General features: G+C 32.3%; 3 protein-coding genes across 3 annotated transcripts in view; all 3 read right to left on the reverse strand.

Moving 5' to 3' along the window:
• Positions 1 to 2,509: 2,509 nt before the first annotated feature.
• LOC127706513 (macrophage mannose receptor 1-like) lies at positions 2,510 to 3,872 on the reverse strand. Its single transcript, XM_052211177.1, has one exon. It carries the CDS (start codon positions 3,708 to 3,710, stop codon positions 2,580 to 2,582), a length of 1,131 nt encoding a protein of 376 aa, XP_052067137.1. The 5' UTR covers positions 3,711 to 3,872; the 3' UTR covers positions 2,510 to 2,579.
• Positions 3,873 to 5,114: 1,242 nt separating this feature from the next.
• On the reverse strand, positions 5,115 to 55,381 carry LOC127706644 (low affinity immunoglobulin epsilon Fc receptor-like). Its single transcript, XM_052211299.1, has 5 exons — positions 55,343 to 55,381; positions 52,645 to 52,686; positions 21,223 to 21,246; positions 6,945 to 7,170; positions 5,115 to 5,146 (listed from the first exon to the last, which is right to left on the reverse strand). The coding sequence occupies exons 1-5, from the start codon at positions 55,379 to 55,381 to the stop codon at positions 5,115 to 5,117; spliced, it is 363 nt and encodes a 120-aa protein (XP_052067259.1).
• Positions 55,382 to 71,505: 16,124 nt separating this feature from the next.
• LOC127706509 (macrophage mannose receptor 1-like) overlaps positions 71,506 to 72,089 on the reverse strand; it is a 1,416-nt gene continuing 832 nt past the window's right edge. The window contains exon 1 of the mRNA XM_052211173.1: positions 71,506 to 72,089. This exon is cut by the window's right edge and continues 832 nt beyond it. Within this exon, the coding sequence (XP_052067133.1) occupies positions 71,595 to 72,089 (495 nt within the window). The 3' untranslated portion in view covers positions 71,506 to 71,594.

Genomic DNA, 72,089 nt, shown 5'->3' on the forward strand with positions numbered 1-72,089 from the left:
AATAGGCGAGAAAAAAAATAAACATATAAACTACCATTTGATGAATAATAGGTCATGTTGGGACTAACACTGAATCCAAAAAATAATAAAACATAAATGCGACTAATCAAACAAAATGAGACTTGCGCACGAAAACAATAGAGATACAAACAAAGATGTTATGTTTAGGCAAAACGAACAAAATGTTATGTTGTGAGCTATACGAACAAAAAGGTAATGCTCCCGAATTGGAAAAATAACAGTAATAAAAACACTTATAATATCAAAATTTAAAATATTCCTATCAGTACCTAGTCGAAATTATACAACTGTGCACCACTTATTGCGGACCTTTTTTTGTATTGCTATGAGTTACAATTTATGACAAAAATCAGTAAAGACCCATCGAAACAACATCTGATACACAAATTTAATAATACTTTTAGATATTTGGATGATATTTTGGCTCTCAATAATGACGACTTCAGTATGTATACTAAAGAAATTTATCCTGTTGAACTTACTTTAAATAAAGCTAATACTAACAATGACCACTGCCCTTTCCTCGATCTTGATATCTATATCATTAACGGAAAGCTTAATACTAAAATATATGATAAAAGAGATGATTTTTCATTTCCTATCGTTAATTATCCATTTTTAGATGGTGACGTTCCCTTGTCACCATCTTACGGTGTTTATATATCTCAACTTGTACGATTCGCTCGTGTATGTAACAATGTTTTAGATTTTAACGAGAGAAATTTATGTATTACTGAAAAATTATTACACCAGGGTTTTCGATATCACAAACTAGTCAAAACATTTACTAAATTTTATCATCGGTATAAGGACATCATTCGTAAATATAGCTCAACATGCAGACTTCTTATACGTTCAGGTATTTCATATCCAATTTTTTATGGAAATATTCTTTATAAAGCACAAAAATGTCAGTATTCACCTCTGAAACTAACAAAACCTTTAAATAGACTTATTAAGAAGGGATATAGTTACGATACTGTTGTCAGGTCATTAAAGATTGCATATTTTGGCGTTAATATTGATTCACTTATAGGGTCTTTGCATCGGCACTAAACACATTTATTTAAAAACCAGTTGTTGGCATGACACGGGTTATGTTCTTCTCATATATGTTATGATGGTATGATACTAAACCCCTAACGGGAAGGATTGTGCCTGATATTCATATGATGAAGACATAATCTTTCAATCAGTTTAATTGAAGTCTGGAGCTGGCATGTCAGTTAACTGCTAGTAGTCTGTTGTTATTTATGTATTATTGTCATTTTGTTTATTTTCTTTGGTTACATCTTCTGACATCAGACTCGGACTTCTCTTGAACTGAATTTTAATGTGCGTATTGTTATGCGTTTACTTTTCTACATTGGCTAGAGGTATAGGGGGAGGGTTGAGATCTCATAAACATGTTTAACCCCGCCGCATTTTTGCGCCTGTCCCAAGTCAGGAGCCTCTAGCCTTTGTTAGTCTTGTATTATTTTTAATTTTAGTTTCTTGTGTACAATTTGGAGTTTAGTATGGCGTTCATTATCACTGAACTAGTATATATATTTGTTTAGGGGCCAGCTGAAGGACGCCTCCGGGTGCGGGAATTTCTGTCTGCATTGAAGACCTGTTGGTGGCCTTCTGCTGTTGTCTGTTCTGTGGTCGGGTTGTTGTCTCTTTGACACATTCCCCATTTCCATTCTCAATTTTAAAGCTTAAATTCTTGGACAAAACATTTTTTCTTATCTGGAAAAACAAACCAGATAACGTTGAAAGATACACTTTATCCTAACCGCACTGTACAGGAGGTCTAAATTTATAAGTTATACGCTTTGAACTAGATTATTTACTAGATGCACTGTTTTAATTGCATAATTTTTTTATCTCTATTGATTTTTTTTTTTTGATTTTTTTTTGATTTTTTTTTTTAAATTTCATCATACTTTATGGAAAATTTTTCACATTTGTTAGTTAGAGACAGAAAGTATTGGTACCTTATCCCAGCCTCGTTAAACATTAGATTGTATTTATATATAAGCTAGTTAGTAATTGTTAATATTCTAAATTATGAAATATACATTACTATAGTATTATGTATCCATTATTTCCATATTGTTCAATTAAGAGAGAACTGTATTTCAGATCTCTATTGATTATAGTTGATTTTTATTGTTTGCCAGTTTTATACACGATATATTTTATTGAGTATGAACTTTTCAGACGGATAGAGTTCAACCCCGGCCATCACTTGATAATTTTTTTGCTCTTGATATTTATATTTTTGTTTATTCCTTGAATTTACTTTATAGTGACTAATTGTTCCATATAATGGTTATAAAACATTCAAAGTGTTGATATCTTTGTTTGGTGTACATTGTATCATATTGTGGTCACTTAACGTGAAATTCTTAAATTCATCACAAAAGAAAATATGTAAAACATCAAGAAAAATCAATATTGACATTTTTTACTTTTTTGAAAATACATACATAAAGTTTACTGGTATTTCATAGCTGGAACAGCGTTCTATTGATATTTTTTCTAGAATAATTAGGTTGTCAACGTTATGTATTTCAACTTATTTGTTTTTCACAAATAAAACGATTTGTTTTTTTGCAATAATCACCTAACCATGTTCCAAGCGCGAAAGAAGATTTGATACACAAGGTATCATCTCCTCTTGGTTTTTCAAGCCAAGGGAGGTAATTCGTATTACTACCATCTATCCATTTATATTTCAGATTACTAAGTCTCTGTAATCCAATCCAAAAATCGGCACCAGACGAGTGCTTAGTAGTTTGACTTATTATGAAATTGTGTTCCTCTTTAGAACGAATGATAACTAAATCTGCATTATTTTTCTTACAAGAATTACGGGCATCAACAAAATTAGCAAGTGCTGTATTTATTGAATAACAAGAATTCTTATAATATACCCACACACCAGATCCACATCTTGGATAAATTTGTCTTTTGCATATAAATCTAAACGACATAAAACAACTGTTGTCATTCCACTTTTTAGACTTTGAAAGAAAAAGGTGTGCACAGTTTTCGTTATTATTAACGTCATTCGGTTCAGTTCGTCCCCAATAAGTATAATCTAAACTCGTGCCGTCACTCCACATATAACTCCCATTGTTTTTGAAATTGCTGAGTCCTATCCACAGAAACTTCCGGGTAAAACTGTTGATAAGGAAATTGGTTTCCTTTTCATTATGAACACTAACAAGATCAGTTCCAATACTTCGACAATAATCACGAGCTTGAAACCATGTTCGCTTTTCTGAAAACTCTTTATAACACCAATCTTCGAATTTCTTCCAGTCATTTGGACATTTTGTCCAACTTTCTGATATCTGAAAACCTGTGCTTTCATTTCCGTTATTTTCGCTTTTTTTTCCGTTATTTGTGCTTTCTTTTGAAGGAATATCAACTTTTGTATTGTATCGAGATTGTATTACCATGTACGTAAGTCCAGCTGCAAATGCACATGCTAATATAATAACTGTAGTGAACGCAATCCATAATTTTATTCGACATTTGTTATCAGCAATGACAGATGAATAGTTTTCATTTGAACTTGTTGGTTGTAAGTCGTCATAGTTTTGATGATGAATTGAAATGGTTCCAAGATGTGTATATCCTATCTCGTTAAAAGGTTCTTCGTATGAATCATATATGCTCTCAATTGTATTATCCATTATACAGGCTTTATCGTCTACAATGACCGTTTCTCGTTACAAAATTTTACACAAGCGGATATAAATTAACATCTTATCTGCAAAATCACGTTGTATAATTTGCTACGGATGATACTATAACACTATTTATGACAAATGAGGAAAACACAGATGTCAAGTCTGGAAAACACAGACTTCACCAATCAAATCAAAAGACAACTTTTATTTCCGTGACAATATATCTTTTACCTTTTTACGTGTCTGACCCATTAAACACACACAGTTTTAGTTATTTTTAATTGTGTTATTTCATTGTTGTTACAACCTGGAGATAATTTGATATAAACCCTGTACAATCGCCAATTACAAATGTATTAAACATATTATATTTGTATACAAAGCAAAAATGATAAGACACAAGAGATCGAAATGAAAAACAGCTTCTCCATATATACGTTTATACAATATTATAAATGCAGATTAGTAAATGGCAATTATTAAGCGTTTCAGACTGACACGGGACAGATAACCGGGTCGATTAGAAAAAATCGTGTATTATTTTTCTTATCATATATTTCCAATGTACGCACGCAACCAGGCTTATAACCATTATCATACTGACCACGTGATATCAGATAGGGCTGACATGGGGTTATCAACTAGCGTGCTTTCGAAAAGTTCTTTAAAACGTTCATTCACACTTCGGTTTCTTTGGTATCTTACCCTTCTCTTGGTGATTCAGTAAATAACATTCATCTGTTGTTACCATCTACAAGAAATATCGAAACGTTTAAGGCTGTATCGAAATGCAGATTATTTTGTTGTGTTTTCATGAATTGTATTAAATAGTCACAAACCATATTGTCATCTTTTTAATTTTTCTATGAATTATACACTGGCCAAGCACTTTAGTATACGTATACGGGACATAAAGAAATCAAAAGATAACATTTCGAATTCATGGAATTGGAATATGAGAAATAGAGGCGGAAGATATTAAATTGACTCATTCAACAACATATATGTTTCAAATTGCGAATGAAACATACATAGCAGGAGAAGCTTACCCCTGTCGACCCAACCGGTTTATTTCCTTTTTGGGAGTTCATGCAATTCCGCCAGTTTTGTGTGGTATCTTAATTTTTCTTCTTTGTAGGTTTATGTTAATTTGAACACCGGTAGGGAACTGTTGCCTATAATTCCTAGTTTTTGCGTCTATGGTTAATTTAGAAAAATATAAATGAGACATGTCTTTTCGAATTAATATTCTTTGCAGATATGTGAATGACATAGTGGTGAGAAAAATAATGTTAATTAGAAACCATCGCTGTGTCACAAAATGCAGTACACATTTTTCATATACATCTTAAAGATAGAAATATACGATTGTATATCAATGATACAGAAACTAACATTACAACTTATTCAAAAAAGACATTTAATGGAAACCATGCTGTCTGAAACAATGAAACAACTCGTAAATAGTATGACAAGCTCTCAATCATCCAGACGATTCGTGCATAAATTCAATACACACTATTTAATTCATGAGACCAATTTCAATAGAGGAAATATATATAAAAACTTAAAAGTCATTTGTTATCATTTAAACGGATCGAGTAAAAATCAACTGTCATATTCAGAAAAAAATGGTTGGTTAAACATTTCCGATATGAAATATTGAGAAGCTTTAGTAAAGTAAACAACACAATTGAAAAGTACCTTCAGCTATCTATCAAAAACTATTTACATTTTTGATACGGTGTTATGAAGTAACGCTTTTTTATCTATAGTTGTCTGTAACACAAAATTTACAAGTAATATGCTTTGAACTGGATCATTTTCTAGATACACTCTTTTTATTGCATAATATTTGCCTCTATTGATTATGGTTGATTTTAAATGTTTTGTCAGTTTTATACATGATTTATTTTATTGAGTATGAACTATTTATCAGACTCATGGAAATCAACCCCGGCCATTACTGGACATTTGTTTTGCTCAAGGTATTTATATTTTTGAGTGTAATATTTGTAGACTATTGGTTGGGTAGTATTTGTTTGTGTATTTTGCCATTGCCACATTGTTGACAGTCCTACCTCTACGTAAAGCAACCGATATTTATTTCTTATATCTAAAAAAAAGAGGTGAAAGATACCAAAGGGACATTTAAACTCACAATTCGAAAATAAACTGACAACTCCATGGATAAAAAAGAAAAAGACAAACAGACAAACAACAGTAAACAAAGCACAACATAGAAAACTAAAGACTGAGCAACACGAACCCCACCAAACACTGGGAGTTAACTCAGGTGCCTAGAAGGGTTAGCACCAGGTATAATGAATACATATTTGTACACATCTTTGATGTTTAGTTGAATTGTATCATAGCTTTCGTTATCTAGGATCCATTGGTAGCTAAATATACGGTATGTGTTCTGTTTATTCCTTGAATTTAATTTAAGTGACTTATTGTTCCAGTGACGTTTATCTAATGGTTATAAAACATTCAAAGTGTTGATACTGAAAGAAAAAAGTCAGGATCTTTGATCAGTGCGTATTGTAAAATATTGTGGCCACTAAACATGAACTTCTGTAATTCATCACAAAAGAAAATATCTAAAACATCACGGAAAATTATTGTTGACTTTTATTACTTTTTTAAAAAATACATACATAACGTTTCCTGGTATTTCATAGCTACAACAGTGTTCTACTGATTTTTTTCTGGTATAATAAGGTTGTCAACGTTATGTATTCCAACTGACTTGTTTTTCACAAATAAAACGATTAGTATTTTTGCAATTATCACCTAACCATGTTCCAAGCGCGAAAGAAGATTTGATACAAAAAGTATTATCTCCTTTGGGTTCTTTAAGCCAGGGGAGGTAAGTCGTATTACTACCATCTATCCATTTATATGTCTGATTCCTAAGTCTCTCTAATCCCATCCAAAAATCGGCACCCGACGAGTGCTTAGTAGTTTGACTTACTATAAAATTGTGTTCCTCTTTAGAACGAATGATAACTAAATCTGCACTATTTTCCTTACAAGAATTACGGGCATCAACAAAATTAGCAAGTACTGAATTAATTGAATAACAAGAGTTCTTAAAATATACCCACGCACCAGATCCACATCTTGGATAAATTTGTCTTTTGCATATAAATCTAAACGACATAAAACAACTGTTGTCATTCCACTTTCTAGACTTTGAAAGAAAAAGATGTGCACAGTTTTCGTTATTATTACCATTATTCGGTTGTGATGGTCCCCAATAAGTATAATCCAAACTCGTGCCGTCACTCCACATATACCTCCCATTGTTTTCAAAATTGCTGAGTCCTATCCATTGAAACGTCTTTGAAAAATTGTTGTTTAGAAAATTGGTTTCCTTTTCATTATGAACACTAACAAGATTAGTTCCTATACTTCGACAATAGTCACGAGCTTTAAACCATGTTCGCCGTTCTGAAAACTCCTTGTAACACCAATCATCAAATTGTTTCCAGTCATTTGGACATTTTGTCCCTATTTCTGATATTCGGAAACCTGTGTTTTCATTTCTGATATTTTGGCTTACTTTTGCCTTAATTTCTGATATCCGAAAACCTGTGCTTTCATTCCCGTTAATTTCGTTTACTTCTTTTGAAGGAAAATCCATTTTTATATTGTATCGAGATTGTATTACAATGTACGTTAGACCAGCTGCCAATGCACATGCTAATATAGTAACAGTAGTGAACGCTGTCCATAATTTTTTTCGACATTTGTTATTAGCAATAACAGTTAAATAGTTTTCATTGGAACTTGTTGGTTGAAAGTCGTCATAGTTTCGATGATGATCTGAAATTTTTCCAAGATGTGTACATCCTATTTCGTCAATAGGTTCTGCGTATGTATCATATATGTTGTCAATTGTATTATTCATTATACAGGCTTTATCGTCTACAATGACCGTTTCTCGTTATAAAGTGTTACACAGGTGGATATGAATTAACATTTTATGTTTACAATCATGTTTTATAATGCGCTTCGGATGATAATGTTGTACTTTTGATGACTAGTGTGGAAAACACTGATTACAAGTCTGGAAAACACAGACTTCACCAATTAAACTAAAAGATCATTTCTATTTCCGGTATATCTTATACTTTATTTGTGTATCTGACCTATAACACATGCACATATTACATTTGTAATGTTTTTCTACTTATTCTTAATTGCGTTTATTTTCGTCGTTGTTACACAAGAGAGGCTAAAGATACCAAAGGGACATTCAAACTCAAAATTCGAAAATATATTTACAACGCCATGGCTACAAAAAGAAAAATACAAACAGATAAACAATAGTACACAAAACACAACACAGGACACTAAAGACTGAACAACACGAACCCCACCAAAAACTGGGGTGATCTCAGGTGCTCCAGAAGGGTAAGCAGATCCTGCTTCATATGTGGCAACCGTCGTTTATGTTAGTACACATCCGGTAATAAGTCTAATTCAGTAGGTCACATTCAGGGGGAAAAGGGGACGCGATTGTAGTTACGACATTTGGAACATATCCGCATCATCTGTGAAACGGATATTCCATAACGGTCAATCAACTCGTGATGGCGTCTTTACAATTTACGAAGGGATGATTTCAACTTCACCACTTGGAACCCTTGGTTTAATAGCTTACTTGTGAGCAGCAACCCTCTATCAAGGAAATCATGACAGGAAATACAAGCCCTGGAATATCGTATCCACTGGGAGATATATACTTCGTATGCAGGCGCTGCTGCAATGTTTCCACATAGAAATGTAAAGTTCACAATTGGGAAGCTGAAATCATTTCTCTTGTCGTAAAGTTTTGTTTTTAACCGACCCTCTTTGTCGATTTCTAGATGTAAGTCAATATATCTGTTGTTTCCTTTATCTCAAGTTCGATGGGATAGATGCGTTCAACATAGTCACCAAATTTTGATTTATTTAGTGAGAGAACATCATCTTTATAGCGGAAAGTTAAAGGATAATGCTAACTTCTTTTCTTTCTTCCTCATATGAATAAAGTAACAAGTCGGCAAGAAGAAGAGCACAGTTGGTTTACATGGGAATGCCGATTGTTTGTTGAAAAATTCGTTATCCAAACATAACAAATATGTTGTAAATCAAGAAATCAAGAATATCTTGATAATGTCAGTTTTAGAGAATTTTTTGTTTGAATCAGAGTGATTTATCCCTCCCCAAGACAAGGTACTTGTTTCTACGTTGGCCATTATTTTTTATGAAACAAAGCAGGGCCAACTCTTTCAATCTGCCTTTTAGTTTGGAATGGGGAATACTTGTGTAAAGTGTAGAGAAGTCAAATAGTTTAATACTATAACAAGATGAAAGAGTCTTAGATTGTATGTATCTACAAATAAGAGATACTCCGATTAAAACCCTGTACAATCGCCAATTACAAATGCATTAAACATATTATATTTGAACAACAGTGCAAAACAGATAATACACAAGAGAATCAAAATGTAGAACAGCTTCTCCGTATGCACATTTATAAAATATTATACATACTGATTGATAAATGGAAATTAGTAAGATCCCCGGACTGACACGGGACAATCTTGGAATGATAACTGGACCGATATTAAAAAAGTCATATATTAATTTGCCTATCGTATATACTTCCTAATGAACGAAAGCAACGAGGTTTATAACCAATAACAGACTGACCACGTGATATCAGATAGGACTGACACGGGGTTATCAACCAGCGTGCTTTCATTTATTGAAAACGTTTATATACACCTCGGCTGCTTCGGTATCACGCTTCTTGTGTTGATTCAGTAAATATCATTCATCTTTGGTTTGGCTGCAAATACAAACCTGGTCAAATCTTAATTCAGAATATGATGTAATATATGTGTAACATGCAAATACTACTTTTAAAAACAACGTTTAACATTATAATATATGAGGTATAGATTTGGAAAAAAAAAAATGAAACGGTACAAACGTGATGTATATATATATATATATATATATATATATAGAAGTCTATAAAAAGGACCAACCAGCAAATTTACTATATACCGGATCGTCTAGAATAGACGATACTGTGCAGATAAGGAAATAAATTATATAAGTCTAGAGATTTGCACAACGATACTTATATAAGATGGTATTATACGATGATGTTGTTATTAAATCGTGTTGACAAATATTTCGGTTTAACAAATAGCCTTCTTTAGTGTCAATTATTTAAACAATACTGGTTATTGTTAAATAATTGACACTGAAGAAGGCTATTTGTTAAGCCGAAATATTTGTCAACACGATTAAATAACAACATCTTCGTATAATACCATCTTATATAAGTATCGTTGTGCAAATCTCTAACTTATATATATATAAATATATACAAGTCTAAATTGAAAACAACGTTCAAACCTATGAGTTGGATAAAAACCGCAATTTTTATACGTGTGCATGCAAAACAAATTTCTTGTTAGAGGGGTCTAAATACAGCACAAACAACAATTTCCAAAAGACCAAAAAAGTGAAAAAGTATATTTTAACAAAACGCATTTGACTAACTGGTCGAGCAACAAATGTTCTTAAACCCTGCTGACTGCCATTGGCGATTGCCAAATAAACGGATCACCGATGTAATAAATGGATCTTAATTATAAATTTAATACTAAACAGAAAACAATAAACTTGCGGAAAAGATGATATACCGCAAACAAAAGGTGCAAAGGTTTTTGTACACCATACCCGGATTTCGACAATTAATGTCTCTTCAGTGATGTTAGGAATCGAAACGGTATTTGGAAAGCCATACAATTTACCTCAATTTAGGATAGACTCTTGCATTTTGAGGAGTCAAAATAGGATGAACTGATCATATAAACCCGAAGGTAAATATAATACAAGCCCAAACGAAAAAATATAAACAAGTCTAAATTGAAAACAACGTTCAAACCTATGATTGCGTTGGATAAAAACCGCAATTTTTATATGTGTGCATGCAAAACAAATTTCTTGTTAGAGGGGTCTAAATACAGTACAAACAACATTTTCCAAAAGACCAAAAAAGTGAAAAAGTATATTTTAACAAAACGCATTTGACTAGCAGGTCGAACAACGGATGTCCTTAAACCCTGCTGACTGCCATGGGGATTGCCAAATAAACGAATCACAGATGTAACACAATGGATCTTAATTATATTAATTTAATACCAAACAGAAAACAATAAACTTGCGGAAAAGATGGTATACCGCAAACATGAGGTGCAAAAATTTCTACACCATATCCGGATTTCGACAATTAATGTCTCTTCAGTGATGTTAGAAATCGAAACGGTATTTGGAAGGCCATATAATTTACCTCAATTTGGGATGGACTCCTGAATTTTGAAGAGTCAAAATAGGATGAACGGATCATATAAACCCGAAGGCAAATATAATACAAGCCCAAACGAAAAAATATAGATGTCTCTTCAGTGATGTTAGGAATCGAAACGGTATTTGGAAGGCCATACAATTTACCTCAATTTGGGATAGACTCCTGAATTTTGGAAAGTCGAAATAGGATGAACGGATCATATAAACCCGAAGGCAAATATAATACAAGCCCAAACGAAAAAATATAGACAAGTCTAAATTGAAAACAACGTTCAAACCTATGATTGCGTTGGATAAAAACCGCAATTTTTATACGTGTGCATGCAAAACAAATTTCTTTGTAGAGGGGTCTAAATACAGCACAAACAACATTTTCCAAAAGACCAAAAAAAATGAAAAAGTATATTTTAACAAAACGCATTTGACTAGCAGGTCGAACAACAAATGTTCTTAAACCCTGCTGACTGCCATGGCGATTGCCAAATAAACGAATCACAGATGTAACACAATGGATCTTAATTATATTAATTTAATACCAAACAGAAAACAATAAACTTGCGGAAAAGATGGTATACCGCAAACATGAGGTGCAAAAATTTGTACACCATATCCGGATTTCGACAATTAATGTCTCTTCAGTAATGTTAGGAATCGAAACGGTATTTGGAAGGCCATATAATTTACCTCAATTTGGGATAGACTCCTGAATTTTGAAGAGTCGAAATAGGATGAACGGATCATATAAACCCGAAGGCAAATATAATACAAGCCCAAACGAAAAAATATAAACAAGTCTAAATTGAAAACAACGTTCAAACCTATGATTGCGTTGGATTAAAAACCGCAATTTTTATACGTGTGCATGCAAAACAAATTTCTTTGTAGAGGAGTCTAAATACAGCACAAACAACATTTTCCAAAAGACCAAAAAAGTGAAAAAGTATATTTTAACAAAACGCATTTGACTAGCAGGTCGAACAACGGATGTTCTTAAACCCTGCTGACTGCCATGGACATTTCCAAATAAACGAATCACAGATGTAACACAATGGATCTTAATTATATTAATTTAATATCAAACAGAAAACAATAAACTTGCGGAAAAGATGGTATACCGCAAACATGAGGTGCAAAAATTTCTACACCATATCCGGATTTCGACAATTAATGTCTCTTCAGTGATGTTAGAAATCGAAACGGTATTTGGAAGGCCATATAATTTACCTCAATTTGGGATGGACTCCTGAATTTTGAAGAGTCAAAGTAGGATGAACGGATCATATAAACCCGAAGGCAAATATAATACAAGCCCAAACGAAAAAATATAAACAAGTCTAAATTGAAAACAACGTTCAAACCTATGATTGCGTTGGATAAAAACCGCAATTTTTATATGTGTGCATGCAAAACAAATTTCTTGTTAGAGGGGTCTAAATACAGTAAAAACAACATTTTCCAAAAGACCAAAAAAGTGAAAAAGTATATTTTAACAAAACGCATTTGACTAGCAGGTCGAAAAACGGATGTCCTTAAACCCTGCTGACTGCCATGGGGATTGCCAAATAAACGAATCACAGATGTAACACAATGGATCTTAATTATATTAATTTAATACCAAACAGAAAACAATAAACTTGCGGAAAAGATGGTATACCGCAAACATGAGGTGCAAAAATTTCTACACCATATCCGGATTTCGACAATTAATGTCTCTTCAGTGATGTTAGAAATCGAAACGGTATTTGGAAGGCCATATAATTTACCTCAATTTGGGATGGACTCCTGAATTTTGAAGAGTCAAAATAGGATGAACGGATCATATAAACCCGAAGGCAAATATAATACAAGCCCAAACGAAAAAATATAGATGTCTCTTCAGTGATGTTAGGAATCGAAACGGTATTTGGAAGGCCATACAATTTACCTCAATTTGGGATAGACTCCTGAATTTTGGAAAGTCGAAATAGGATGAACGGATCATATAAACCCGAAGGCAAATATAATACAAGCCCAAACGAAAAAATATAGACAAGTCTAAATTGAAAACAACGTTCAAACCTATGATTGCGTTGGATAAAAACCGCAATTTTTATACGTGTGCATGCAAAACAAATTTCTTTGTAGAGGGGTCTAAATACAGCACAAACAACATTTTCCAAAAGACCAAAAAAAATGAAAAAGTATATTTTAACAAAACGCATTTGACTAGCAGGTCGAACAACAAATGTTCTTAAACCCTGCTGACTGCCATGGCGATTGCCAAATAAACGAATCACAGATGTAACACAATGGATCTTAATTATATTAATTTAATACCAAACAGAAAACAATAAACTTGCGGAAAAGATGGTATACCGCAAACATGAGGTGCAAAAATTTGTACACCATATCCGGATTTCGACAATTAATGTCTCTTCAGTAATGTTAGGAATCGAAACGGTATTTGGAAGGCCATATAATTTACCTCAATTTGGGATAGACTCCTGAATTTTGAAGAGTCGAAATAGGATGAACGGATCATATAAACCCGAAGGCAAATATAATACAAGCCCAAACGAAAAAATATAAACAAGTCTAAATTGAAAACAACGTTCAAACCTATGATTGCGTTGGATTAAAAACCGCAATTTTTATACGTGTGCATGCAAAACAAATTTCTTTGTAGAGGAGTCTAAATACAGCACAAACAACATTTTCCAAAAGACCAAAAAAGTGAAAAAGTATATTTTAACAAAACGCATTTGACTAGCAGGTCGAACAACGGATGTTCTTAAACCCTGCTGACTGCCATGGACATTTCCAAATAAACGAATCACAGATGTAACACAATGGATCTTAATTATATTAATTTAATACCAAACAGAAAACAATAAACTTGCGGAAAAGATGGTATACCGCAAACATGAGGTGCAAAAATTTGTACACCATATCCGGATTTCGACAATTAATGTCTCTTCAGTGATGTTAGAAATCGAAACGGTATTTGGAAGGCCATATAATTTACCTCAATTTGGGATGGACTCCTGAATTTTGAAGAGTCAAAGTAGGATGAACGGATCATATAAACCCGAAGGCAAATATAATACAAGCCCAAACGAAAAAATATAAACAAGTCTAAATTGAAAACAACGTTCAAACCTATGATTGCGTTGGATAAAAACCGCAATTTTTATACGTGTGCATGCAAAACAAATTTCTTTGTAAAGGGGTCTGAATACAGCACAAACAACATTTTCCAAAAGACCAAAAAAAATGAAAAAGTATATTTTAACAAAACGCATTTGACTAGCAGGTCGAACAACAAATGTTCTTAAACCCTGCTGACTGCCATGGCGATTGCCAAATAAACGAATCACAGATGTAACACAATGGATCTTAATTATATTAATTTAATACCAAACAGAAAACAATAAACTTGCGGAAAAGATGGTATACCGCAAACATGAGGTGCAAAAATTTGTACACCATATCCGGATTTCGACAATTAATGTCTCTTCAGTGATGTTAGAAATCGAAACGGTATTTGGAAGGCCATATAATTTACCTCAATTTGGGATGGACTCCTGAATTTTGAAGAGTCAAAGTAGGATGAACGGATCATATAAACCCGAAGGCAAATATAATACAAGCCCAAACGAAAAAATATAAACAAGTCTAAATTGAAAACAACGTTCAAACCTATGATTGCGTTGGATAAAAACCGCAATTTTTATACGTGTGCATGCAAAACAAATTTCTTTGTAAAGGGGTCTGAATACAGCACAAACAACATTTTCCAAAAGACCATAAAAAATGAAAAAGTATATTTTAACAAAACGCATTTGACTAGCAGGTCGAACAACAAATGTTCTTAAACCCTGCTGACTGCCATGGCGATTGCCAAATAAACGAATCACAGATGTAACACAATGGATCTTAATTATATTAATTTAATACCAAACAGAAAACAATAAACTTGCGGAAAAGATGGTATACCGCAAACATGAGGTGCAAAAATTTGTACACCATATCCGGATTTCGACAATTAATGTCTCTTCAGTGATGTTAGAAATCGAAACGGTATTTGGAAGGCCATATAATTTACCTCAATTTGGGATGGACTCCTGAATTTTGAAGAGTCAAAGTAGGATGAACGGATCATATAAACCCGAAGGCAAATATAATACAAGCCCAAACGAAAAAATATAAACAAGTCTAAATTGAAAACAACGTTCAAACCTATGATTGCGTTGGATAAAAACCGCAATTTTTATACGTGTGCATGCAAAACAAATTTCTTTGTAAAGGGGTCTGAATACAGCACAAACAACATTTTCCAGAAGACCAAAAAAGTGAAAAAGTATATTTTAACAAAACGCATTTGACTAGCAGGTCGAACAACGGATGTTCTTAGACCCTGCTGACTGCCATGGCGATTGCCAAATAAACGAATCACAAATGTAACACAATGGATCTTACTTATATTAATTTAATACCAAACAGAAAACAATAAACTTGCGGAAAAGATGGTATACCGCAAACATGAGGTGCAACAATTTGTACACCATATCCGGATTTCGACAATTAATGTCTCTTCAGTAATGTTAGGAATCGAAACGGTATTTGGAAGGCCATATAATTTACCTCAATTTGGGATAGACTCCTGAATTTTGAAGAGTCGAAATAGGATGAACGGATCATATAAACCCGAAGGCAAATATAATACAAGCCCAAACGAAAAAATATAAACAAGTCTAAATTGAAAACAACGTTCAAACCTATGATTGCGTTGGATTAAAAACCGCAATTTTTATACGTGTGCATGCAAAACAAATTTCTTTGTAGAGGAGTCTAAATACAGCACAAACAACATTTTCCAAAAGACCAAAAAAGTGAAAAAGTATATTTTAACAAAACGCATTTGACTAGCAGGTCGAACAACGGATGTTCTTAAACCCTGCTGACTGCCATGGACATTTCCAAATAAACGAATCACAGATGTAACACAATGGATCTTAATTATATTAATTTAATACCAAACAGAAAACAATAAACTTGCGGAAAAGATGGTATACCGCAAACATGAGGTGCAAAAATTTGTACACCATATCCGGATTTCGACAATTAATGTCTCTTCAGTGATGTTAGAAATCGAAACGGTATTTGGAAGGCCATATAATTTACCTCAATTTGGGATGGACTCCTGAATTTTGAAGAGTCAAAGTAGGATGAACGGATCATATAAACCCGAAGGTAAATATAATACAAGCCCAAACGACAAAATATAAACAAGTATAAATTGAAAACAACGTTCAAACCTATGATTGCGTTGGATAAAAACCGCAATTTTTATACGTGTGCATGCAAAACAAATTTCTTTGTAAAGGGGTCTGAATACAGCACAAACAACATTTTCCAGAAGACCAAAAAAGTGAAAAAGTATATTTTAACAAAACGCATTTGACTAGCAGGTCGAACAACGGATGTTCTTAGACCCTGCTGACTGCCATGGCGATTGCCAAATAAACGAATCACAAATGTAACACAATGGATCTTAATTATATTAATTTAATACCAAACAGAAAACAATAAACTTGCGGAAAAGATGGTATACCGCAAACATGAGGTGCAAAAATTTGTACACCATATCCGGATTTCGACAATTAATGTCTCTTCAGTGATGTTAGGAATCGAAACGGTATTTGGAAGGCCATATAATTTACCTCAATTTGGGATATATATATGTTGGACACTACACTGTTAATACTACCGGAAACGGGGTGTGATTGGTGGTGAGGGGAAACATTAACCTTCTGTAAGGGATTTGTTTTCGAAATCTACGAAGGGATTATTTTTACGCGTACGATGCAGCGTGGCATTTTGAAGATACATACTGGCCTGCAGACAGACTCTCCGTTTATAATATTAAGGTAAGCGAAGAACTCATGAGAGGAATCAAGTAAAGATAACTATTAACGCAAAGTTATGTTCACATGCAGAAAATCAAAGAGGATGATCTCACATAGACAATAACGAATGCAGATTTATCTACTAATCACTAATCTACTTCTCAAAGGCCTAATAATTGAACATCTTTAGATTTTAATAGCCATCATGCGTAATAGAGACCATCGCCCATTAGCGAACGTCCAATGTACTTCAGCGTGACCATCGCACTTCAGCGTCCCCATCGCACCTCCCAGCTCTATCTATATATGTATTCGTGCATAACAATCACTTATATCAATCGCATTAAAGTAGGTATATTTTTGTCTTTAAATATATTTATAAGCATTTTTAAGTTAATTTTCCTCTTGTTACAATCTGTAATACCTTAAAGAGTGCATACAAGAAATTAAAAAAACATTTTAAGTTTTATTGAAATGTAGTATATATCGTGAAGTTTTTAGGAATTGTATTGAAAAGTCACCAACCTTATTTTCAAGCCAAATGTTGTTCGTGCTTTTCATTTTTCTATGGATTATACATCGAAAAGCACTTTAATATACGTATACGTAACATAAAAAAAAATCAAAAGATAATATTTCAAAATGCAATATGAGAAAGTAAAGCGGAAGATACTAAATGGACTCTTATTTAATTCTTCTAGACAATAAAGATAGATAATAAGGTTCACGAATTATTTTACTTGCTTCATGAGAAAATAGATAGATATACACTCCGCAGCTTTCACCAGTTCGACAATACCGAATATATTTTGTAAAGCAATTTGAAGTAGACTCAATACCTGGAAGGAAAACGACATTTTTCTTGGTCACAGGATGTTGACATTTTTTTTTCGGTGGTAGTGGAATTATTTCCTCTGTTTTTGTTCATTACCATGATTACCATAAAAAATATGCACTTTGTTGTCTTTGGTAACTGGACTAAAAAAATTCGCGAATTACCCATATAGTACATCTTTGTATTTCAACTAATAGTGTAATGATGTAGGAATCACTGTCCAATAATTATAGGATGTGTAGCAAAATTTTTGACAGCTTTGTTGAATAAGCTTATATACATAGCTATCATGCATCTCATTTCAGCATTAATCAAAGGTAAGATTTTACGTTGTTTGATATTATGAGAAACATCCAGCCAATGCTGTTAATAGCCACAGTTGACTAAAACAATTAAAATTTTATGTTAACTATCTAAATATAGGACATACAAAACATAGTGACTTCATCTTACATAGCTACAATGGAAACCAATCATAATTACGAAAGAGAAAATACTTACTTGATGGACATACGAGGCTGAGAAGAAAATAGGAAATTTTTAATTCATTATTTCATTAATATATAATCAGATTTACTTAAACACACCTAATATACTATTGGTAATTTGGAAAGAATAGTGTTTTTTCATTAATAAGTTCTTAAAATCTGAAACTATAAGTAATATCTTCAAGTTCTATACTAGCTTGTCAAAAGTAGCTAACCAATAATACAACATATTAAATTCACATTTCTTTGATTTGACACCATAACTTCATTCATCATAATAACACTTTTAGATATTTGAATGCTGTTTTGGCTCTAAATAATGACGACTTCAGTATGTACACTAAAGAAACTTATTCTGTTGAACTCATTTTAAATAAAGCTAATACTAACAATGAACACTACCCTTTCCTAGATCTTGATATCTATATATCTAACGGGAAGCTTAATTCTAAAATTTACGATTAAAGAGATGATTTTGTTTTCTTTTGTTAATTATCCGTTTTAAGATGGTGATGTTCCCATGGCACTTTCATATGGTGCTGATATATTTTAACATGTTCGATTTGATCGTGTATGTAACAACATAATAGATTTTAACGACAGAAACCTCTGTATTACTGGAAAATTATTACACCATGATTTTTGACATCACAAACTTGTACAAACTTTGACATACTTTTATCATTGGTACAAGGACATCATTCAGAAATATAAATAAACGTGCAGACATCTTATACGTTTAGGAATTTCACATCCTATCTTTTATGGTAATATCTTATACAAAGCACAAAAATGTCGTCATTCATCTCACACGCGTACGCTAACAAAACTTTTAAACAGAATTATTCACAAGGGATATAATTATGATTCTGTTGTCAAGTCATTAAAATTATATATTTTTTTGGAATCAAATTGATTCATTCATAGGGTCTTTGCATCGGACATATTTATTCTAAAACCAGTTGTTGGCATGATCCGGGTTATGTTCTTCTCGTCTAAATTATGATGGCAAACATACTAAACCCTAAATGGGAGGGATTGTGGTTGCTTTTTATATGATGAAGACATAATTTTTCGATCCGTTTAACTGAGGTCTGGAGCTGGCATGTCAGTTATTGCTAGTAGTTCTTTTTTAATTTATGCTGATCATTGTCATTTTGCCTATTTTCTTCTGTTACCTATTCTAACATCGAATTCAGACTTCTTTTATACTGCGTCTGCAGTGTCTGGGTAAAAAGTTGATGAGCCAAGGTTAAGTTAAAGAACGTCTCGTCCTTTTTCTAAAAAAGGTTCATTGGAAGATACCAATTTCTTGTTGATAAATATTCCGTATCAACCTCACAAATAATACATGATGGTCTTGATATAAAGATTCTAGGTACTAACGTTGTTTATCATCTGGATTACGTGTTATAGTGTTCCTTTGATTTGTCCTTGTACATTTTTAACCTTTACAGTTTTTGTCCATTTTTGGTTATTTACTTTTTGCGTGGCTTGGTACTTATACATCCCGCCATTGTGTTATTGTGCTATTGTCAATTTTGTATTCTTGTATTTCATTTGAGTGTCTATATCCCATTTTGTTTTGTTTTGTTTTTTGAAATTGTTATCTATTTGTATAGTGATTAAGATTATAATACAATGATGTACCCCCATTTTTGATATCTTTACCTATTATGTCTGTTTGTTTTGCTCACACATTGTTGTCAATATAATGGAATTCTATGCGACTGTCATACAAGTGAGAGGGATAGCTAGCTGTAAAACCAAGTTTAATCCACCATTTCCTACATAAGGAAATGCCTGTACCAAGTCAGGAATATGACATTTGTTTTCCATTTCTTTGATGTGTTTGAGCTTTTGATTTTGCCATTTTATAAAGAACTTTCGGTTTTGAATATCCCTTGGAGTTCGGTATTTTTGTTATTTTACTTTTTACTGTGCGTATTGCTGTGTATTTGGTTAATAAACATTGGCAAGAGGTATTGTGGAGGGTTAAGATCTCCCAAAAAATGGTTAACCCCGACGCATTGTTGCGCCTGTACCAAGTCCAAAACCACCAGCCTTTGTTAGTCTTGTGAGTTTTTTTAATTTTGGTTCATTTGTATGTTGCGGAGTTAAGTATGGCGTTCATTTAGCTGAATTAGTAAACATTATTGTTGGGCCAACTGATGCTCGGATCCGGGTGCGGGATGTTCTCGCTGAGTGTGAAGACCAATTGGTGGCTTTTGTCTTTTTCCTGCTCTTTGATCTGGTTGTTGTCTCTTTGACACACTCCCCGTTTCCATTCTATATTATAAAAGAAATTGATACATATAAATTGTATGTGCTATACGATTAAATGGCAATCGTGCTTTATCAGCCATCGATATCATTCACGGTTGCAAGGCTTAATCAAACCCCAAATAAAATGACGTCATGTCCTCGATATCGTAAAAATGGTGTCCAATTTTATCAAGATTTCCATATTTGACATGATAATTATTGTAACAGTCTGGCCTTCAAATATGCTGGTCTTGAAGGTTTTTTATTGTTTGCTGATTTCTAAATTTCTCTTCTACTTTATCTTAAAAGTTAATTTTTTAATGAAACATGGAAGACTTGTCTTGATAGGCAATGAAATTTCTCCATGCTACCTGATTATATACAATTGATAAAATATTCAATGAAAGTAAATGCATTAAAAGCATATATAGGCTGTCAAAGATATACGTGTGTATGCACTCATCTGCATGGGTTATGCAGGAGTACAAAATACTACTTTCACCCGATATGAAAAATAATAAATGATTTATCATTAAGTGATGTAGATAAATGAAAGCGTTGATTAGCCAGACTTGTAAAATATCTTTTAACATTACTTCACTCTCTATTCCATCCCATACTTGTTAAAAATCGATTTTAACAAAACATCATTGTAGTAAGAGGAGAGTCTTCACTATTTTTTGCTATATTTCAAATGTGGTGCTTTTGATACTACCTTTTGTTAGTTAGTCTATGGTCATTAATTTAGATAGTATTCATAACAGCATACTCACAATTGAGTGAATTTATCAAACAGAAAATAATTGTTTTCATTTTAAATGTCGTGTCTTACTGTGCATGGTGTAAACTAAAATCAGATAATATGGATATAATCATCTCCACAAACTTTTTTATTACTTTAAAATTTAAAAACCAGAAGAAAAGAATTGTTTTAAACTTAAGACAATTTAGAGCTCAGCATGTGGTAAGACACTTTTCTATTGTTGAAGACATTTGTTTGACCTCAAGATGTATTTTCTATGCTAAATTGCTGTTTCATTGGCCCGTTCTTTACATCGTCTAGTGGAATAACTAAACCAATGGCTATCTCACATGTGATACGTTTGTTACACTTGCTTTTGAAAGTAAAAGTTTGATAATGCATTCAAAACATTCTACAAACTATAAGGAAATCATATGACTGCATGCAATTTTTACAACATACGTTTTTTTCACAACACCTTAAGGTAGTCATTCCTTTTTAATCAATGATATAAACCAATACAAAATTGAATTATCATTTTCTAAACAGTTTAAAGTATATGATTTTTAAATTCAAAAGGGTCCTCGATGGCCAAGTGGTATCAAGTATTTCATTTACTGTATCACTAGACTGTCAAAACCGAGGTTGTGAGTTCAAACTCCGTACGTGCCCGGTGCGTTTGGCTCTGATCGTAATTGAGGAGGATTGCCAGTTTCATGCCGAAGGAAGATGGTTCTTTACGATCACCCAGGATTCTTCAACCAATAAAAACAGGCCGCAACCATATATCCAAAAGTACTGAAAGTGGCATTAAATACTTATAATCAAGCAATCACTCAATCAAATTAAAATTCCCAAAGACAATTTTTCTAAGATGATTCACTGTTCTGTTGATGAAGGCATATATCTACTGACAGCCGGATAAAACAGTTTGGTGTACTTTAAAGAAGGCTTGTTTTTGGCTATTGCTCTTACTTGTTAAACATGTCTTTAAAATAATACACTTTCTAATTTTAAGAAAGTTAAACAGTAGTGATGTTTTTATTCATGTTGGAAAGATAGCCAGTCCTTTCTTTAGATACAGGTATACCTTTACATTAATAGTTCAAAAAAAAAAATTTAAAACAATGTTATAAGTTATTTTGAAATACCAATTGAAATCATTTGTTCAGATTTCATGAGAAGTCATTTCTTTTTTGGTATTTCACAAAACACACTTTTTCTCCAATTAAAAGATGATACTAACTGATTTTTTTTCGCTCTCGACAATGCAAAATTACCGACATATCTAATTTTAATGAATTTAAATGCGGAAAGTGAAAGTAAGAATAGAAACATTCTATAGATTTTCCTTATATAATTGCGTTCGCTCTTTTTAAAAACAAAAGGACATTTATGCTAGATCTTCTTTGCATTTTGGGAAAATAAACTTTAAAAAATCGTTAGAAATTATTCTACTTTTTTACTAAATATATTTATAATAAGCATTGCATAAAAATATACTTACAATCGGTTTTTGATATAACTTGACTGATGCCTCCAAGTAGTAATGGATGCTGGAATTGAACTGACTGATATTCTAGTCTTAGATACATAATTTCTTTTTGATTTTTTTTAATTCATTTTATTATTGTTATTGGCTTCGAACTTCCTTCAATTACTGCGAGTACTCGCAGATCTGTACATTATGTCTTTGGTGTTTTTCTAAATTGGTTTTGTGTTTTGTATGTATCTGATGAGTTAAGCCCTTTTCAAATGATTTTTATACTTGTTCTGATGTTGTGCTGTTACATCGCATTCTGTACGTGCATGTCCCAAGTCAGCAGCCTGTAATTTAGTAGTTGTCGTCTGTTGCAGTATATAATATTTGATTTTCGTTTAATGTTTTCTTCATCAATCAGGTCGTTATTATCTTTTATCATTTTACGTTTGTCATTTTGGGACCTTTCATAGCTTGCTAAGCGGTACTGGTTGTCCTCATTGTAGACCTATATTTGTTAACCTCTACGTCAGGTGGTCTCTGGGGGAGAGTTGTCTCTACCACAGCTTTTAATATTTATAATAGCATATTATTCACATGACAGACCAAGGTAATTAAATAAAAGTAAAGTTTGTCTTTCGTAAGAAAATGGAAAATATATACATCATGTTTATCGCTTTATTCACTTTGACAAAAAATTGAAAACAACACGTTTAATAATTTCATGCGTCCGACAATTTCAAGGCTATAGAGGTGATAACCATAAAGTATGAAATGCACCCTTAGGTTATTTACGTTTATGTACTAAAACATACAATGTTCCGCATGAGAATAACCTGCTACTGTGCAAAGGTTAATAAATAAACAAAACTAACTATTTCTTGTTTCAGAAAGTATTACAATGAACGTTGTTTTAACGAGATTGATAACATTTGTTATTGCTATTCTGTATTTGCGTTCTTCATGTAATACATACAAACATGACAATCAGGAAGAGTACATTTTTCCTTTTTTCTAACAAGTATGCAAATTATCTTAATTATCGGCTGTTAAATAGTTTCATGGTTTTATTTCATCCCTTTTTTTATATTTGGATGTCACATCTCTCAATGAACCACGCCGTTACCACTTTTATTAACTGATCTTAATTTATCTCAATTAAACAAAGATTTTTTTAGCATGATTATCTCAGCTTTACTTAAATTCGATAAGATCCGGGATTTTCGCAGAAAATTTAGAGAATGTCATTTACGAGAGAAAATCTTGGTTTATCTCAATAAATTGGTAAAATGTAGGTGTATTTCTCAAAAGTTGAGAATATCCCACATAAGTTGGGATACTCCCTCTTTAATAGATCTGCGATAATATCTAGGGTAGATCAAAACATATTGTTTCGTCATAAAGAGTTGTGTACCATAATTGTCATTTGACTGAAATTTGTACTTTTATTGATGAATATGAAATATCAAGATCAAGCAGTGACATTGTTTCCACGGCATTTTCCATTTTCAACAAACAAAATATGATTCATTTTTTGTTATTTAGTGATAAAATTAGGGCAAAAGGTAAAAGTTGTGTATACGATGCCCCACATATTTGTTTTTCTATTGAGACTTTAATTCCGTTTCGGTGATTTTTGTTTGTTTTGGTAAATTTTGACAATGCCAGACTATTTTTATGAAACCAACAATAGGCATTTGGATTTTTTATCCTACATTATTCAAAGAGGGAGGCTAGCACACAATTTTTATTTGGGACAAAATTAACTATAAAACACTGAAAATGAATGTTAAATAATACTTTAGAAATATTAAACAAACTGAAGTTTTTTCGATACATTACTTGCATACTAGGCTGATTAATTACCACCATTGTTGTGTATGTATATTAGGTATAGGTAATTACTAGTTTGATTTACAACCACCTTTCATATTTAATTACGTCGACACTCATTCTCAGTGTAATTGATATCAACCTTGAAAAATTTTGAACCAGACTAAGAGTCTGGTCGTCACCATCGTAAACGTATTAAGGGCAACAATATATCGAATATGCACAGAAAACGAAAATAATACAGAAAAATAAGCATTAAAAATACACTGTGGATGTATAAGCAGTATTTCACAATTCAGACCGTGTTGCATTGCATTTTAAGTCAGCTGACCATTACATTAATAAATATAGAAAATATCGCAATTGAACAGATTTGCAGACGTTTCTTGTGGGAAAATAACTGTTCTTAATATCAAAAACAAAGAAACTCTTTTCAGAGCAAAGTTTTTTTAATCTAACATTTGTTTACTGATGGCGACGCTTCAACTAGACCATATGATACCTCAAAAGATAATGTCGTGTGCAACTGGGGAAAATACACGGAAACTTAAAAAATCTACTTCATATCAAATACTATTGCTTTGAGTCTTTCTGCTGAAAATCTCAATGAGGATTTACAGATACCTTAAACAACCGATAACATTTAACCGGCTAAAACAGATCCAGACAACAGCAACAGATTTTTATTTTACTTTACAGTAATAGACTTTCAAATGAACTTTGAAACTCGTACACATCACAATTGTCTAAAATAACGCCACATGTCTTCATAAGCATCCATCTTTATGGTCACCAATGTCGATATTGTTCAATTGCTGTTTTACCATCAAGGTCATAGAGTGTTCTCTTCAACGTCCGCCTCAAAGCAATATATATAAATTAAAGACAACGTAAATTGTAATCTCTCTGTTCGTTTGTTGTATTTATCTTGCATTTCAGTTTTTCACAATGTTTGGTAGCATGATTCATTTATGGCTACAATATTGAACGATACACAACTTCTAATTTTTAAAAATGGTATTAATTTTCGGATGAAACACCGTAGAATGCGACGATTCACCTTGACCTCGAGGTTTGTTATTTACACAAGTTATGCATGGGTCTAGCTCTCTCTCCTCTTTTAAATAGTGTGATGAGGTAGATTCAACCAGCGCAGTCATTTTTGCAAATACCCAAAAATCAATTGCATCATCTTCAATTACATTTTTACAAATCTACTAATTTTTCGTCATATTTTGTTCTGTTATAGATGCTCTTTAACTTTGTAACAGATTTGGCATTATCACTGCTGTGATTCTAGTGCCACTCATGAATCGTATGTAGACAAAACACGAATGAAGCGTACTAGATCATAAGCCTGGTATCTTTTATGAGTTTACAACCACTGGGTCGATGCCATTCTGGTACACGTGTCGTCCTTGACGATATGCCAACCAGTAGTTAACACTTTTGCGCTGACATCATATATCATTGATCTGTTTATTTTGTGTAAGTTTACTGTTTATAAAATAATAAAATACTCAAAACACTGGGATTTTTCTATCTCAGCTATAGATAGCCATATACTCGTAGCTTAGTACAACTTTTCGAATTTTTTTCGGTTTTTGATGCACTTCAACTTTGTAATTGATTTGGCCTTCTTACTGTTTTGATTCGTATGTTACTGATGAGTCTTATGTAGACAACACACGCGTGTAGTGTACCAAATTATAAGCCTGGTATCTTTTATTACATTTTACACTACTATTCAAATTCTTCAAATGAAAGATCGAATATCGTCTCATTTTACAGGGTTTTACCAAAGAAATCGGAAATCGTTAATACAAATGTTTTGTTTTAGGTCATAAAAAATCTTACACTGTTAAGAACCGCACACAAAAACCCTCGTTTAACGGTCAACATCACGAATAACTTGACCAATAGATATATCTGTGGTTCAACTAAATGGAGACAAGTAATCGCAGTCATAGATCTTTAAATACCAAATTTTATCGCTTGTGTTCTATTCCCGATTTCGACTATTTGTGTGAGTGGGATTTGAATGGCGAGTGGTGCTTGCTTAACAGGAGACGCTTACCATGTTGACGCACTGAGTCTCGCTATTTTTTTAGGTTGATGCTATTCCCTCAGTATTCAAGGCAATTTGTGAATAAAATAGACATTATCTAATACCTGAGACCAAAATTTCCCATAGACAAAAAAAATGAAAATCAAGGCCACACTTTACGATATTTCTGACTTAGGACAAACAAACAGAAATGCGGTAGGGCTGAACTATTAGCATGAGTACTCCACCCTTTCCCTTTTCTACCAACACAGAGAACTATGAGACAGTAAAGACATGTCAAGAAAAATCATTTAATCTTAAAATATCGATATCATAAATGTCACAGCCATAATTAAAACAATTTTAAAAATGCCATATCAAATGCTTTTTGCATTTACTACAAATACACTGCAAGTACTTCATGTAAGATGATGACGAAAGCATCTAATATCGACCGCTGATTTTCAAAGTACATTGCACGAAAAGTGAAGAAAATCACGGTCGTATTCAACTCCGGGATAAAATTTTGGGAATGTTTGTTGAAATAAATTGCGTGATTGCAAATTTTCATTTTTTTAGTTGTATGTAACAGTGAATTCATAAGTGATATGCTATGAACTGAATTTTTTACTAGATGCACTCTTTTTATTGCATTATTTTTGCCTCTATTGATAATGGTCGACTTATTGTTTATCAGTTTTATACACGATTTAACATATTGTTTATAAAATGTTTATCTTTTCTGACTTCTGGAATTCACCCGGCCTTCTTTGGATATCTGTGTTGCTCAATATTTCCAAATATGGTATGACTATTGTTTGGGTAGTTTTTTTCGGCTTTTTTTCATTGCCACATTGTTGAAAGTCCTTATTCAAAGTAAAGGAACCGTTATCTTCTTATATTTCTAAGGAATATGTTGTTGTTATACACATTGTTGGTGTAAAATTGAATGGTTAATAGCTATCTTTATATAGAATGCATTAAAAGCTAAATATACGGTTTGTGGTTTTGTCTATAATTCCTTGAATTTTTTTTAGTGCCTAATTATGACATTGACGCTTACTTCATGGTTGTAAAACAAGCAAAGTGTTTGTACTGAATGACAGATGTTAATATGTTTGTTCAGTGTGTATTATATCATATTGTGGTCACTAAACGTGAACTTCTTAAACTAATCTCAAATGAAAATAAGTAAAACACAACTGAAAAATTAACATTCGCTTTTTGACGTTTTCATAAAGTTCCTTGGTATTGTGTAGCTACAACAGTGTTCCACTATATATAGTTCTAACATAATTTGGTTTTCGACGTTCATACATTTCAAAATAATTGTTTTTTTTTTTAATTAAACGATTTGTGTTGCTGCAATAATCAGCTGCCCATGTTTCCTGCATGGAAGATGATTTAATACAAACATCATAATATACGTTATATTCTTCTATAGGTATTTGACTCCAGGGAAGGTATGTCGGATTACTTTCATCTATCCATTTGTATGTCAGATTCCTCAGTTTCTTAAATCCGATTAAAAAAGCAACACCTGATTTCTTAGAGGTGTGACTTACTATAACATTGATTGATTGGTGATTGCTTTGATCAGCACAAAAAGTCTTTATCGCGGCGAGAGCTATTTCAAATATTATAACAAGACGTTTTTTTTTTTTAAATCAGACAAAAAGTTTTTCAATTTACTAAAACTTTAGGTTAAAACAAATATACTTATTTACAAATAAAATTTCATCAATAAGATAACATAAAAAAACATAAAATCATTTAAACTAATACAACAAATTCAAATTTTGGAATATTTTTTGAAACAATTATCTGAACAGAAATATTATTAAATAAATCATACATTTTATTTGCATTGAAATATTTTTTTCCGGATATTGAAAAATTCTATACATTAAATTAAAATACGTTTAATTGTATACTTGTAATAGCGAGGTATACATACTGGTTTAATTTCATTTTTTAAAAGATACCCGTGTGTTATTCTAGCATGACCAATACGACGTCTACAAAATAACACACTGATCCTTCCTGCTTATAAATTTGTTTAAAGGTTTGCATAAAGTTGATTTAATTTCATGCAATTTATTGTCGTTCCTTTTTCTCCAAGCATTTTTCCATATTTTTAAAACATAAGATTAAAAATCAGTATATGGTATTTCAAATTTAGACATTGGGTTGTTCAGGGCATTCTTAGCTTCCTGATCTACAACTGTGTTTGCATGAATGCCGGTATGACTTGGCACCCATAGAAATATAATTTCCTTATTGAGAATTTTCAAGTTTCTCATTACGTAAAGGATTTTTAGAATTAATTGGTTTTTAATTTTGGTATTTTGTACAGTCCTTGGATGGTGTAAACTTCCCACTAACACCATACACCATTACACCATTCACCATACACCATTACACCATACACCCTGTGCCATTACACCATACACGTTATACCTTTGCATCATAAACCTTACACATTACACCATAATGCAATTTAATTTCAAAGAAAGCGTGCGACTACAAAATTATTTATTTATTTTAAAAAACGAATTTTGATCACAATATTGTAAATTAATGTATAAAATTAAAAATCAGTTCTTATCAATATTTTGCATAGTATTTAATGTCATACACCATTCGTTCACACCATACCCGATCGCACTTTACACCATTACACCATTCCCCTTACACCATACACCATAGCACCATACATCTTCTACCATTGCACCATATGCCATACACCATTACACCATACATGTTTTTTTAAGGAAGATTACACCATCCAAGGGCTGTATAGCTTAAAGACATGATAGCGAATCAAAACATATGAAAAACTTTGATTTGTCAAAGTAGCAAGAAGCTGCAAGGCCATAATTATCGCACAGCTTCTGCAGTAAAGATGGATACAGCAGAAGGTAAGCGGAGAGTTGCAGCTTTGCCAACAAAGACAGCAGCAGTAGACACTTTGTCTCCATCCTTCGATCCATCAGTATAAACTATTGAAAAATCTGATTAGTTGGATTTTATTTCAGCATAGTGTTGCTGAATTAAAAGAGGATTTGTTTCAACCTTGTTGAATTTACGGAGATCAAATGTCATTTTTGGTTTAGGAAGTTCCCATGGGGGGCAACTTCAATTTTGAACCGGAGCAACAGATTTTAAATCAAATTTAAATGTAGCTTTAAACGAATTCCTAATGGAGGGATTTGATTTTTATGTTTTTCAAAAACATCTTCATAAATGGGATTGAAAGCACAATTGTATGCAGGGTTGTCTGGAAATGCCTTCAGCTTGACAGCATACTGAAGACCAAGCTCCAAACGTCTATGAAAGAGCGAAGGTTCGTCGGCCTCTGCATATAAACTGTCACCTGGCGAGGTTTTAAAGGCACCTAGACACAGACGAAGACCTTGGTTATGCACAGCATTAAGAATTTCTATGTATGACTTCCTTGCGGAGCCATACACTATGGATCAATAATCTAGTTTAGACCGAACGAGTGATCTATATAAATTTAATAAAATGTTGCGATCAGCACCCCAGTCAGTGCTAGCAACAACTTTTAAAATATCTAAAGCTTTTAGACACTTTGATTTTAACATTTTGATTTGGGGAAGAAAGGTTAACTTTCTATCAAAAAATAGACCAAGAAATTTGGTTTCATCAACCATTTTAATCTGATTTCCGTAGCAGTAAAGTTCAGGATCAAGATACAATTTCCGTTTGTTGCAGAAATGCATTCCGACGGTTTTCGAAGCAGAAAATTTAAAACCATTTTCGGAAGCCCATTTTTCAATTATACCAAGACATAATTGTAATTGACGTTCTATATTACTCATATGTTGGCTGTAACAGATTAAGAAATCATCAACGTACAAAGAACCTTCCATATTGTTTTTCGAAACTTCAACAAGACTGTTAATTTGTAAACTGAACAATGTAACATACAAAATACCCCCCTGAGGGACACCAATTTCCTGATCAGTACAAACAGTTATAATTTGTATATGCTTTAACAATTTGTATGTCACTTCAATGTCCCTTCAATCACATTCCTCTGAAATAACTGAACAATACGATATGGATTTTCTCACTGTTAAAGCCTGTACGTCGGCCTATAATTGCTTACTACAACTTCATTTAAAATATGGGGGATATTTATCGTATTGGCAATCATACCCCATCTCCTCAGTTGTATTTTAAACAAACATTTCAAACATGTGACATACGGTTTTTCGAAGTTGAAATTTTAAACTGCACATATTTCTTCTCAACTTTCATAAGCAGGCGCATGGCAAAAAAGGTAACATTCCAAAGAGTTTCACGACATCGTCAAACATATTGTAATATATACCAATACAACTAATTTGGATGGACCGTACTTTGCATTGGAAAGTTGTATGAAATTAGTTATATGATACCTTTTAATCGAGGTTCTCAACAAAACTTTCTCACAACCTCCCGTTTATTTATAGGCATTTTCAAGGGAATAAAATATTTTTTCGTTTAAATATAACCACTTGCCGGTAGCATCACTGGAACTTTTACCCCACAAAATGTCGTCTGCTACAAATATTTGGAGCATGTTATGGAGCACCAGCTTTGTAAAATATAGTCTTTTTCCACAACAAATAGCAAAAAGTTCTGAATAGACTTTTGCTTTCGGGCACGAAAAGTAAATTATTCTGCTGCATTCATTACAAAATCACAAAAACACAGATAACCATTTATTTTGATCATGTAATAATTGTTTTAGGCCATTACCCGATAAAATAAAAAATAAAAAAGCTTGAATGACGACACATAGTAAAAAGGTGACATTATTATAAAACTGATCAAAGATATGTAGACAGAGTGCAATGTACATTTTATAATGATACAAAATTTTCCAAGTTATCTAATTTTTGAATAATAATTACTTATAACATACTATATTTGTAAAACAGTTATGACTTAAGGTTCTTTTTGGTTTCATCAGTTCTTCAACGTTTTGTATAAGGTTTTGGATTTTTAATTATTTTGGCCTCAGAAAAGAAAGTAAGAAATTTGTATTGCAGAATTTCATGAAAATGTATGAGATTTACTTAACACACAATTATGAAAGAATAATGTTTTCCTTATTGACAAGTTTTAAAACTAAAAACGCACCAAACGCGTATAATCTGAACTCTTAACGCGCGGATCGTCTTCACAAGACTCATCAATGGCGCTCTAGTAAAATTCTCTTTAAGGCTAATAAATAAGGAAATTTTGTAGCATTCAAAAACCAAAATTTCAAAACGTTTTGCCGAATATTGCATAGACCATATATTCCTGGGGGAACAATTCTTAGTTTTGCAAACGATTTTTACTTAACTTAACTGCAAATTTTCAAACAATGACGTTTTAATGGTATTTTATGTCAGTACAGAAATTATGTGCTGTTCATAAGACATGTCAGCAGTGGAATCGACCCTTTTGCTAAACGATTAAAACAAATGTGGTTAAAATAAATGTTATACCGGGGTATAATCACATTTCAATTTTGTTAAAACACAAAAACGAATGTATAACATCAAGTTCTTGAATAATTCCAATTTCATAGAACTTAGCTAGTTAACCAAAATGTTAGTACAACTCAATTTAAAACAAAAGTCATTTGTCAACTAAATTAATTACACAATAAATTAACGATGTAGTCCTGGTTTGTCCAATTTTAATTTTCAGTATATAAAAATCAGGTGTGTTGTTGTTTTGGCAACTATAGTTTTTTTCTGAATTGTAGTTATATTTTACATGTACTTTATCTGTCAAATCTAATAAAGGATACTACATTCAAGTATCACATCAAAGGAAATGTGTATAATTTGACATTAAATATTTTAAAATTTATTCAAAATATTTGGGTTTTTTTCAAGAAATATCGTTTATATAATATACACGAATTTAACCAATATTCCTTACGAAATACACAGAATTTTGCCAAAATCAGTAAAATGTTTAAAATGTTGGTACACTTTTGACAATTATAAAAAATATATATTGAAATTTGTCAATTTGAATAAGGTGAAGTGCCATTTTCAAATATCACTTTTTTTTCACTCAATCTATGACCCTCGGTTTTTGGTGGGAGTGGGATACGAACTGTCCTGTCTTTAATATTCAATGTTGTGTTTTGTAGGCAGTTCTTTGTCTTTTGTTGGTTTTTTTCGTCTTTTGTCATGACATTGTTAATTTGTTTTTGACTTTAACTCAACAAAAAATATTCGGTTGCTTTTAAATTTTTTTTATAGATATCACACAAGAAATGTTGACATAAACCGTTGGTTTTCCTGTTTGAATTGTTTTACACTAGTCATTTTGGGGCCCTTTATAGCTTGCTGTTCGGAGTGAGCCAAGGCTCTGTGTTGAAGGCCGTACAATAACCTTTAATTGTGAACTTTTTACACATTGTGACTTGGATGGAGTGTTGTGTCATTGGCACTTTTACCACATCTTCTTATTTCTATATAAGATAGCTTGCAATGTTATTTTCCATATTTCGTTTTTTATGGGGCTTACAATTTGTAAAAATGGTTGATCAGCACTATCCCAACTTTTATCTTGTGTTACTATTTGATAAACACTACAAGGAATGATCGTTTGAGAGAAGAATAGGGACGACAATCTGCATACGGCACGCATATTGGTCTTATATTATCGATAGGTCGTAGTGATAATGTTATTATTTTACAAGCACTTCGTGGTGTGAACATCACCTGGGCATTCGATATGTTGTAAGAGACTATAACCACAAGCAATACTATACAATAGTACTGTTATACAATCTACATATGTACATGTTTACATAATAATGGAATTTGGTAATCGTCGTTATTTGCCGGGAATATACATATTAACCCAAAAATGAACTAATAATTCCTGGGGGCTTATTAAAATACATTAAATACCTATTTGGTGACTATTTACTTGATTTTCAGTTTGACTCCAATTCAACATTTTATAATTGATTTGTTTACAAAATTATCATTATTAGACTCTTTCGTTATAAGCCAATACATAAAATCGAGATACACAAAACCGAACGCAAGCCGTTCAATACAAAATTAATGCGCAATGCAAAACGAAAAAGATATTTTACATGGTTTCTGGGTGACAACATTTTCATTTTTATTTTTAGTATTTGTAAACACACAAGCAACGAACGGAGATTAAAGGAGGCCTTTCATATTTTATCTATTATATTCGGTTTTATTTCGGATATTTTTCGGATACATAATTTTCATTTTATTCCTATATAACTTAAATACAAAAGACAAAAGGTTTATTAGGGTAACGTTTTTACTCACTGGTTCGATCCGTTTTGAAAACTCATTGAAAACTCCTTACGACGAATTATGCAGCAATGGATGGAGACGTGCGGCGGACTTTCGAAATTTAAAATGCATGAACAGTAATCTCTAACGTATATCAATGTTTGTGTTTTTCACCTTCGAACTTTCGAAATGTAATAAAAAATGTGTGCCTTGAATTTTTACAGAGATCGATTACAAATTCCCGCCATTACGTGACAGATTTTTTAATGAAATAAAATATCAAAAGTAAAAATTCCAGTAAATATTTTATGTAACAGTGATTGTAGATCATCAGTAAATCTTTCTATTTGAAAACTTGCTATATTTTCTATGAAAACAAAAGAGTACATTTGATATAAATACATGAACAAATAGATCTTTTACCATATTTAAGATAATTGAAATTTTCACGGAAGCTAAAATCGTACCACGTGACCAAAAACGTTTTGCACACAGCACATAGGCTGAAGTCCCTCCTCTGCTATGAGAGTTCTTACAATGAACATTTCAATATTAATTGAATATCTTGTAAAAATAATTGATCCAAATTATCCCACATTTTGCTGATATAAATCGTTGATGTAGTCTTCATGTAAACACAACAAACATGTAGTTGTGAGAGTGCTTACAATTAAGTTTTCCATATAATTTATATTTCCCATGGGCATAACTCTATTATGAAAAGTTGATCGACAATGATTTTTGATCTGGAAAGAGACATTGCTGCTATTAATCTTAAATTTAAATTTCCACAAAAATCTGAAATCAATTGTAGAATAAAGGCAACAGTAGTATAAAGTAAAGTCACAACAATACTGAACTCCAAGGAAAATTCAAAAAGGAAAGGCCCTAATCAAATGGCAAAATCAAAAGCTCAAACACATCAAACGAATGGATAACAACTGTCATATTCCTGACTTCGAACAGGTTCAAAAGTCATTAATCGATCAAGAGAAAACAAATCCGGGTTACAAACTAAAACAGAGGGAAACACTTCAACTATAAAAGGAAAACATTGGAACAACAGAAACACTGAACCACAACAAAAACAAACGCCAACATACATAGAAACGGACTATTTGATAACAAGTGCCATATTCCTGACTTGGTACAGGACATTTTAAGAAAAAATGGTGGGTTGAACCTGGTTTAATGGCTAGCTTACCAGTACAATTGAGAGCTCCTATAATGCAATTTCCAATATAATTTACATTTTCAAGGGACATTACTCCTGTAAAAATTTATCAACGCTGATTTACGAACTATCCGATTGCTGATATATCCCTTTGGTATAAATGTTATAACAATCATACTTGAAATTAAGATATGAGAGTGCTTACAATGCAAATGTCCGCATAATTTATATGTCCAGAGGCATAACGCCTTTATATAATAGTTCTTTGGACTTATTTTCCAACTATCCAAGATATTGCTTTATGCCAACATATGATAAAAATTTCATAAAAATCGGGCAATAATGTTCGAATAAGAACACTTTCAAGATTGGACGGACGCATGGACGGACGCATGGACGGGCGAACAAACGGATGGACAGACGAACCGACGCCCTGTATTTTCATGTTACTCTAAATGCGTTGCGCGGGAGATGCGAAAATCAACAGAGACATAAAAAACAATGTATTACAAGTCTCTGTGTCAGATATTGAGTACTTAAACTTTATAATTGGCATAATGTGAACAGTCACTGTATTCTGCATGTTTTATTCATGTTGCAATAATCAAAGCATTGTTACAGTAACACTAAAAAGAACGACGATATCCCCGACTTATTCGACGAGCCAAAGTTCTTCCTCTTGTTTCAAATCAACTATTTAAAGATATATACTTGGTGCTCTTCCAGACATTGGAAAACCTCGTCAACAAATACTGACCGACTACATCTGTTAATTTCTTTTTCTATCTCGAAAAATCATTAAGCATTCTTCAGAAATAGATTGAACATATAATGCATAGTGCTTCTAAGATTATGCTTTTATCATAGTGCTCCTTAAAATATGATTGTAATCAGATACACATACATTATCATAGTTACGTTTGTGTTTTGCTGTCTTTATCATTATGATATATGTTGGAAACTTTAACAATTATTATCAATGTTGTTTACATGTTTACTATTACGTTATTAGCGTTATTAATGGAGTGTCAAGTGGTTCCATTGAACTGATTATAACTATTGAAAAACAAATTAAATTAATTTTATTCATTTATTTACAAACAAGCAAATTGAGATCTACCAATCATTTCATTGTCATATATATTTAGATGACTGCTTAGTGGAGGGCCAATAGATTCAAGAAAAGGTATTTGGCTTGGGTGATTTTGTGACATTTGAACCTGGCCTTATGTAAAAATCTAATGTGATTGGATCATGGTAATCATCATAAAATAATTTATTGGACTTGATTTTACTTCAATTCACTTCAAAAGCAGTATAATTGAAACTTAATCATGTGTTTCTCAAAAATATATAATGAAAAAAAAAAATAAAGGATAGGGAAGCTCTTGTGATACTAAGTTTAGTTTTGCATTAAGTTCCTCTTAACCAGAATTTTAGCCACGTTGAAAATAAATATGTAAGCACTTTTCGAACCAAAAGTTCTGAGTTATTTAATAATGTTAATCTGTCATTTATACTGTAAATTTACTATTGCATAGAATAAGTTTATAGACAAATTGATGTTCAAATAAAGTTACATGAACGAGAGGGAAAATATCATTATAAATATTATAACGCTTAGTGTTAATGTAACTTTGTAAATTTTGTTGTTGTCAGCACATGTTTTAATTATAAATTGTGTCCAATTACATGACTTGTATGCATACTTATGGTCAAAAGAAAGTCAATTTAAACAGACATAATTTTGCAATAACTAGATAGATATTCATACATTTTTATCAAACATTTAAAGTTGGTGATAAATTCAAATGTTAGTTGTGGGGTTTTTTTTAAGATAGTTAGCTCCGGGACCACAAAGTAAATTGATATAGACACATAACGAATGTAACAGGATTAAATATGTTTGTAATTTCTCAACCCTATCTTTAATCTTGGACAGTGGTGTAACAACAAAACGTAAAAACAAACAGTAAAAATTAGATGGGAAGGGTTTGACTCATTAGATCAGTGCCAGGGCTATATTCTATGTTTTGGAAAAGAAGCATTTTAGGACATGTTTAACTCAAAATAATGTATGGTCAATAATAATAACATTTCATAACAAAAAATTAAATATCCTTAATATATACTTATTTCAAGGTTCGGTTTAATATAAAAGAATTCAATTTTACATCATATTCACCGAAAAGTCATGGTCACACAGGATCACAAAATATAAAAATCTCGAAAAAAAACATCAAACTTTCAAAAACAAAACGAGCCCAAACGTACAATTAATCTACTGTGTTTAGTTTTGTTTGCAGAAAATAAATATATTTGAACAAAATATACTTTCAGTCTATGAAATTTGCTTAATAAAAAGAAACATAGACAACTAATTCTGGTTTGTTCATTGGTATTGACATTCAATCTGTTCAACTGAACGGCAGATGAGCAAACATCGAATCCCTCACACAATCATGGCCATAGATAGTCAGCATCATTATTTAATACACTTATAATTAAATCATTTTTCAATAAATTTATTGTATTGACTCTTCAATTTTATAAACAACTGTTAAATGAAATTAACGAGATTAGGTATGATTACCAGTGACACAAATATCCAACAGAATGAGGAAAGCGACCTTGTGCAATTAGGTGCAAAAATATGAGAACTGAAATGATGAATTGTTAATGAATCAAAGACATTTCTCCCAAATTTCGGTTGAAATTATTTCTTTTTCGTTTGTTAGCTGCGTTCTATTTTAGAAAAGAATTGAACAAAATCCTGAAACTTACGTACACAAGATCTATTTCATTTTAATTATTATTTGAATGAGTTTTCCTGAAAAACTGTATCAATTGAATAACAATAATTCTTATAATATACCCACGCACAAGATCCACATCTTGGATAAATTTGCCTTTTGTATATAATTCTTAACGACAAAAAACAACTGTTGTATTCCACTTTCTAGAGTTGAAAGAAAAAGGTGTGCGCAGTTTTCGTTATCATTAACGTTATATGGTTCTGATTGTCCCCAATAAGTATAATCCAAACTCGTGCCGTCACTTCAAATATAACTACCATCGTTTTCAAAATTGCTGAGTCCTATGCACTGAAAATCATGTGTAAAACTGTTGATTAGAAAATTGGTTTTCTTTTCATTATGAACACTTACAAGATCAGTTCCAATACTTCGACAATAATCACCAGCTTTAAACCATGTTCATCGTTCTGAAAAACACCAATCATCGAATTTCTTCCAGTCATTTGGACATTTTGTCCAACGTTCTGATATCTGGAAACCTGTGTTTTCATATCGATATTTTCGGTTACTTTTGTAGGAATATACACTTTTGTAATGTATCGAGATTGTATTACAATATACGTTAGTCCTGCTGTCAATGCACATGCTAATATAGTAATGTTGAACGCTATTCATAATTTTATTCGACATTTGCTATCAGCAATAACAGATAAATAGTTTTCATTTGAACTTGTTTATTGTAAGTTGGCATTGTTTCGATGATGATCTGAAATGTTTGCAAGATGTGTATATCGTATCTCGTCAAACAGTTCTGCGTATGAATCAAAAATAGTATATAAATGAATTATCCATTATTCAGGCTTTATCGTCTACAATGACCGTTTCTCGTTAAAAGTTTTACACAGGCGGATATAAATTAACATTTCATGTGCGAAATCATGTTATATAGTTTGATACGGATGATACTATAGCACTTTTTATGATTAATTTGGAAAACACAGATGACAAGTATGGACAACACAGATTTCACCAATCAAATCAAAAGACAATTTATATATCCGTGACAATATATCTTATACTTACTTTCGTGTCTGACCTATTACACATTCAAATCTTTCATTCTAATGGTTTACAATTTTTTTTTAATTGTTTTCTTTCCTTGTTGTTACAAACAGGAGATACTAAAGACATATTTTGGTGTATGAACTGGACCAATTCACTCACAAACAATGATTTGTATGTGAGTGACTTGGTCCAATTTATACACCAATTTATTCCTTTAAAAAGGCGTTTGATACTTACAATTCTTTAAAATTGGAGATGAGAAATTTAATTTCCCCACTCGTAATCTCTATCACACGTAAATTGTATAATTGTGTCATTGAATTTGCATGGCGCATGAATTTATATTTTTTGGTTAACGCAAAAAAATGTACTCCATGAAATATGCTATCTGATAAAAAATAAACTACAAAAATATTTCGCTTTCATTTTTTCTTTGCAACAATTCTTAAACAAAATAATAACATTAGCAGCGTTAATTTTCATACCCCATCTCCTCAATTGTATATTAAAGAAACAAATTAGCTCGCACGTCAATAACTGCTAGTAGCCCCTTGTTTAAACCAAGTTTAATCCACCATTTTCTAAATAATAAAATGCCTATACGAAGTCAGGAAAATGTTGTTTTCCATTCGGTAGATGTGTTGAATTTCCCTTGGATTTCGGTATTTATGTTATTATACTTTTTGTTAATTTATGTTATCATTGTCATTTTGCTTAGTTTCTTCTGCTACCGATTCCAACATCGGACTCGGACTTCTTTTAAACTGAGTTTTACTGTGCGTATTGCTGTGTTTATTCTACAATGGCCAGTTATAGGGGGAGGGTTGAGATCTCACAAAACATGTTTAACCATGCCGCATTTTTGCGCCTGTCCCAAGTCAGGAATCTCTGGCCATTGTTAGTCTTGTTTTTTTTTTTAATTTCGGTTCATTTATATGTTTCGGAATTTAGTGTGACGTTCATTTTCTCTGAACTAGTACACATTTTTGTTTAGGGGACAGCTGAAGCCCGACTCCGGATACTTCGCTGTGTTTAAGACCCATTGGTGGCCTTGGTCTGTTTTCTCTCTTTGGTCGGGTTGTATCTTTGACACATTCCCCGTTTCCGTTCTAAATTCTATTTCAAACATTTGACGTACGATTTTTCGCTATCGCTCGTGGTAAAATCTTTACCATAAATGGCCAACCGTGGTAAAAACAGTGAAAATTCAAACCCACATGAATTATTCTATCCCATTAGGACAAATACGGCAATTCCGTATCAACTTCACAAATAATACATGATGGTCTTGAAGTATAGATTCTAGGTACTGACGTTGTTTATTTTCCTAATTACGTGTTATATTGTTCTTTTATTTGTCTTTGTAAATAATTTACCTTTACTGTTTAGTCTATTTTTGGTTATATCCTTTTGGTGTGGCTCAGTTCTTATACATCCCTCCATTGTGTTATTGTGCTATGGTCATTTTTGTATTTCATTTTTGCTTATGTGCTTTGTCTATATGCCATTTTGTTTTTCTTTGTTGACATATTTGTTTGTTTTTATAGTGATTAAGATTATAACACAATGTTGACTGCTGTACCCCAATTTTTGACATTTTGACCTATTATGTCTGTTTGTTTTGCTCACACATTTTTGTCAATATAATGGAATTTTATGCGACTGTCATACAAGTGAGAGGTTAAGCTAGCTATAAAATCAGGGTTAATCCACAATTTTCTACATAAGGAAATGCCTGTACCAAGTCAGGAATATGACAGTTGTTTTCCATTCGTTTGGCGTGTTTGGGTTTTTGATTTTGCCATTTGATAAGGGACTTTCCGTTTCGAATTTTCCTTGGAGTTCGGTATTTTTGTTATTTTACTTTTTTCAAGCCCCATGAATTATTTCTTAAATAACACTTCAAAACCTTCTCTCTTTTCTGGATTTACCTACATCTTGACAGCTGAAGACAGGAGTGCTTATATTTTTTCAACGGGGAATTTGAGAAAAATAGGTTATGAATCGTGTCATACGCATTAACCTTCATTTGGAAAGCTGTAATAAAAAAAATGTAAAGCCTGGGATGCATAAATACGAAGAAACGTTAGAAGCTATATGATTAAAACGGACTTAAATAGCAAAAGTCATCAAAGGTAAACTTTGGCTGAGGGAGTTGGAACATTAGTTTCTTAGTCATTTCTCAATTTATCAATGGGGAATATGTTAATCATATAAAACATGAAATATAGAATATAACATGATTGTCCCAACCATCCAGTAAAAAGTGTTATAAATGTCTAAGTACGAGTTTGAATCTGAGTTATGAGAAACGGAACATGTGCAAAATTAAAGGTCGAAAACAAATTTTACACTTAGTTCTTTCCTAGTCAAAAGTCAAAGAAAAAAGCAATTCAAATTAAATCGAGATAAACGAACATAAATTAAAATCATAAATAGCATTTGATGAATAATAAGAAGAAGATGAATAAGAATCTACTGTTCAGGGTTGGGATTAACACAAAATCTAAGAAAATAATACATAAATGCGATCAACCAAACAAAACGTTACTTGCACACAAACACAACAGATGTACGAACAAAGATGTTATGTTTAGACAATACGAATAAACATGTTATGTTTAAGGCAATACGAACAAATAGGTCAGGTTGTAAGCAATACGAACAAAAATGTAAGGTTGTAAGCAATAAGAACAAAAATGTAAGGTTGTACGCAAATTAGAAAATACTTTAAAAAACTTATGATATCAAAATTAAAACATTTATTCCCATCAGTACCTAGTCCAAATAATACAAAGCGTAAGCACTTTATGGACAATATATTTTCCTTTATCTGAGATAACAAACCAGATAACGTTGAAAGAGACACTTAATCCAAAGTACACTGTACAGTAGGTCTAAACATGATTAACATTGAAGACTACATCAAAGGCTTAACATTAACCTGGATAAGAAGAATTAATATAAATAATTCAAAACTTGTAAAACTATTCCTCTTTTCAGAAAGTTTGAATATTTTGGAAATGCAATTTCTTGGCCTTTAGGTGTAATACCACCAAATCATAGTACGTCACATCCGGTTGCATACGAAAATAGGTCGAAAAAAAATATTCCCTTGAATTTGACAGTTGTAGGTAATTGATCCTACATTTCATTGCAGTAAAACATTTCTGAGTCATAAACATATATCTTGGGTATTTCAAAGCACCATTATTTCTTTATTTGGGGTTTCTATAGAATATTTTGGAAACTTGAGGTTACATGGTTACTAAAGCTTGTACACAGGTTAAAAAAGGGGGAAAATTTGATTGGTTAACTTCCAGTGATGGTTATTTTCTTATATGCAATGAAATGTTATGTGAAATTTTTTCTATAGTACTGGACAGAATAAAACTTTACTCATGCCAAGTATTTCTTTATTTGAAACAAAGATAAATTCTGCACAATTTTTTGAAAAGTGCAAATTTAACAAAGACTAATAGGGGAAAATCAATGGTGGTATTACACCTAATATGGGAAGCTGTACATGCACCTTTGACCTTGTGAGTACTCTCATGTGTTAAAATTTCTTGCTATTTAAGTGAAATATAACAAATAATGAAATATTCTGAGTGGATTGAGTCTCCAAAATACATTTTATGAGAAAATTTCCTTGAAATAGGACTTTACCATGAATATTAGTTGACAGAACAAGCCATACTTAGAGTCTTGGGGAGCTTTTTCTCCTTATTTCTTATATTCTGCTATACTAGAAATTTTTTCCTAAGAAATACTTTAATAAATATATAGTTTTAAGTAAATGAAATTATTTTTAAAGCAGTAACAACAAATTATTCACCAAAAGAGAAGTTTTTTATGTCCCTCTCTGGAACGCGGCGTAAATTTAAGTTTTACGCAAGGACTTATTGAAACCTCCTTGGAGACAGTAAACTTTTATACGGATAGTTCAAGCAGCTTGAATACTTCAATTAATCATTTATAATAACATTTCTATCATAAATGAGTGAAAGTTACCCCAAAATTTTTATTTATTGGCCTAAAAAGTAGAAATTTTGAGGAAATGAGAGGTATAAATGGACCAAAAGAGACTTTATAAGGAAGAATTAGAGGTCCATTAGTAGTATTTATCATCCTAAAGTCATCTTTTGTATCATATTCAACTGTTTGTAGGCAGATGAGATAAATATTTGATCATTTATTGGTCCACACTATATTCTATCATGATGCGGCTTTGTTTGAATTTTTCGAAGAAATTTTGCTCGAATCGCTGTAGATGTCGTCTTACATTATACTAGATTTTTCTCAAACTATTGAACTGATTATGACAAAACTTGACAGGAATGCTTGAAATAACCAGTATTACAAAGGAAAAAAGTCACATTCAGTTTATTCAACAAAAAAGTCTTCTTTAGGTGTAATACCACCAAATCATAGTACGTCACATCCGGTTGCATACGAAAATAGGTCGAAAAAAAATATTCCCTTGAATTTGACAGTTGTAGGTAATTGATCCTACATTTCATTGCAGTAAAACATTTCTGAGTCATAAACATATATCTTGGGTATTTCAAAGCACCATTATTTCTTTATTTGGGGTTTCTATAGAATATTTTGGAAACTTGAGGTTACATGGTTACTAAAGCTTGTACACAGGTTAAAAAAGGGGGAAAATTTGATTGGTTAACTTCCAGTGATGGTTATTTTCTTATATGCAATGAAATGTTATGTGAAATTTTTTCTATAGTACTGGACAGAATAAAACTTTACTCATGCCAAGTATTTCTTTATTTGAAACAAAGATAAATTCTGCACAATTTTTTGAAAAGTGCAAATTTAACAAAGACTAATAGGGGAAAATCAATGGTGGTATTACACCTTTATAAAAAATTGAAAAATCTATTTGATGATTGGGATGATCTTCAAAATATAAAAGACAGATATCGAATTTACACATGCAATCTTTGGAAGAATGATGAATTAACCATTGGAAATCTATAAGGTTTTTATAAATATTTGACTAAAAAGAGTTAGGGTGATTAATGACTTGTTAGATGAATGTGGAAATTTTATCACTGTTGATAACTTAAATAATGTATACAACATCAAAACTAATTTCCTTGAATTAGTTTTGATATTGTATATATGAGTTAGCGATCCGTAAACACTCGTTAGAAAAAACCGTGTATGTGATTAAGGCGGCATTACATTTTGAAATTACAATACTAAATATATTTATAATAAGCATTCGATAAAAAATACTTACAATTGCGAATCGGTTTCTTGATATAACTTGACTGATGCCTCCATGTAGTAATTGATGTTGGATGTGTATTGATTGATATTTTAGTCTTAGATACTTGATTTTGTTTGATTTTTTTAATTCATATTATTATTGTAAAATGCTCGAACTACCTGTCACTAACTAATAATACACTCAGATCTCTACTTTGTGTCTTTAGTGTTTTTGTAAATTATTTTTGTGACTTGTATGGATCCGATGAGTTAGGCCATTTTCAACTGATTTTTGTAATTTGTTCTGATGTTGTGCTGCTATATCGCATTATGTATATGCCTGTCCCTAGTCAGCAGCCTGTAATTCAGTAATTGTTGTTTGTTACAATATGTCATATCTGATTTTCGTTTATTGTTTTGTACATAAATCAGGTCGTTAGTTATTTTGTTTTTGTTTTTTTGTTTTTTTTTATTATTTCATGTTTGTCATTTCAGAGCCTTTTATATTTGTTATGCGGTAAGGGTTTAGATCATTGGTGAAGACCGTACGATGACCTATATTTCTTAACTTCTACATCAGGTGATCTCTGGTTATTTTTATAATAGGATATTTATCACATGGCAGACCACGATAATTAAATAAAAGTAAAGTTTGCTTTTTCTAAGCACGATCAAAATATGTAAAACATCTTATTTATCGCTTTATTCACTTCGACAAATTTCAAGGTTAGAAGTGACAACCATAAAGATGCACACAGTATGAAATTATCCTTAGGCTATTTTACATTTAAGTACTAAAACATATGATATTCCACATAAAAATAATCTCTTTCTACGAAAAGGTAAAAAATAAACAAAACTTAATATGTCTTGTTTCAGAAAGTATTAATCTGAACATTGTTTTAACAAGATTGATAACATTTTCTAATGCTATTCTGTATTTGTGTTCTTCATATAATACATAAAAACATAACAATGACGGAAAAGTACATTTTAGTCTCTGATGCATGATTTTTTATTATTAATTTTTTTTGGCTTGTAACTAGCTTTCAGTAACTGCGAGTTCTCTCAAATCGTTCTTTCGTGTTAATTTGACCTGTTGACACAACTTGTAATGCATTTTTATTATTCAATGTTTACTTATTGTGTGTTATATCTCGTCTCACTGTTTTAAATATGTACCACCTTCGATAAGTATTTAGTATGACGATAAATTCTCACTTCTGTACTCGTTCTATGAACAACAAATTTATTTTTGTAAAAAATAATATCGTACTCCTAACAACAAAATGATAATATTTAAATTTACCTGTGTACGTTATTTTATTTAACGCCATTTTGTCCCAGGTTAGAGTTGTTTTTGTGACATTGTTTTACATCTCCTTTTTTTTTATTAATATTGTAATTATATTGTGTCATAGATCAAATTTATTCGTTCAGTGTTTGTTTACTTGTTTTTGTTTATATGTCTCTTTGATCATGTTAAGCCATTTCAATTGATATTTTATAGTGTGTCATTTTATTTTGTAATGTTAAACTACTGTTTCAGGTTAGGGTGAAGGTTGGTGCCTCTTAAAACGTTTAAACCCGCTACATTTGTATACATCTGTCCTAAGTCAGGAGCCTATTGTTCAGTGGTTGTCGTTTGTTGATGATGTTCTTAAGTGTTTCTAGTTTCTCGTTTTTTATATAGATTAGACCGTTGGTTTTCCTGTTTAAATTGTTTTTACACTAGTCATTTTGGGGCCCTTTATAGCTTGCTGTTTGGTGTGAGCTAAGGCTCCGTGTTGAAGGCCATACTTTGACCTATAATTGTTTACTTTTTACACATTGTGACTTGGAAGGAGAGTTGTTTCATTGGCACGCATACCACATCTTCTTATTTCTATATTACCATTTTCTAAAATGTATACAAATCATCTTATTCATCGGATGTGAAATAGTTTCAGGGATTTATTTCATTCCGTTTTTTTTTTATATTTGATTGTCGTATCCCTCAATGATGCACGTCGTTACCACTTTTATCAATTAATCATAATTTATTTAACTTAAACTAAGATTTTTAACTAAATCCCAGATAATCTCAGTCAAACCATGATTATCTCAGCTTTGTTAAAATTCGATAAAATCCGGGATTTTCTCAGAAAATATATAGAAGGTCAATGACGAGAGAAAATCCAGATTTATCTCAAGAAATTAATAAAAATTTATGTGTATTTGACAAAGTTAAGAATATCCCAGATTAGGTAAAATACTTCCATTTTATTTGAATCTGAGAGAATATCTAAAAATTATCTCAGACTCGTAAACATATTGTAGCGTCAGAAAGAGGTATGTCCCCTAATTTTTATTTGACAGAAATTTGTACTTTTCTTTTTGAATTTGAAAAATCAAACAAATATCAAGTAGTAATATTGTTTCGATGGTATTTTCAAATTAATACATCCATTTGTTAAATTAACTGATTAAATCAGAGTAAAATGTGAAAGTTGTTTATACGATGCCCTACATTTGTTTTCCCTTTTGAGACTTTTAATTCCATTTCGGTGAGTTTTGTTGGTTTTGTTAATTTTTTATAATGCCATTCAGTCATAGTTATTATACCTGACGGGAGCGGGATATGGGTAATTTGTCAAATCTTTACCGGAAGTTGTGATAATATTAAAAAACCGGCATGGATAAAAGAAAACAAAATGTCAAAAGGTTCATGCTTTAATCAAATCTTAATTTGGGTAAGTAGATGCAAGTATACGATCTGTATTGTTTCTTAGACAGTAAGAGGAAAACTATGTTTAAAAGAATATATTATTAATGTGAACACGTTAATTATGAGCTATAAACACCAAGACGTTTGTGCATTTTTCTAAGTAGGTTTTAACTAATTTCAAGCAAATATACTTATTGTGGGATAGCATTCGTTAGCAGTCACCATTCAATAGATTAACGACTGTTTGTTATATTTATAATTTTTGCATCTTGATAGAAGCTGGAACTTGAATGCAGTGTTAATAAGTTGTTTTGATGTGTCATGTGATATGCAAGAGTGACATCCCTTTGTACTATGTTGTAATTCAAATTAGTTCGGCGAATTGATGAATTATTGTCCCCCTTGAAAAAGTTAATGGTCTCATTTTTACATATAGGTTGTTGGTTTTTTTTTATTGTTTCATTTTTGTCATTTCAGAGCCTTTTATATTTGTTATGCTGTAATGGTTTGGCTCATTGGTGAAGACCGTAAAATGACCTATATTTCTTAACTTCTACGTCAGGTGGTCTCTGGTTATTTTTATAATAGGATATTTATCACATGGCAGACCACGATAATTAAATAAAAGTAAAGTTTGTTTTTTCTAAGCACGATCAAAATATGTAAAACATCTTATTTATCGCTTTATTCACTTCGACAAATTTCAAGGTTAGAAGTGACAACCATAAAGATACACACAGTATGAAATGCATCCTTAGGCTATTTTACATTTAAGTACTAAAACATATGATATTCCACATAAAAATAATCTCTTTCTACGAAAAGGTAAAAAATAAACAAAACTTAATATGTCTTGTTTCAAAAAGTGTTAATCTGAACATTGTTTTAACAAGATTGATAACATTTTCTAATGCTATTCTGTATTTGTGTTCTTCATATAATACATCAAAAAACATAACAATGAGGGAAAAGTACATTTTACCTTTTTCTAACAATTATGCAAATCATCTTATTCATCGGATGTGAAATAGTTTCAGGGTTTCATTTCATTTTTGTTTTATATTTCAAAGTCACATCCCTCAATGAAGCACGTCTTTACCACTTTTATTCTTTTATTTAACTTAAAATAAGATTCTTTAACTAAATTCAAGATCTCAGTTAAACCATGATTATCTCAGCTTGATTAAAATTCGGTAAAATCCGGGATTTTCTCAGAAAATATACAGAAGGTCATTGACGAGAGACAATCCAGGTTTATCTCAAGAAATTAATAAAATTTATAATGTACCGTCAAAAAGGTGTGTCACATAATTTTTATTTGACAGAAATTTGTACTTTTCTTTTTGAATGTGAAAAATCAAACAAATATCAAGTAGTAACATTATTTCAACGATATTTTCAAGTTAACACATCCATTTGTGTAATTTGCTGATTAAATCATGGTAAAAAGTGAAAGTTGTTTATACGATGCCCTACATTTGTTTTCCACTTTTGAGACTTTTAATTCCATTTCAGTGAATTTTGTTTGTTTTGCTAAATTTCGAAAATGCCATTCAGTAATAGTTATTTGCAATTCTACCTGACAATAGCGGGATATGGGTACTTAGTCAAATCTTAACCGGAAGTTGTGATAATATTAAAAAACCGGCACAGATAAAAGAAAAAAAATGTCAAAAGGTTGTTGCTTTAATCAAATCTTTATTTGGGTAAGTAGATGCAGGTATACGATCTGTATTGTTTCTGAGACAACAAGAGGCAAATTATGTTTAAAAGAATATAGTATATTAATGTAAACACGTTAATTATGAGTTATGAACACCAAGAAGATTGTGAATTTTCTGAGTAGGTTTGAACAAATTTTAAACAAATATACTTATTTTGGGATAGCATGAGTTAGCAGTCACCATTCAATAGATTAACGACTGTTTGATATATTGATAATTTTGAATGTTGATAAAAACTGGAACTTGAATGCAGTGTCAATTACTGTAAAACAACTCATTTTCGCGCATCCTTTTTTTCGCGTTAAGTTTTTTTCTAACTAACTTTGCGCCAATTTATTTTCGCGATCTTAGCATTGTCTTGATATATTAATATAAGGGAACATCAAAATTTCACATATTCGCGACGATTTAAATTCGCGTTATTTTTCTGTTTGCGAAAGTCGCGAAATTAAATCGCTCGCGGAAATTAGTTGGTTTACAGTAGTTGTTTTGATGTGTCATGTGTATGCAAGAGTGACATCCCTTTGTACTATGTTGTAATTCAAACAAGTCTGGCGAATTGATGAAGGATTGTCTCCCTTGAATAAGTTTAATGGTTTCACTATTACATATAGTTGTTTGGTCGCATTTTAAATCATTACAAATTTATTAAAATCATTAAAATTTATTAGATTGTAGTATTCATAGTTCGTTCATAAAAGACATGTATTTATATTGATAAATTTATTTATTTGTTTTGAACCGAATAAAAATATTATATACCAATATATAAAACTTTCATTATTTCATAAATATTGTTTAGCTAAAAATTGGCTTACTAGGTATAGTCGTGTTAAAGTAGTAGTTTAGTTTTTTTTTTTTTAATTATATGTACATTATATAGAGGTATTACATTTGTTACATTGTTTCATCCCCAGTTATTCTGTTAACCAGGAATACACTATTTTAAGTTGTTGTCCACATCCCCGATATCGATTCTCCATCAGCATTGATCCTGCTACTTGGTAAAGCATACACTTTTTAAGAGATCGTGTTTATAACCGTGTCAAAATTCAAATGAAGAAGACGTATTGTCGTGATTTATTTTTTTTAATTTATTTCCTAAAGACATGTATCTGCATGTATGCTTTGTAAACCCCTCCTCCCACGAAAACACACACAATTACATTTAAAATAAATACAACAACAACATCTTTCTTTCTGAAACTTATGTAAAATGTGTAAATGAGAAGTTATGAAACCTACATTAAGCATTTGGACTTTTTTTCAAGACTATATATGATAAGCCAAATTTGATTTTCTTCCCATAAGAAGAAAATGTTGCAAAATTAACTAAGAGTAATCTTACATTGATCACAGAGGGTGGTAAGCACACAATTAATATTTGGAACATAATTAACTTTAAAACAATTGTCCATTGAAAATGAATGTTACGTTATTCAAATATAAGGACTAAGTTTGTCAAATCTACTAATTTCATTCGATATTGAGAATTTTATGTCATAGATAGAAATGCTAATTAATACTCTATATATATTTAATGAACTGAAGAGTATTTGATACATACATTGCATATTAGGCTTATTATTGACTGTTGTGCATGTATATTAGGTATGGGTAATTAAAAGTCTAATTTCCAACCACCTTTCATACTTAATTTAGTTGACCCTGATTTTCTGTGTATCTAATATCAACCTTGAACAATTTTGAACCACACTTTGAGCATGGCCGTCACCATCTTAAACGTATCAATGGTAACAATATATCGAATATAGATATAAGAAGATGTGGTATGAGTGCCAATGAGACAACTCTCCATCCAAGTCAAAATTTATAAAAGTAAACCATTATAGGTCAAAGTACGGTCTTCAACACGGAGCCTTGGCTCACACCGAACAGCAAGATATAAAGGGCCCCAAAAATTACTAGTGTAAAACCATTCAAACGGGAAAACCAATGCACATTAAACGAAAATAATATAGAAAAATAAGCACAATAAATACACTGTGAATATATAAGAAGAATTTCAAAAACTGCTGTCACAATTCAGACCGTGTTGCATTGCATTTTAAGTCAGCTGACCATTATATGAATAAATATGAAAATATCGCAATTTAATGGATTTGCAGACGTTTCTTTTTGGATAATAAATGTTCTTAACATCAAAAACAAAGAAGCTCTTTTCAAAGCAAAGGTTTTTTATCTAACATTTGTTTACTGATGGCGACGCTACAATTCGACAACACATGATCCCTCAAAATATATCGTTGTATACAACTAGGAAAAATACACTGAAACTTACACATAACAGATAATATTGTATTGAATCTTTCTGTTGAAAATCTCAAAGAGGATTTACGGATACCCTAAACAACCGATAGCATATAACCGCCTAGAACAGATCCAGACAACAGCAACAGAAAACAATTTTAAAAATATCATACCATATCAAATGCTTTTTGCATTTACTACAAATACACTGCATGTACTTCATACAGGTATGATGATGAAGAAAGCCTGACTTTCCTCAACCAAACATCGACTGCTGATTTACAAAGTAAATTGCACGAATTGTGAACAAAATCGTGGTCGTATTCAACACCGGAATGAAATTTCAGGAAGGTTTGTTAAAATAAGCATCGTGATCGAAAATTTTCATTTTTTCAGTTGTATGTAACTGTGATTTCATAAGTTCTATGCTACTAGATGCACTCTTTTTATTGCATTATTTTTGCCTCTACTGATAATGGTCGACTTATTGTTGATCAATTTTATACACGATTTAACATATTGCGTTTAAAAGTTTATCATTTCTGACTTCTGGAATTCACCCAGCCTTCTTTGGATATTTGTGTTGCTCAATATTTCCAATTATGGTATGATCTTTGATAACTATTGTTTGGGTATTGTATTCGGCTTTTTTTTCATTGCCACAATGTTGTCAGTCCTTATTTGAAGTAAATGAACCGTTATCTACTACTTATTTCTAATGGATATATTGTTGTTATACACATTTTTGGTGTATATTTGAATTGTTAATAGCTATCTTTATATAGAATGGACTGAAAACTAATATACGGTTTCTGGTTATGTCTATAATTGCTTGAATTTTGTTTTAAGAGACTATTTATGATATTAACGCTTATTTCATGGTTGTAAAATAAGCAAAGTGTTGGTACTGAATGAAAGATGTTATTATCTTTGTTAAGTGTGCATTGCATCATATTGTGATCACTAACCGTGAACTTCTTAAAGTATTTACTCTATTAACGACTGACAGACCTACACCCTTCTTACACGTACACCATGTAGTTTACCATAATTTATATACAAATTAAATACAAAATTAATTTTGCCGACTAGCCCGTCAAGTACTCAGGACGCCGGAATTTATTATAGATATACAACAAATATATAACAAATATTTCAAACATTGTTTTAGTAACCATCTATACATTTATTAATCACTGATCATTTACAAATAACTTAAGAAAGTTCCTCCCCGTATCAACGGCCAAGACACACTCAGGAAAAACCAGAGATAAAACCATATAGTATTTGATGGTCATAAAAGCTCTGGAAACCTGTGTTCTCTAGCAAATATATCTTTCGACAGACCGTCTCATAGAGACAACACGAGCACTTGCGTTGATAATGAACTTTCATTCCCAATCAAAATATACACTTATAATCTGTATAACATTTTAAAATTTAAATTCAGAAAATAAAAATTACACTACGCATACAACTTTGCGATATTAAATTTATTATCCAAAATGTAATTTTGATGTGTACGCTTCAAAGGACGGCTAGAAAGTGAGATACATTTACATGTATACCATTTACCTGTAATCAATTTTGATTACAAACAAATCCTGATTGGACAATACCTTTTTTACAAACCGTTAATACAGACATTTTTCCGCTATTACTAGCCGAAACGCGGGAAAATTCATGTATTTACTCTATTAACGACTAACAGACCTACACCCTTCTTACATGTACACCATGTATGTTTACCATAATTAATATACAAATTAAATACAAAATTAATTTTGACGACTAGCCCCTCAAGTACGCTAGAAAACTTACACATATAGGGTGAACCGGAACGAAAAGCAAAACATAATTACAACCCTAAATGCTTGGTCACTTGCAGCCTTTTTTCAACTGAATCTACAACGTAACCATCCTTGCTACTGTCACTTTTCCAACGACCGTGTCGTTTCTATACCCAATCATTGACATCCGAATTTACTGCAGCAGTAGCCCCACCTGACCGCATTGAATGCAATCCAAGCTTCGGGTCTTTTGAAACTAGTTTCAGTCTAGATATAATGCTTTCTCTGGCTGTAGTATAACTAAGCTTTTTGTTTTTATATATAAGTTTACAAATACTTTTAGAACGGAAAATCGGTCTAAAAAGGAAAAAATCTGATTCCAAATTGACACCTGAAAGATTTACATATCTCAGAAACATCTCATATAGACAAGCAACGGTATGCCCCTTGGAAATTAAAACCTCATTACCATTACGATACTGGTCGGTCTTACTCTTCACTATATACAAAATTAAATAATCTGATTTAACTTTAACATTTTTACACAAAAGAGAGCTAATCTCATCGTAACGCAAAAACACAGCAAAACACAGTAAAATCATCGCTAAATCACGAACCACAAGTAAATCTTGGCTATTTGAAAACATTCTGCACAATTGCAATAACATATCTAATGATATAGGGCCCTTCTTGTGCTTCTTAACGGTAGCCACTCTCTTAGCAGATTCTTGTAAAAAATGTAAATATGAATTTTTTGTTGGATCTGCAAAATTACTCATTTCATGCACCCATTTTATCCTTTAAATAGCAGAATTAATAGTGTTACATGTAGCACCCGAGTCAAGCAAATAAGTTATGTATAAAGCTATATGAACCGGCTGTGCTGGTAAAGCTTGAAAAACATGTTTTTTAATGAATGTTTCCCAACGTTTAAATGCATAAAAGTACCATTTTGCTGTGTTATCACTTCTACTGTTCACAATGTAACTGGACATATGTTCTGCATACGTGAAAAGTTCAGATTCCTCGTCTACGCAGGCATCTTTCACATCTTCCTTATTTTTTCACTCAAACCTATTCCTGGAAAACAGAAATGTAATCTATGATAATCTAACAACCTAAACTTCAACACGCATAGCAACGAAATAGAAATTTTGTTTAATCATACCAAAAATCCCGTTTCGCCCTCTTCCTCTATGAGTTATCATTGAACCCGGAAAGATCTGATGATAATTTTAACAAAATATTTAAATCCGTTACCCTCTGAAAAGACCGGCCAATAAGGAGCCGACTTCCATTCGGGTATAACTAGCGTACCAACTGCTCTATCTTTCAACATCTTTTTAACTGTTTCTGTAACTAACGAAGGTGGTGGGACTAACCAGTTATTTTCTTTATCCCTATGCTGTTTGAAAGCATCAACACCGCTCGTTCCCTGACACCAAAACTTGGAATTAAAGTTATCACATTTTTTGTTATGTGAAGCCGCAAAGCGATCTACTGTATGAGGACCCCATTCTCTATCAAGCATACGAAACAACCATGTTTGTACTCCCCAGTCATCGCAATCGTTCAACCTACTTAAAGTGTCTGCATGTGTATTATTTTCTCTCGGTATCCATTTCGCTAAAAACGAAACATTGCCTTGTTCACATGCATTTTGAATTTCCATGTTTATATCTTGCAAGTGAGTCTTTTTACTACATACCTTCAAAATAGTTTCAACATTTTTATTATCAGTATGTATTTTTACACTTTGCCCATTCAATGCAGGCAAATTAGTTTTCAAAACCCTATGAACAGCCTCAAGTTCTCTCCAAGTAGAACTCATGTTTGTTTCATGTGCATCCCATACACCAAACATTTCTACCGTTTTGCTGTTCCCTGCCTCATTAGCTATATATCCTCCATAGCCTTCACCTGAGGCATCCGAAAACATGTTTACATCACATGCTTTGTTTGTCAACTGACTAAATAATGCACCATCTGCATTTAACCTTTCTATATTTGATAACCAAACTCTAATTCTACCTCTGCTTCTGATGTAACCCAGACCGGTGCATCCCATGATGTTCTATCCTGAACACAGTCATAGGCATACCGACTCCTTAACCTTACAGTTGTACCCAACACACCCTGTGTAGATATTAACTGACCAATAACTGAAGCTAATAATTTTACTGATAACACACGTTTGTCTGGTAACCTGTTACATATGCAGGATATCCATTTTATTATCCTGTCAATTCACTCTTTTGTTATTCTAATTATACCTTCAGAAGTATCCCATACCATTCCCAAAAAAGTTATCACTTGGACCGGCTTCCAGCTACACTTTTCCTCAGCAATAATGAAACCAAAATCGATTAAATCTGCCTTTATTTTATGGCTAACCTAAGTGCATTCATCATAATTGTCAGCACCACCTAAACCGTCGTCAAGATACATAAGGATCCTGATATTGTTAGATCTCCAATACTTTATAACCTCTCTTAAGACTTTTGAAAATATAAAACCTGCTGTAGCCAAACCGAAACACAACACATTAAATATGTAAAATTTAGACTCCCATTGAAAACGCAAATATGTTCTGTCTTCTTGATGTACCATTATATGATGATAAGCAGACTTCATATCAAAAGTAAACAGATACTCACCCTTAGAAAACAATTTTCCTGCCACAGTTGCATCTTCATACTTATATCTAAATTGATATAAATGTGGGTTGTTGTGACGACAATCAAGCACTAATCTAAGTTTTGACTTGTTACCTGCAACCGTTAATGGATTTACAACCTTAGGCTTTTTACATACTCTTGATATACAACCCTTAGACAATAATTTCTCGATTTCATCTTTTAAATGATTTGTTGTCTTTGGCTGATATGTTATTATCTAATAAAACGTTCTCAGGTAAAGTTTTTAACGGTAACACATAACCTTTGTCAATAACATTTAAAATGTAATCACTTGCTTGGATGATTTTCCACTTGTTTATGTGTTTTTTCAAACTATTGACTGGTGATTTACTTGTATTAATCTTTATACATGAACTATCTACGTGTACTTCTAAATTACAACTATTAAAAGTATTAAGATTACTTATCTTATCATTTTTTCTTTGCTGTTGAAGCTCAGGACATTCCTGTTTCCAGTGCCCTTTCTCACTACAATTAAAACATCTGCCAGGTTTTCTTGCCATAGCTGCCTTTTCTGCTGGTTGAACATAGGGGTGTACTCGTCTAGATTTCTTCGTCTTTTCAGCCTTCGCTTTTCTTTCTGCTCTGTTCTCGGCCTTGTATAATTTCCTTTCCTCCTCCGAATCCTCTGCAAGTAGGTTGGTTTCGTATTCATGCACGACACGCCGGCCGAGCTCGGATGAATCAGCAATCCGTATTAACTTTTGCCTATAGTTCATGAAAGCCACACCTTCCGATAACTTTTCCTTGGCTTTGCATACGGTGTCTTGTGTAGGATTGTTGTCGTCTTAAAGACTGTCAGCTTCTTTCATTTTGCTCAGCACCTTCAAGTTTTGTTTGAACAGTTCTTCATTCCCTCGTTTCTTGAATTTGGGCCCATCCGTCAAAGAAGCTTCTATCTTCGAGACCTGTGTTTCTGCAATCTGTTGCTGCTGCACATGCATCTTACCCATTTCACTGGAAATAATTGACCTCATTTGATTCATCATGTCATTTTGAATTACCGTCAAAATATTCGAAACTTGAATTCGGATTTTCTCTTGAAGTTCGGCGTCCATTTTTGATGTGTACGCTTCAAAGGACGGTTAGAAAATGAGATACATTTACATGTATACCTATTACCTGTAATCAATTTTGATTTTGATATTACTAGCCGAAACGCGGTAAAATTCATTTGATCTCGAATGAAAATAAACACAACTGAAAAATAAACATTTACTTAACCTTTTCAAAATACATACATAAAGTGCCCTGGTATTGTGTAGTCTACTTATATTTTTCTCACATAATTGGGTTTTCAACGTTCATGCATTTTAAAATAATTGTTTTTCACAAATAAAACGATTTGTGTTGCTTGTATTCCCTGCACGCAAGATGATTAAATACAAAAATAATAATATACGTTATAATCTTCTATAGGTTCTTGACGCAAGGGAAGGTATGTCGGATTACTTCCATCTATCCATCTGTATGTCAAAATCTTTAGTTTCTTTAATCCAATCCAAAAATCAGCACCTGATCGCTTAGAAGTGTGACTTACTATAAAATTGTATTCCTCTTTCGAACGAATGATAACTAAACCTGCATCATTTTTCTTACAAAGGTTACGAGCTTCAGTAAAATAAGCCAGTGATAAACCAAATGAATAACAAGAATTCTTGTAATATATCCAATCACCTGGCCCACACCTTGGAATTATTTGCATTTTGCATATAAATCTGAACGACATAAAACAATTGTTGTCATTCCACTTTCGATAGTATGACTGTGCGCAGTTTTCGTTATCATTCGGTCCTGATGGTCCCCAATCAGTATGATTTAAAATCGTTCTGTCACTCCAGACATACCTCCCATTGTTTTGAACATTGCTGGCTGAGTCTTATCTACTTAAAAGTCTTTGTGAAACGTTCGTTTAGAAAATTGCTTGCCATTTCATTATCAAACACTAACAAGATCTCAGTTCCAATACTTCGACAACAGTCACGAGCCTGAAACCATGTTTGCCGTTCTAAAAACTCTTTATAACACCAACTACCGAGCGTCTTCTAGTCATTTGGACATTCTGTCCGAATTTCTGATATTCGGAAAACTGGGTTTTCATATCCGTTATTTTCACTTACTTCCGTCTTAATTTCAGATTGCCGGTAACCTGTGCTTTTATTTTCGTTCATTTTGCTTATTTTTGAAGGACTTTCCACTTTTCTATTGTATCGAGATTGTATTACAATGTACGTTAGTCCTGATGCCAATGCACATGCTAATACAAACGTATAGTAACAGTAGTGAACGCTATCCACAATTTTATTCGACATTTGTTATGAGCAATAACTGATGAATAGTTTTCATTTGAACTTGTTGGTTGTAAGTCGTCATAATTTCGATGATAATCTGAAATGGATGCAATATGTGTATATCCTCTATTGTCTAAGGTCTTTTGTATGTATCATATATGCTCTCCATTGTAATATCCATTTAACAGGCTTTATCGTCTACAATGACCGTTTTATTACAAAGTTTTACACAGTCGGATATAAATTAACATTTTATACACAACATTACGTTTTGTAATACCCTTCGGATTGTACTTTTTTTATGAATAGCGAGAAAACACAGATGACAAGTGAGGAAATCACTGATTTCATCAATTAAAACAAAATACCATTTCTATTTCCGTCACAATATATCTTATACTTTTCTTAAGTATCTGACATATGTTTTTCATTTGAGTTGTTTATAATTGGGGTTTTTTCGTTGTTGTTACAAATAGGAGATAATCCGATTTAAATCCTGTCTAATTTCAAATTACAAATGCATTAAACATAATATATTTGTAAAACAAAGCAAAAAAGATTAAACACAAGAGAGATCGAAATGTAGAACTCCAAATACACGCATATAGAATATTATACGTGCAGATTAGTAGATAGCAATTGGTAAGCGCCCAGGACGTCTGACACGGGACAGTCCTGGAATGATAACCTGGCCGATATTGAAAAAGTCATGTATTATTTTGCTTATCATATACTTCCTAATGAACGAATTCAACGAGGTTTATAACCAATAACTGACCACGTGATATTGAATGGGCTGACACGGGGTTATAAACCAGCAGGCTTTCGAACAGTTATTGAAAACAGTTATGTACACTTCGATTTCTTTGGTATATTAGACTTTTCTTGTTAATTCAGTAAATACCATTCATCTTTGGTTTTCCTGCAAATACAGACCTAGTCACATCTTTATTCAAAATATGATGAAATATATGTATAACATGCAAATACTACTCTTACAAACAACGTTATATTGTTGGGTCTTTCAAGTACTCAGCGAAACTTCTTTTTAAATTATAAACATCAATTTTATCAGCAATCAAAGCCGGGCTTCAAAGTTATTGTGAAACTACCTATTCTAGAGGTGGCGTGAATCAGATGCCGATACTTTAGAATTCCACATATCTTTTAGAGTACATACAATCTAAGAACCTTTCATCTTGCAATAGTATCAAAACATTTGACTTTTCTACACTTTACACAAGTATTCCCCTTACTAAACTAAAAAACAAATTGAAAGAGCTGGTCTTGCTAAGTCTCATGAAAAATAATAGCCAACGTAGATACAAGTATCTTGTCTAAGGGAGGGATAAATCGTACTTTGTAAAAAATCAGTCTGATTCAAACAAATAATTCTCTGAAACCGTAATTATCAGAATGCTTGATTTCTTGATTGACAACATATTTGTTACGTTTGGGGGACGTGTTTTTCAAAAAAAACAATCGGTATTCCCATGAGAACTAACTGTGCTCTTCGACTTGTTCCTTTATTCATAGGAAGCTGACTTCGTACAGGAACTTCTTAGGAAGAAAGAAAAGAGGTTAGCAGTATCGTTTAACTTTACTTTCCGCTATATAGATGATGTTCTCTCACGAAATAATTCAAAATTTAGTGACTATGTTGAACACATCTATCCCATCGAACTAGGATACAACAGATACAGTTAAGTCTGCCGCATATCTTGACATATATATAGAAATTGACAATGTGTGTCGTTTGAAAACAAGAAAAGAGATGATTTCAGCTTCCAAATTGTAAATTTTCAATTTTTATATAGCAATATTTCAACAGCGCCTGCATACGGAGTATATATCTCCCAGTTGATACGATATTCCAGGGCTTGTATTTCCTATCATGATTTCCTTGAAGGATTGCTGCTGACAAGAGGCTATAAAACCAAGAGTTCCAAGTGGTGAAGTTGAAATCATCCCTTCGTAAATTATACGGACGCCATCACGAGTTGGTTGACCGCTAAGGAATATCCGCTTCACAGATGACAACAGATATTTTCCAAACTACAATCCCGTCCCCGAATGTGACCTACCGAATTAGACTTATTACCAGGTGTGTACTAACATGAGCAACACGACGGGTGCCACATGTGGAGCAGAATCTGCTACACTACCGGAGCGTCTGAGATCACACAGTTTTTGATGGGGTTCGTGTTGCTCGGTCTTTAGTTTTCTATAGTGTTTTGTGTACTGTCTATAAAAAGGACCAACCAGCAAATTTAATAAGTAGCAAATCGTCTAGAGTAGACGATATTATGCAATAGGAAAAAAATAATAAAAGTCTAAAGATTTGCCCAACGGTACTAATATAAGATGGTAATATACGAAGATGGTGTTATAAAACTGTGTTGACAAATATTTCGACTGGACAAATAGCCTTCCTCAGTGTCAATAATTTAAACAATACTAGTTCTTTGTGTAAAATAGTTCAGTAATACAGGTAAATTTTGGACAACTGATTTAATCTCAAATCTTAAATAAAACAAAACTCAATATTCTATAAACGTGGCTGCGTATCTATACATGCCAAGTTGTCAAAATTCAGTAGTTTGTATAAATGTATGTAAAACAATAGAAGAGCCGTTCTAACAAACTGCTAGTACTTTCTGTTGATACATTATTGGTGAAGTACATTAAGTTCCTTTATCCAGAAACTTTCCCGAACCTGTCGCTGGGCATCCCTCCAGTGATTGTTCTTTTCAATTACTAGGATTTGCATGCGATTAAAGTCATCAAGTTTATGATCCGACTGTCTGAACTGCTGGGAGGAGTGGCTTCTTAGAGATGTCACTTCTATGGTCATTAAAGCGCTTGCTTGGAAAAATCTTGGATAGTTTGGAATTATTTTCAACTGTTTTCCAATGCTCACGAATGACGTCGAAACTGTTTTTTAGAGATGGGTGGTAAATAAGAACACATGGAGTCCTTTTTGTTTTATTTTTATCTTTGTATTCTTGCAGTTTGCTCCTTTGGGATATTTATTGCTTTCTGAAACTTGTTTGAATAGTTTTGTGTTTATAGCCCCTTCTCTTTAAGCGGGTTTCGAGTTGACTTAGCCTTTTTAGTTGTTTCTGTGTTGGAACATATTCGCTTGATTCTGAGTCCCCAACTGTACGGAATGCTCTTAGTACAGAGAGCAGGCTGACAACTTTTTGGGGACAGGTATTGGTGAGTATCAGTAGATTTAGAATATAGGTCTGTGGATATCATGCCATCTGTTAGGGAGCTGGAAGTATCGAGAGAAGTGCTTTTGGATTTAGATCTCTCATTACATTTGACACTTGATGTATGTTGTTGGCATGAGTGATGAATGTATCTAAATCCTCGTCACTTTAATTCCATTTCATATTCACATCATTTTATAAATCTAAACCAGAAAAGCGGTTTTTCGATAGAAGATTCAAGGTGTTGTTTTCCTAAAATGCCCATTAATATGTTAGCATATGACGGAGCCAATTTGGTATCCATAGCAGTTTCATTAACTTGTCGATAATAATCTCCATCAGAGGTGAAGTTGTTCTTCAGTACCATTTTGACCAGGCATTCAGTAGGTGGAGATTTTACTGCTCGATAATCCCAAATTTCTTTACATGCATTAATGCCATCTGCATGTGGAATATTCGTGTAGAGGGAGCTAACATCCATAGAGACAAGTGTGGTGTCGGCAGGAATTTTGGTAAAAGAAAAAAATCTGTCCGGTTTTGGATTTTCTGGTTTCAAATATTCAAGAGTTTTGTCATCGGAGAAGCCATGTTAGTGCATTTCTACCAAACTAGCAGTTATTTCTCTGCTAAAAAATGTTATAGAATCAGAGTCTTGTTTTCAATAGATTTTTTTCATCGTTAACATGGTTAAGTTGGCCAACAGCCTCTTGAATATAGGCAGATTTAACCATGATAATCACTGTGCACTGCCTTTGTCTGCAGGTTTAATGACGATATCATTGTTGGTTCGTAAGTTTTTCAGTGCAGTTTGTTCTACAAGGGTAAGGTTATCGAAAGATTTATTGTTTTTTCTTAGTAGGGATTTTTTTACCCTCAGTTAAAGATTGCCATACCCGTATTTTGGCACAACTTCTCGGTTTTTGATGCTCTTTAACTTTGTATTTGATTTGGCGTTTTTTAAAACTATTACTGGTTCTACTAACTGGCAACATGTATTTGCAGTCATAGATCTTTAAATACTAAATTTAATCGCTTGTGTTCTTTTCTCGATTGTGACAATTTGAGTGAGTGAATGTGATTTTAATGGCGGGTGGTGTATACTCATCAAGAGACGCTTATTACGTCGAAGCACCCGGTCTCGCTCCTTTTGGGGTTCATGCGATTCCCTCAGTTTTTTACCTTCTTTTATCTAACTTATAAATTTATGCGATTTGAACATCGGTAGAGAACTATTGCCTATATTTGTTAATTTTGATACACTTTTTAATTTGGACACTAATAAATGAAACAGTTCTTTTCAAAATCATATTATTCACAGATATTTGAATGACATAAATGTAGATATCAGGAAACATTTTAATATTCGTTAAAAGCCATTACTTTGTCTAATAAAGCAATATAAATTTTTTATATATGTTAAAAGAAGACATATGTGAAAAAGAAGATGTGGTTATATATGTAGCGTATTTACCTGAAAATATCGGGATATGGGTATTAGTCGAATCTTAAAAGGAATTTGTGATAATATTAAAAAAAACCGACACGGATAAAAATAATAAATAATGTCAAAATGTACAGGCTTTAATTAAATCTGTGTTTGGTAAGTTGATGCAAGCATACGATCTGTATTGTGTCTTATACTATTAGAGGCAAATAATCTTTAACGACTATGTTATATTAACGTGTAAACACCTTAATTTTGAGCTATGAAAGTCCGTACATTTTTCTGAGTAATTTTTTTAAAATTTGAAACAAATATACTTTACTGTGGGTTAGCATTCGTTAGCTGTCACTATCCTATAGATTAACAACTGTTGGTTATATTGATAATTTAGAATCTTCATTGAAGGTGGAGCGCGAATGCTGTGTTAATTTATTCTTTTGATATGTCATTTGTATGCAAGAGTGACATCCCTTTGTACTATTCGAAAAAGTCTATTGAATATGTGCGTGCATTGTCTCCCTTGAACAGGTTCATAATTTTATATTTACGTATAGTTAGTTGATTTAATTTTGAATAATTACAAAATTTATAAATTCAATAGATTTTAGTTTTTATTATTGGTTTATTAAAGACATTCATGTATATTCATAATTTTATTTATTTGTTTTGAAAAGTTTTAAATCATTATATACCAATATAAAGAACTTTCATAATTATTTGAATATTATTAAGTTACATTCAAGTAACAAGCTCACCGACCGTGCAAGACCCTCATGGGTAGTTAAGGTCGTTATAAACCCCCTCATCAATGGTAATATATTATATATTTATGATTTGAGATAAATCATTCCGGTGAACAACACACGTGTTATTTGACACCTGTAGTCATTCTGCTGTCAAAAATACACTGTTTTAAGCTGTTGTCCGCATCATCGAACCTACAACAGCATTGATTCTGCTACTTGTAAAATCATTTATTGTTTAAATATGGTGTATATAATTATGTCAGAATTCAAATGAAGCAGACAAATTGCCTTAATATAGTTGCATTACTTGATTCCCTAAAGACAAATACATGTTTGCTGTGACACCCCTAACACAAACACACACAATATACATATACGCACAAACACAAAAACAAAACACCATAACCACCACTTTATTAAAGAAAATTTAAACTTATGGCAAATGCCTTAGTGAGAAATTACTTCGATAGGAAAACTGACAATCCTAGTCAATTCAGATTGGAGTCGAGTGCACCCGCACGAGCGGGGTTCGAACTCACAACCTCAGTGTTGACTGGCTAGTGATTACAGTAGTAACTACTTAGACCACTCGGCCACCGAGGCCCCTAGCACTGAATGAAAGATGTAAGTATCTTTGTTTGGTGTGCATTGTATCATATTGTGGTCACTAAGCATGAACTTCTTAAATTGGTCTCTAATTGAAATAGATAAACACTACTGATTTTTTTTCTCACTTTTATAACTTTTTATCAATACATAAATAAATTTTCCTGGTACTGTGTAGCTAAAACAGTGTTCTACTTATTTTTTTTTCTAACATAATTGATTTTTCAACGTTAATACATTTCAAAGTAATTGTTTTTCACAAATAAAACGATTTGTATTGCTGCAAAAATCACCTGACCATGTTCCCAGCACGCAAGATGATTTAATACAAAAATCATAATATCCTCCATATCTAGCATGTCTATGTTTTTTACGCAAGGGAAGGTATGTCGGATTACTTCCATCTACCCATTTGTATGTCAAATTTCTTAGTTTCTTTAATCCGATCCAGAAATCAGCACCTGATTGCTTAGAAGTGTGACTTACTATAAAATTGTATTCCTCTTTCGAACGAATGATAACTAAATCTGCATCTTTTTTCTTACAAAGGTTACGAGCTTCAGTGAAATTAGCCTGTGATGAATCAATTGAATAACAAGAATTGTTATAAAATACCCAATCACCTCGCCCACACCTTGGATTTATTTGCATTTTGCATATAAATCTGAACGACATAAAGCAATTGTTGTCATTCCACTTTCGACAGAATGACTGTGCGCAGTTTTCGTTATTATTGATGTTATCCGGTTCGGATGGTACCCAATCAGTATAATTCAAAATCGTTCCGTCACTCCAGACATACCTCCCATTGTTTTGAAAATTGCTGAGTCCTATCCACTTAAAAGTCCTTGTAAAACTGTCGTTTAGAAAATTGCTTTCCATTTCATTATGAACACTAACAAGATCAGTTCCAATACTTCGACAATGGTCACGAGCTTGAAACCATGTTCGCCGTTCTGAAAACTCTTTATAACACCAACTATTGAATGTCTTCCAGTCATTTGGACATTCTGTCCGAATTTCTGATATCCGGAAACCCGTGTTTTCATTTTCGATATTTTCGCTTACTTTTGCCCTAATTTCCGATTTCCGGTAACCAGTGCTTTCATTTCCGGTATTTTCGCTTACTTTTGAAGGAATATACACTTTTGTATGGTATCGAGATTGTATTACAATGTACGTTAGTCCTGCTGCCAATGCACATGCTAATATTGTAACAGTAGTGAACGCTATCCATGTTTTTATTCGACATTTGTTATCAGCAATAACAGATAAATAATGTCCATTTAAACTTGTAGGTTGTAAGTCGCCATAATTTCGATGATAATCTGAAATGGCTGCAATATGTGTATATCCTCTATCGTCATTAGGTTCATCGAATGTATCATATATGCTCTCCATTTCAATATCCATTATACAGGCTTTATCGTCTGCAATGACCGTTTCTCGTTACAAAGTTTTACACAGGCGGATACAAATTAACATTTCATGTACAAAATTACGTTTTAAAATGCACTTCGGATTGTACAAAATAATGTACTTTTATGAATGGCGTGGAAAACACAGTTGACAAGTGTGGAAAATCAGACTGCATTAATGAAAACAAAAAACCAATTCTATTTCCGTCACAATATATCTTTACTTTACTTAAGTATCTGAGATATGTTTTTCATTTTAGTTCTTTATAATTGTTTTTTTTTTTTTTTTTTTTCGTTGTTGTTACAAATACGAGATAATCCGATTTAAACGCTGTACAATCGCCAATTACAAATGCATTTAACATTTTATATTTGTAAAACAAAGCAAAACAGATAAAAAACAAGAGAGATCGAAATGTAGAACAACTTCTCCATATGCACGAATATACAATATTATGCATACAGATTGATAATAGCACCCCGGACTGACACGGGAAATCTTGGAATGATAAACGGGCCGATATTGAAAAATCATGTATTATTTTGGTTATCATATATTTCCAATATACGAACGAAACCAAGCTTATAACCCATAACAGAGTGACTACGTGATATCAGATATGGTTGGCACGTGGTTATCAACCAGCGTGCTTTCAAAACGTTCTTGAAAACGTTAGTTTACACCTCGGTTTCTTATGCCTCTCTTGTTGATTCAGTCAATATCATTCATCCTTGGTTTTGCTGCAAATACAACCCTGATTGAAATATATGAAATATATGTGTAACATGGAAATAAGTATACTAGTTTAAACCTGTTTATTTCCTTTTAACTTTAATTATTTATCCCTTGTAAATTTTTTCAACTGTGTATTTGCATTCAGGTGTCACAGGTCAAATTTATTCGTTCATTGTGTGTTAATTTACGTTTTTTGATTGAGTTAAGCCTTCCAATTGATATTTTATAGTGTGTTTTTCTATGTTGTGATGTTATACTATTGTTTCAGAAAAGGGAGAAGGTTTGGTACCATTAAAACGTTGAATCCCGCTGCAAATGTTTGCACCTGTCCTAAGTCAGGAATCTGATTACAGTAGTTGTCGTCTGTTTATGTAGTTCATACGTGTTTCTCGTTTCTCGTTTTTATATAGATTAGACCGTTGGTTTTTCCGTTTGAATGGTTTTACACTAGTATTTGTTTGGGGCCCTTTATAGCTTGCTGTTCGGTGTGAGCCAATGCTCCGTGTTGAAGGCCGTATCTTGACCTATAATGGTTTACTTTTATAAATTGTAACTTGGATGGAGAGTTGTCTCATTGGCACTCATACCACATCTTTCTATATCTATTGATATAAAGAAAATCAAAAGAAAACATTTCAAAAAAGAATAAGAGAAAGAGAGGCAGACGATACTAAAGGGACTCTTATTCCATTCTTCTAGACAATAAAGATAAATAATAGGGTTTCCGAATTATTTTTCTTGCTTCATGAGAAAAGAGATGAATCTACACTTCGCAGCTTTTATAAGTTTGGCAGAACCGAATATATTTTGTAAAGCAATTTGAAGCATTCTCAATACCTTATAGGAAAACGACATTACTCTTGTTCATAGGTTGGGGACATTGTTTTTTCGGTGGTGGTTGAATTATCTCTTCTTTTTTTATCATTGCTTTTAAAATCTGCTCTTGGTTGTCTTTGGTAACTGGAATCAAATGTATATATATATTGGCGGACTACCCATATGATATATAATTTTATTTTAGCATATAATGTCATGATGTAGTCCAATAATTATATGATATGTAAGAGCTTTGTTGAACAAGCCTATAGCAATAGCCATCATGCATCTCATTTCAGTATTAATCAAAGTTAAGAATGAACGTTGTTTGATATTATGGAAAACTTCCAGGCAATGCTTATCATCTCAATAGCCACAGTTTATTAAAAAAATATATATATATGGTAACTATACAAAAATAGAATATAAATAAACAAAGTGACTTCATCTAACATCGTTTCAATGGAAACCAATCATAATAAAGAAAGAGAAAATGATTATTTTAATGGACATAAAAGGCTGTTGTGACCAGAAAAGAAGGTAAGACATGTGTAATGCATAATGTCATGAAAATGTGTGAGATTTACTTTATACTTACCTGATATACTATTTCTTTTTTACTAACAAGTTCTAAAACTATGAAACTATAATTAATTTATAAACAAAAAATAGGTGCAAGTTGTATAAAAGCTTTACAAAAGTAGCAAACTAACAATACACCATACTACATGTACTACATACACATTTCCTTGATTTGGTAATCCTAACTTCATTTATTATATATTTATTAGTCAATACAAAAGAATTGTATGTATTATACAATTAAATGGCAATCGTACTGTATTTGCCATTAGTGATTCATTCACGGTTGCAGGGCATTACCAAACCGAAAATATTAATAACGTCATGTCATCAATATCGACAAAAAATGGTGTCCAATCTTATCAAGCCCTTCATGTTTGATATTATGATACCTATTGTAACAGTCTGGCCTTCAAATATGCTGGTCTTAAATGTTTGTTATTGTTTGCTGATTCATAAATGTCTCTTCTACTCTATCTTAAGTAGTTTAATTTCTAATGAAACATGGAAGACATGTCCTGATAGGCAAGGGAATTTCTCCATGCTACCTGAAAAAATACAATTGCTAAAATATTCAATAAAAATAGTGCATGTGCCTTAGAAGCATAGCCTGTCAAACATATACGTGTGTATTCACTCATGTTCATGTTTTCAACAGGATATCCAAAGAATAACTTTTCCCAATATAAATATTTTTTATGCTATATTGTTGTTTCATTGACGGGTTCTTCATATCGTCTGGTGGAATAATTAAACTTTGGGCTATATCACCAGGAGTTCTAAGTGGAGAAGTTGAAATCATCCCTTCGAAAATTTTACGGACGCCATCACGAATTGGTTGACCGTTATGGAATATTTGTTTCACAGATGACGACGGTTAGTTCCAGTTGTCTTTACGACAATTCCGTCCTCTACTCCACAAATGTGACCTACCAGATTTATACTTACATGATCAACACGACGGGTGCCACATGTGGAGCTGGATCTGCTTAGTCTTCCGGAGTTCCCCGGTTTTTTGTGGGGTTCGTGTTGCTCAGTCTTTAGTTTCCTATGTTGTGTTTTATATACTGTTGTTTGTCTTTTGGTATTTGCTATTTTTGCCATGGCGTTGTTAGTTTATTTACGACTTAATATATGAGATTGGATGTTCCTTTGGTATTTTTTGCCTCTCTCACGTACTATATGCTTGATGCACTTGCTTTTCAAAGTAAAAATTTGATAACGCATTTTCAAAATTCAACAAATCATACAACTGCATGCAATTTTTAAAACATATTTTTTTTCACAACACTTTGTAGGTAAGTCAGTCCTTGTAACCGGATGATATAAAACCAATAAAAAAATGAAATTATTTACACAATTTTAAGTGTACGATTTTAGATTTCAAACAGGGGTCTCGGTGGCTAAGTGGTCTAAGTATTTCAACTTCTGTATCACTAGCCTGTCAACACTGATGTTGTGATGTTGCCAGTTTCCTGCCGGAAGACGGTAGTCCAATCAATAACACTTGCCGCAATCAATAATTAGACAAGAGTGTTGAAAGTAGCATTAAATACTAATAATCAATCAATCAAGTTCAAAATCCCAAAGAACAATTTTTTTCTAAATGCACTGTTGTGGATTGAATGTTAACCTGAAAATTCTTTTAGGCTATTGCTCTCAATTGTTAAACACGTGTTAAAAATGATACACTTTCCAATTTAAAGGAAAGTTATACAGTAGTGCTTATTTAATTCATGTTGAAAAGATAGTCAGTCATTGTTTTAAATAAAGATATACCATTGACATTAATTATTCCTAAATAGTTATCCAAAAATATGTTATTAATTACATTGTAGTTCTTTTGAAATACCTTTTCAAATTATTTGTTATCCTTATAAAAATTCATATTCCATGAAAAGCCATTTACTTGTTAGTACTTCACAAAACACACATTTTTCCAATAAAAAGATGAACCATAAAGGTAAAGATAATACTAACTGGTTGTTGTTTTTTTTTTTTTTTTTCGCTTTCGGCAATTAAAAATTACCGCTATAACTAATTTGTAATGATTGTAAGAGCTGAGAGTGAAAGTAAGAATAGAAACATTCTTTCAATTTTCCATATTTCAATAGAAATCTTTTAAGTACACACAGTTCAACGATACTACAACTCTACCTTGCAAGCTTCTTGAATAGACATTTAAGAGAAACCAGGATGTCTTAAACGTTAAACCAACTCGGACATTATTCGTAAATATAAATCATTGTGCAGACATCTTATACGTTCAGGAATTTCGCATCCCATTTTTTATGGTAATATATATTCTATACAAAGCACAAAAATGTCGTCATTCACCTCAAAAGCTAACCAAACCTTTAAAAAGGCTTATTCAGAAGGAATATAGTTACGATACTGTTGTCATTTTTGGAATTTATATTAATTCACTCATAGGGTCTTTGCATCGGGAATTAACAAATTTATTCTAAATCCTGTTGTTGGCTTGATACGGGTAATGTTCTTCTCGTATATTTTATGATGATATGATACTAAACCCCTAACGGGAAGGATCGTGATTTATTTTCATATGATAAAGACATAATCGTTCGATCAGTTTAATTGATGTCTGGAGCTGGCATGTCAGTAACTGCTAGTAGTACTTTGGTAATTTATGTTGATCACTGTCATTTTGTTTAGTTTCTTCTGTTACCTATTCTAACATTGTACTGGGACTTCTTTTGAACTGGGTTTTACTGTGCGTATTGCTGTGTGTTTGTTTATTCCCCATTGTCTATATGTATGTATGTACATATTTAACCCCGGCGCATTTTTTGTGCCAGTCCCGAATCAGGAACCTCTGGCCTTTGTTAGTCTTGTATGTTTTTATTTTTAATTTGGTTCATTAATATGTTTCGGAGTTTAGTGTGACGTCCATTTTTGCTGACCTAGTATATATTATTGTTTAGGGGCCAGCTGAAGCCTGCCTCAGGTTGCGGGATTTTCTCGCTGTGTTGGAGAATACCCATTGTTGCCCGTGGGCTGTTGTTTGCTCTTTGATCGGGTTGTTATCTCTTTGAAACTGTTCAATACCTGAGACCAATATAAAACCTCGTTGACACAACATTGGAAAGCAAGGGCCACCACTTACGATATTTCTGCTTTTAGACAACCAAACAGAAATGTGGAAGGGTTGAACTACTTGCATGGGTACTCCACTTTTTTCCTTTTCTTCCTTTCAGTCAAGATGTGAATGAACTCATCCTGGGAAATAGGTACAAAGAATTATAAAGCATGTAAAGAAAAAGCATCTAATCATAGAATGTCGATATTATCAATGTCACAGCCACCATTAAAATAATTCAATAAATACCATATCAAATAATATTTGCATTTACTACAAATAAACTGCATGTACTTCATACCTGTACCGTGTGTATGATGATGACGTAAGCATTTCCTCAATCTTACTTCGACCGATTCAAAGAACATTGCACGAATAGTGACAAAAATCACGATCGTATGCAACACCGGGATAAAATTTTGGGAAGTTTGGGAAGTAAACAGGGTGATTGTAAATTTTCTTTTACTTGCTAACCACAATTATTTACATTTTTGATACGATTTTGTGCAGTAATGCTTTTAAGATGACTGACATTTTTTTAGTTTTTTGTAACAGTGAATTCATTAGTTATATGCTATGATCTGGATCATTTTAGATGCACCCTTTATATTACATTATGTGTTCCTCTTTTGATGATGATCGAATAATTGTTTATCAAGTTTATACCCGATTTAACATATTTACATATGTATAGTTTATCTTTTCGGAATTCTTAAATTCATTCCGGCCTTCTCTGGGTATTAGGATGTTATGATTATGAACTATTGTTTGGATAGTATTTTCGTCTTTTTTTTCAAATGTCACATTGTTGTCAGTCCTTATTCGAAGAAAATGAACCGTTACCGACTTCTTACTTCAAAGGAGTATATTGTTGTTATACACATTGTTGGTGTTAAGTTGAATTGTTCATAGCTATTTTTACATAGAATGGACTGAAAACTAAATATACGGTTTGTGGTTTTGTCTATAATTACTTGAATTTTGTTTTTAGCGCTCAATTATGTCATTGACGATTATGTCATGGTTGTAAAACAAGCAGAGTGTTGGTACTACATGAAGGATGTTAGTAGCTTTGTTCAGTGTGCATTGTATCATATTGTGGTCCCTAAACATGAACTTCTTCAATTGATCTGAAATGAAAATAACTAAAACACAACTAAAATAAAATTCACTTATATAACTTTTTTTGAAAATACATAAATTTTCCAGGTATTGTGTAGCTACATCATTTTTCTACTTTTCAACGTTAGTACAATTCAAAGTAATTGTTTTTCACAAATAAAGCGATTAGTATTTTTGCAATTATCACCAGACCATGTTCCATGAGAGAAAGATGATTTAATACAAAAATCATTATCTCCTTGGGGTTCCTTACGCCAGGGAAGGTACGTAGGATTACTGCCATCTATCCATGTGTATGTCTGATTCCTTAGTTTCTGTAATCCAATCCAAAAATCACCACCCGATGATTGTTTAGACGTGTGACTTACTATAAAATTGTATTCCTCTTTCGAACGAATGATAACTAAATCTGCATCATTGATCTTACAATAGCTACGGGCTTCAGTGAAATTAGCCTGTGATATATCAATTAAATAACAAGAATTCTTATAATATATCCAATCACCTGGCCCACACCTTGGATTTATTTGCATTTTGCATATAAATCTGAACGACATAAAACAATTGTTGTCATTCCACTTTCGATAGTATGTCTGCGCGCAGTTTTCGTTATTATTGACGTTATTCGG

This window comes from Mytilus californianus, unplaced genomic scaffold (genome assembly GCF_021869535.1).
Source record: "Mytilus californianus isolate M0D057914Y unplaced genomic scaffold, xbMytCali1.0.p SCAF_6, whole genome shotgun sequence".
Taxonomy (NCBI): domain Eukaryota; kingdom Metazoa; phylum Mollusca; class Bivalvia; order Mytilida; family Mytilidae; genus Mytilus; species Mytilus californianus.

Bases quoted from the DNA above. Each gene is read 5' to 3' on its own strand.
- LOC127706513 (XM_052211177.1), bottom strand. From the start codon at position 3,710: ATGGATAATACAATTGAGAGCATATATGATTCATACGAAGAACCTTTT.
- LOC127706644 (XM_052211299.1), bottom strand. From the start codon at position 55,381: ATGAAGATGCAACTGTGGCAGGAAAATTGTTTTCTAAGG. The intron at 52,687-55,342 runs GTGAGTATCTGT...TTGAGGGGCTAG, and splicing joins AGGAAAATTGTTTTCTAAGG to TCGTCAAAATTAATTTTGTA. The intron at 21,247-52,644 runs GTAAACATACAT...TTTGAAATATAG, and splicing joins TAATTTGTATATTAATTATG to CAAAAAATAGTGAAGACTCT.